The sequence below is a fragment of the Periplaneta americana genome, chromosome 2 (assembly GCF_040183065.1).
Source record: "Periplaneta americana isolate PAMFEO1 chromosome 2, P.americana_PAMFEO1_priV1, whole genome shotgun sequence".
Lineage (NCBI taxonomy): Eukaryota > Metazoa > Arthropoda > Insecta > Blattodea > Blattidae > Periplaneta > Periplaneta americana.
The window spans coordinates 109105263-109177351 of record NC_091118.1 but is presented as its reverse complement, the minus strand read 5'-3'; the positions used below and the strand labels follow the sequence as shown (position 1 = coordinate 109177351).

Below are 72089 nucleotides of genomic sequence, written 5' to 3'. Positions count from 1 at the left end.
CGTGACAACGTGACGCTTAGAGTGAAACCTACAGAGCTACAATCGGTCGGCAAAATTATGTTTAAAAGCACACCGCACGTTATTGTATGATGCCGACATGTTAACCATGAGAGCGCGGCGGTAATACATTTCCACGACTACGTGGCAATTATTTCGGTTCTTTCAGTGTAATACTGAGTGTACATTGTTACGTTTCAACGACTACGTAGCAAATATTTTGGTTATATCAATATAATACTGAGTGTACATTATTATCTTTCAACGACTACCTCACAATTCGTTTGGTTATTTCATGATATTACTGAGTGTAAATTGTCACGTTTCCATGACTACATAGTATTTTGGTTATTGCATTATAATGCTGAGTGTACATGTCACGTTTACATAGCATTTATTTTGGTTATTCCATGATAATGTTAATATATATATATATATATATATATATATATATATATATATATATATATATATATATATATTGTTACGTTTCCACGATTATTTCATAATAATACTGTATATACGAGGCGCATCAGAAAGTAAGTTTCCCTATTTTTTTAAAGAACACACTTTCAGGAAAACATTTATTGGCAACAGGTACAGCAATGTTTCAGCTATTTTCAACATAGCCACCATCAGAATTGAGATACTTGTCTTATCGTGGGATCAACTTTTGTATCCCTCTGTCGTAGAACTCTGCCGCCTGTGAATGGAACCAGCGTGTGACAGACGTCTTCAGCTCTTTGTCGTTGCCAAAACGCTCACCGGAGGACAGGAATTTCTTGAGGTGCAAGAAAACTTGAAAATCGCTGGGAGCAAGATCAGGACTGTACGGTGGTTGATGAAACAACTCCCAGCCAAATTCCGTCAAAACAGCTGCTGTGCGCCGAGCCGTATGTGGACGAGCATTGTCATGGAGGAGCACAACACCTGCAGTAAGCATTCCACGCCTCTTGTTTTGAATGGCACGTCGCAATTTTCGCAGTGTTTCACAGTAACAGTCGCGTTCACTGTTTCACCTCTTGGAAGGAAGTCAATGAGCAGAATGCCCTTCCTATCCCAGAACACCGTTCACATGACTTTCCGTACCGACAGCGTCTGTTTGAATTTCGTCCTGACCGGAGATCCACTATGCCGCCAATGCATTGACTGCTGCTTGGTTTCCGGGGTGAAGTGCGAAATCCAAGTCTCATCGCCCGTGACGATCCTGATAGCCGTCATCGCCGTCATCGTGGTACAGTTGCAGAAATGTCAGTGCTGCTCCTAAACGTTGCATTTTGTGTTCGGGTGTCAGGTTTTTCGGCACCCACCTGGCACACACTTTTTTGAACAGCAGGTGCTTAGTGACAATCTCATGCAACAAGGATCACGATATCTGCGGAAAATGGCTGCTCAGCTCCGTAATCGTGAAGCGACGGTTCTCCATAATGCACTGCCGCACCAGCTCAACACGATCATCATTGATGAGGGACGGTCGCCCACTGCGCTCTTCATCATGGACACTTTGACGACCTTCGGAAACCTGCCTACACCAGCGACGCACCTTCTGCTTACTCATGATGTTCGGCCCACAGACGTGACAGAGCTGCCGATGAATTTCAATTGGCGCAATGCTTTGTGCATTAAAGAACTTTATCCCCGACCGAACCTCGCAGGCGGCGGGAGAAGGAATAAGAGCTTCCATTTCGGACCACTGCTGCCACGCTACTGGCACCAGGCGGGACCTGTCCGGCTGGCATATGATTGATACGTCATAGATCTGTTACGCATGCACAATTGACACGGCTAATTACGTTTACTTTCAAGGGGAAAAAAATCGGGAAACTTACTTTCTGGATGCGCCTCGTATATTGTCACGTTTCCATGACTACCTAGGAATTCTTTTGGTTCATAGTAATGTTGTGTGTACATTGTCACATTTCCACGATTACCTAGCAGTTCTTTTGATTATTTCATTATAATGCTGTATATACATTGTCACGTTTCCACGACTACCTAGCAATTCTTTTGATTATTTCATTATAATGCTGCATATACATTGTCACGTTTCCACGACTACCTAGCAGTTCTTTTGATTATTTCATTATAATGCCGTATATACATTGTCACGTTTCCACGACTACCTAGCAGTTCTTTTGATTATTTCATTATAATGCTGTATATACATTGTCACGTTTCCACGACTACCTAGCAGTTCTTTTGATTATTTCATTATAATGCTGTATATACATTGTCACGTTTCCACGACTACCTAGCAGTTCTTTTGATTATTTCATTATAATGCTGTATATACATTGTCACGTTTCCACGATTACCTAGCAGTTATTTTGATTATTTCATTATAATGCTGTATATACATTGTCACGTTTCCACGATTACCTAGCAGTTCTTTTGATTATTTCATTATAATGCTGTATATACATTGTCACGTTTCCACGACCACCTAGCAGTTCTTTTGATTATTTCATTATAATGCTGCATATACATTGTCACGTTTCCACGATTACCTAGCAGTTCTTTTGATTATTTCATTATAATGCTGTATATACATTGTCACGTTTCCACGACTACCTAGCAGTTCTTTTGATTATTTCATTATAATGCTGTATATACATTGTCACGTTTCCACGACTACCTAGCAGTTCTTTTGATTATTTCATTATAATGCTGCATATACATTGTCACGTTTCCACTACTACCTAGCAGTTCTTTTGATTATTTCATTATAATGCTGTATATACATTGTCACGTTTCCACGACTACCTAGCAGTTCTTTTGATTATTTCATTATAATGCTGTATATACATTGTCACGTTTCCACGATTACCTAGCAGTTCTTTTGATTATTTCATTATAATGCTGCATATACATTGTCACGTTTCCACGATTACCTAGCAGTTCTTTTGATTATTTCTTTATAATGCTGCATATACATTGTCACGTTTCCACGATTACCTAGCAGTTCTTTTGATTATTTCATTATAATGCTGTATATACATTGTCACGTTTCCACGACCACCTAGCAGTTCTTTTGATTATTTCATTATAATGCTGCATATACATTGTCACGTTTCCACGATTACCTAGCAGTTCTTTTGATTATTTCATTATAATGCTGTATATACATTGTCACGTTTCCACGACTACCTAGCAGTTCTTTTGATTATTTCATTATAATGCTGTATATACATTGTCACGTTTCCACGATTACCTAGCAGTTCTTTTGATTATTTCATTATAATGCTGTATATACATTGTCACGTTTCCTTGACTACCTAGCAGTTCTTTTGATTATTTCATTATAATGCTGCATATACATTGTCATGTTTCCACGATTACCTAGCAGTTCTTTTATTTCATTATAATGCTGTATATACATTGTCACGTTTCCACGACTACCTAGCAATTCTTTTGATTATTTCATTATAATGCTGTATATACATTGTCACGTTACCACGATTACCTAGCAGTTCTTTTGATTATTTCATTATAATGCTGTATATACATTGTCACGTTTCCACGACCACCTAGCAGTTCTTTTGATTATTTCATTATAATGCTGTATATACATTGTCACGTTTCTACGACTACCTAGCAATTTTTTTTTTATTATTTCATTATAATGCTGTATATGCATTGTCACGTTTCCACGATTACCTAGCAGTTCTTTTGATTATTTCATTATAATGCTGCATATACATTGTCACGTTTCCACGATTACCTAGCAGTTCTTTTGATTATTTCATTATAATGCTGTATATACATTGTCACGTTTCCACGACCACCTAGCAGTTCTTTTGATTATTTCATTATAATGCTGCATATACATTGTCACGTTTCCACGATTACCTAGCAGTTCTTTTGATTATTTCATTATAATGCTGTATATACATTGTCACGTTTCCACGACTACCTAGCAGTTCTTTTGATTATTTCATTATAATGCTGTATATACATTGTCACGTTTCCACGATTACCTAGCAGTTCTTTTGATTATTTCATTATAATGCTGTATATACATTGTCACGTTTCCTTGACTACCTAGCAGTTCTTTTGATTATTTCATTATAATGCTGCATATACATTGTCATGTTTCCACGATTACCTAGCAGTTCTTTTATTTCATTATAATGCTGTATATACATTGTCACGTTTCCACGACTACCTAGCAATTCTTTTGATTATTTCATTATAATGCTGTATATGCATTGTCACGTTTCCACGACTACCTAGCAATTCTGTTGATTATTTCATTATAATGCTGTATATACATTGTCACATATCCACGACTACCTAGCAGTTATTTTGATTACTTCATTATAATGCTGTATATACATTGTCACGTTTCCACGACTACCTAGCAATTCTTTTATTTCATTATAATGCTGCATATACATTGTCACGTTTCCACGACTACCTAGCAGTTCTTTTGATTATTTCATTATAATGCTGTATATACATTGTCACGTTTCCACGACTACCTAGGAATTCTTTTGGTTATTTCATGATAATGCTTTATATAAATTATTACGTCTCCACGACTACCTAGCAATCCTTTCGATTATTTAATGATAATGCTGTGCGTACATTTTCACGTTTACATGGTTACCTAGCAATTCTTTTGGTTATTTCATAATAATTTGGTAGGTAACAGCGTCACTAATGAAAAGTAACACGTTGTCGTATTGAATTTCTTCAGGCCACAGTAACTGTAATTAATTGGTGAATAACTGCGCGATAGTTGAATTGTTAACTTTCTCCAGACACTGTTGTAAGCAGGAATGGTTTCATTGATTCATCTTCTGAAGGATCTAATGGCCCAACAATGACATTGGCAAAGAAGCGACCCGTAGGATCAGGTGACTCGTCAATAGAAATCCAGATCTTCTTATTTTTAATTTTATCATTAATGGTTTTCATTGTGTCGTATACTTCTCCAAAAACTGTCTTAATGTAGGATTCTGTAATTTCCACAAGCGAATTCGGCAGCAAGAAAAGCTTTACATAAGTCGAATGCAAATTGAGATTTTCGACTCGATGTTGCAATTACTGTTGGAAGCAAAGAAATCTTCCCAGTAGCCTTGGAAAGTGCATTTTTGTGTTTGGTTGTACTGATATGTTGCGATATGAAATATTTATTTTCGCAGTTCACTGACTGCTCACATATTTTACATGTAAGTACTTTACCATCAGTACAAAATACGTCGGATCCAAAAGTATTAACGTAACTCTGCAATTTACTGCGTAAAGGAACACTGAATTTCGGCATCTTGCTGCTAGCTACAACAACGTCGCAATGAAAACTGAAAGAAAAACAAGAGGGCTTAGAATATATCCTCTTGAAGAAAAGTAACCGTTAAAAATAACGTTAGACCCGCACTCGTTGTTGCCTTGTCAAATAAACACAAGCGATGTGCACGGCAGCACTCATTGTTGCAAAGAGAATATGGACTGAAAGACAATAATATACTTTGGTGAAGTCACTTTCATTGTAGCGGTTTTAGAAATAAATTAAAATATACCTGTAGGCAAATTTTAATAAATAAATAAAGGCAAAAAAGCATTCATTTTGTAAATTAGGCATTTATATTAAGAAAGGCAGAAAAGGACACCATAAAAATGGTGACGTTTCAGTCACAAAGGTATAATTCGTATAGATTTACTTTCAAAATGAAGATAGATTTAAAAGATGGCGGTGATTTAACACATTTAAAAAGGCATTCTGCCAAAGTTCCGGTCTCTGGTAATCAGAATCCCATCCTATGCACATCTTTGATAAAGTTTCAGTTCACCGTCAGTAAGCCCATCACAAGGCACAATGGTGCTACTGCATCTCCTATCGCCACTACTACTGTACTACTGTTACTATTTAACTAGGCCTACCTACTATATATTAAAAAATGTATCTATATAAGGAGTTGAAAATAAAACATGGAATACAGGAAAGTCTTCATGAACTGTTTTGTTATAGAATATGTTGCGCTTTCATGACTTTATTTGGCTAGCAGTTGAAAACCATATGTATGTACGCAATTTGGAATGTAACAATGCGATTTGTATGCAGAATCTGTAGAGCAGCCATGAATGATACCAACTGTGGCGCCATTGTGTTGCCATGGAGTTGTTAAGATAATTAACAAGGATATTGTAAATGACCTATCATGAGTCGGTTAGTTAGCGATGGCGCACCAGGCGTGAATCGAGACAATTAAGAACACGACTCAAACAGAAGACAGAACAAGGCGTGAGAATGGTGAAATGAGCAACAACACAACAAGCGTCGTGGTCTTTCAGCTCTGAATGTTGTCTGTTGGACGGACAGTGATGACATGTAAGGCTATTTCGAGTATGGTGTAAGATTTTCATAGAGTTGAACATGGTGCGACATGTTTTGAGCATTTACACCTTGTCATAGTTGCAAAAATGTCAAACGTTTTGGAACTACGCATCAACCCCATTACAGAAGGCAAGAAATGGAGAACCTATATTTTGAATACGCAATCAAAAGCTAATCACGGTAGCGGTGACTGATCCAACAGACAGATTACCTTTTTTGTGCCTTTCCTGATTATAGAGGCGGCCGGGTAGCTCAGTTGGTAAAGCAGCTGGCTACGGACTGGAAGGTCCGGGGATCGATCCCAGGTGGTGGCAGGATTTTTTCTTGTTGCCAAACTTTCAGAACGGCCCCGAGGTTCACTCAGCCTCCTAAAAAAATTGAGTACCGGGTCTTTCCCGGGGGTAAAAGGCGGTCAGAGCATGGTGCCGACCACACCACCTCATTCTAGTGCCGAGTCATGGAAAGCATGGCGCTCTACCTCCATGCCCCCCAAGTGCCTTCATGGCATGTTACGGGGATACCTTTACCTTTACCTGATTATAGACCCGATCTGTATTTCCGAAACGTTGGATATTTCTACACCTATAACAAGGTACAATAACTCCAAAGTCTCGAACTATGATTACTATACTCCTCTTTCAAATTCAGAGAAAACTAGTGAAAATACATTGTTTTTTTTTTTTTTTATGAAATCCGTCCCATCGTTCTTTATCGTGGGTTTGTCATTCCGTGAAGTCAGGACAACTGTTCCTAAGTACCAATAAGTTGGGAACGAAGAGATATTGGAATATAATATCCTTTTCAAAATATTCCCCAACGCTTCCTCATGTCTTGGGTTTCTGCCATCATGGAGAATTGCTCCGAATCAACAGACATAATACGGTTCGTTCTCTCATCGCAGCTTCAATCCGTCAGAATGCTTCCTATGATGTTTATGAGGAGGTTGGTTGCGTCTCTTCTGATGGCTCTACTAGACGGGCTGATATCATCATAATTGATCGGCAGAAGGATAAGGGCGTCATTCTTGATCCCACAATCAGTTTTGAGATACATGAGCAACAGCCACAAGAGATGTGTCGTGAAAAATAAGTCATATATGAGCCTTGTTGTCAGCATCTTGGAGCACAATACCACATTACACATTGGACAGTTTTTGGGCTCATGTTCGGTGCCCGTGGCACGATCCCACGTGAAACTTTAAATCAACTTAAACAATATAAAATTTCTGATGCAACGATTGATGCCATAGGATCTCACGTGTTAAAATCATCCTTAGCTATAATTAGTAATCATTTGTACCCAACAAAATTTTTATTGTAAATGATTTCCTACGTTTTCTTATCTTAATGTTTTTTCTTTTTCTTTCCAAATGTCACAAAATTGTTTTGTTTACTTATTATTCTTTATGAATTGATTAGTAGGCCGATCTATCGAACCCTTATTTAGGGCGACTTTTGTTTAAACAAATTTCGACGAAGAAGCTCAACTTCGATTAATTTCACATGCAGCATAATATATATTACCATAGCCATCTTAAATTTTATTAACCCTTAATTTGGCAAAGTTTCATTTCTCACACTAGTTTATTAAACCTTGTCGGACCGTAAAGAAAACAACTATCGCAATGTCCATATTTTTATGTGTTGTACAATATTATTTTAATTTTCCTACCAATTTTTTTTCTATTCTTCTATTAAAATTATAGTTATTGCCTATTAACCTGTTGTATCCTATAGGATACATTGTCAATTTAAGAGTTAACAAGCCATGTTTAGGTCTATACACTTGGCAACGTTGCTACTTCAGCATATAGTGATCCGAGTGCAGAAAACGTAACAGGCGACACATTTAAGAAATATATTTAAAATTTCCTTTTTAATGATTTCGTAGTAACTGAAAGTGTTTGAGAATAAGGTTCTTAGGAAAATATTTGGGGCTAAGAGGGATGAAGATACAGGAGAATGGAGAAAGTTACACAACGCAGAACTGCACGCATTTTATTCTTCACCTGACATAATGAGAAACATTAAATCCAGACGTTTGAGACAGCAGGGCATGTAGCACGTATGGACGAATCCAGAAATGTACAGAGAGTGTTAATTGGAAGGCCGGAGGGAAAAAGACCTTTGGGGAGGCCGAGACGTAGATGGATTTGAGGGAGGTGAGATATGATGGTAGAAACTGGATTAATCTTGGACTAGATAGGGACCGATGTTGGGCTTATGTGAGGGCGGCAATGAACCTGCGAGTTTCTTAAAAGCCATAAGTAAGTAAGTAACTGAAAAAGCTTATAAACGATTTCAACTTGAAAGTGATTAGTGATATATTACATACATTTTATGCCAGAATTAGGGAATATAAGCACAAAACCTGTATTTATGTTATGTGCAGTTGCGGTGTAGGCTATTCGTAATCAAGCTATAGGCTTAAATAATAAAGACATTTCTACAACACACTACACGATAAAATGAATATATTAAAGAAAAGTAATGTTTCATCTTTCTTTCTTTGTTTTGCATTAAAATATGAACTAATTTAAAAAAAAACTAATACTGAAGTTTTAAAAATCAGTAGACCTGTACCTGAAGTCAGCCATTAGGCATATCAAATTACGTGAACTGTATTACTATACTAATAATAATGATAATGATGATGGTCTTTAAAAGAAAATTGTATTAGACAATAATTTGAAATTTGCACCATCTTAAACTTTTAAATATAACTAATTGAATTGATTGATAAATTAAAATAGTAACTAGGTAATAACCTAACTAGACCTAAAATTTTCGATTGTTTTACTGTCATTTACATACATCGTGTAATTATTCAAAATTTTGTTGGCAAACACAGAAAAATTCTGTGAATTATTACATTACATTGCTGTCCATGTACACACTGTCCATCTACCAACACACTGTTAGATTTCAAACTAACTCTGCCAATTGAATGTGGAACGAAATGGAATTTACGGGAGGGAGGCACTATGGCCCAGCGCTGCAACCTGTTACGATCTATTGCGCTAACCCTCAAGCTAGGCGCATTCCCAAACCTACAAAGGTTCGCTGCGTACCCAGGTTTCGAGCAAGGAACCCCCTCGTCCCTAGGCCAGCCCCCTCCGTGTGTCGCCAGCCAGCGATCGGGGAATGCTATGGAATGTTGACGAAATGGAGAAAATGGTGACGGAATGATGTAAATGCCTAATATGGGAAGAAACTGGACAACTACGAGAAAAACTTGAATTGCTACCTTGTCCGCCACAAGTGTCACTATGGATTTTTGAATGAAAAATCCCAGACCTGACCGGGACTCGACAGGCTGGAGGTCTGACCACTCAGCCACTGCAGAGGTTTGCCAATTGAATAAATCACAATTCTACTTATTACCTTTTTGTCACTATCAACTTACTGTTTCACTGACATCATACTTCAATTTGTATAGCCTCACAGAATCATTATTTTGTTTAAAGAACCATTTTCACAGACTCAAGGTATACATCGACTCTTAGGATAAAAATCCACATTTCTTCCTTAATATATTTCAAACTTTGGTGACATGAATCTTGGAAGCAATCTAAGCAACTCACATAAGTCAAACCTGAAAATTGAATTTGGTGGCCCAAAGAATTTTCTTCTTCTTCTTCTTCTTCTTCTTCTTCTTCTTCTTCTTCTTCTTTTCCTTTGAAGAAATACATTAAAATGTTGTACAGATCTAACTCCATTAGAAATTGACCTAGAGTAAACTTTTTTCACTAAAATTATCCCTTATGTATGAAGAATGTTACAAACTAAATTATTTATTTACCTTTAACCGTTCAAAAGATATGCCACATTATATAAGCACTATAGAAAAAATATATGTATATTTGTATGTTTTTGGGATAAAATAATTATAAATCCATTGAAAATAATTTTAATAGTCACATATTTATGCTTAATTTGGTACCTCAATGAAGTCTTTTGCCCAATTGGAAGTCTATTTTTTGTCCGTCGGAAGGATAATAAATGTCGGAAAATGTGAAATAGGAGAAAACAGACATTGAAGATGGCGTAAGGTATAGAAAGCAAAGTGGGTTTAAATTATAAATACACAAATAATTATGAAATTATTGAGATAATGGGTACAAGTTATATATTTTTGAAAGCTAAAAGAAATTAGCGCAGGGCATGTAGCACGTATGGGCAAATCAAGAAATGCATATAGAGTGTTAGTTGGGAGGCCAGAGGGGAAAAGACCTTTGGGGAGGCCGAGACGTAGATGGGAAGATAATATTAAAATGGATTTGAGGGAGGTGGGATATGATGATAGAGACTGGATTAATCTTGCTCAGGATAGGGACCAATGGCGGGCTTATGTGAGGGCGGCAATGAACCTCCGGGTTCCTTAAAAGCCAGCCAGCCAGTAAGTAAGTAAGTAAGTAAAAGAAATTAGCTTCCACATGAGGCAAAAACATTATTTACCAAAATTTTGAAGAAATCTGACATTTCTAGTGTCGATGTATACCTTAAATTTGCAGGCAACTCTTCCACAGAGCTACAATATTAAAATCAGGGATAGATAGGCTACGTGTTGAGCACAATGGTCAGAATTCACTATCTGCGCTTACATCGATGTCATTCTAGTTGAGCACAAACAACAGTAGAAACGATTCTACGAGAAGAACACAAATGCATAGAGTGTGAACATTTCCCCATTCCACAGGCCTAGAGTTAATCCAAAAAAGCTATAGTCATTGGTTTTGAACGAAGTATTCATAATGCTGTGGCAGTTGTATGGCCATTGGCACCTATTAATGGGTGTCGATTTAATCTTTGTCAAGCTTGGTTTCGACAAATAAAAGAACTAGGACTACCGACATTCTACAAGAACAAACAATCCGATTGTGGTATTTGTTTGCGATCAATTTTTGGACTTACCTACCTTAATGCAACGGAAGTTGATACTTCATTTGTAGATGATTTCACGTCTTGCCAAGCCACCGAAGTCAGTAGATTCAGCGATTATTTAATAGACACGTACATAAGTGATTCTGCACTGTACCCTCCGCAAATGTGGGCATCAGAATCTCAAAGGACCACAAATGCTTGAGAGGCATTTCATTCTATTCAATAAGAATTTTACCAGCCCACATCCAAACAAATAGGCCTATGCGTTTTTGATATTCTAAAAGAAATACAGACAGATGCTTATATTAACATAAGAAGCTGCAATCGCCAAAAGAAAACCGCTCAACGAAACGTAAAAAAACGAGATATTTTGACAGAGGCATCATTAAAACATGACAGAAGCAATTTCTTTCTGACCGCTAGAGTTTTCTCCAATCGGAAGAGGACCAGAGTCCAATAAGTCAATAAACGAGTTGAGAGTATTTGTATGGAGTCTAGTCTTATCAAGAAGATTTCAAGTACCACCTACATTTTATTTTATTTATTTTATTTTTTTCCAATTACAGCACTGACTCATACTGCACTTATTTTTGAAGGTTACTTCTTCGACATGCAGTTTTCTCTGCAGAACTTCATAAGCCTACAGATCACATATGCTATTGTACATAAGGCAAGGAATTAAACGCTGACAATGATGGCCCAACACTTTTAAGAAACAAAAGTTTACAATTTCTTTCACTAAAAGATAATTTACTTTCTTAGTGCAGATATCGTTCATTACACTAATGCTCCTTCGCATTCTGAAGTTGAAATTTCAATAGAATTTATAATATGTAACGAACTCTGAATCTTTGGTGGCTTCACGTTGCTGTCAGTATATTCCCTGTTGCCTGAATGTAGGCCTACTTTAGCTTGCCTTTAAGATGGAAATGTTCACACAAGTTTAAGATGCTTGTATCACTACAGGTTAGGCCCTATCTGTTTGTATATACAACAGTCAAATCTTTCAAAAGTCTCGGTTTTTCTGCCTTCCATTTTGTATCACTAATCTTAGATTCTGAATGTAAGTAGGATGTTTGTGTGGGATTGATAAGCCTTTGCTTAAGATTTTCTGCCAGGTTTCTGTAAAACTGATCAGGGTTTATTTCAATTTTCTTTGTCCTGCTGTGTAGCTAAATATATTTTATGCCAGATATCAAAATCAAAATAAATGTTTTCTAAATTTAACATCTAACACCCTCCATTTTCGAACCTATTAAAGTTAGTTATTTACTTACTTACAAATGGCTTCAAAGGAACCCGAAGGTTCATTGCCGCCTCACGTAAGCCCGCCATCTGTCCCTATCCTGTGCAAGATTAATCCAGTTTCTATCATCATATCCCACCTCCCTTAAATCCATTTTAATATTATCCTCCTATCTACTTCTCGGCCTCACCAAAGGTCTTATTCCCTCTGGCCTCCAACTAACATTCTATATGCATTTCTGGATTCTCCCATACGTGCTACATGTCCTGCCCATCTCAAAAGTCTGGATTTAATGTTCCTAATTATGTCAGGTGAAGAATACAAGGCATGCAGTTTTGCGTTGTGTAACTTTCTCCATTCTACTGTAACTTCATCCCTCTTAGCCCCAAATATTTTCCTAAGAACCTTATTCTCAAACACCCTTAATCTCTATTCCTCTCTCAAAGTGAGAGTCCAAGTTTCACAACAACTGGTATAAATTCTAACTTTCAGACGTTTTGACAGCTGACTAGATGACAAAAGCTTCTCAACTTGCCATATTTATTCTGGGTTTAATTTCCTTGCGAGTGTCATTTATATTTGTTACTGTTGTCCTAAGATATTTGAATTTTTCCACCTCTTCGAAGGATAAATCTATTTTTATATTTCCATTTTGTACAATATTCTGGTCACGAGACACAATCATATACTTTGTCTTTTCCGGATTTACTTCCAAACCTATCGCTTTAATTGCTTCAAGTAAAATTTCCGTGTTTTCTCTAATCGTCTATGAATTTCTCCTAACATATTCTCGTCATCCGCATAGACAAGAAGTTGACGTAACCTCTTCAATTTCAAACCCTATCTGTTATCCAGAACTTTCCTAATGGCATATTCTAGAGCGAAGTTAAAAAGTAAAGGTGATAGTGCATCTCCTTGCTTTAGCCCGCAGTGATTTGGAAAAGCATCGGATAGAAATTGCCCTATACGGACTCTGCTGTACGTTTCACTGAGATACATTTTAATCAATCAAACTAGTTTCTTGGGAATACCAAATTCAATAAGAATATCATATAATATTTCTCTCTTAACCGAATCATATGCCTTTTTGAAATCTATGAATAACTGATGTACTGTACTTAGACTCCCATTTTTTCTCTAATATCTGTCGAATACAAAAAATCTGATCAATAGTCGAAAACCGCACTGATGATCCCCAATAATTTCATCTACATATGGAGTTAATCTTCTCAAAAGAATATTGGACAAAATTTTGTACGGCGTCAAAAAAAAGTGATATTCCTCGAAAGTTACCACAATTAGTCTTGTCTCCCTTCTTAAAAATATGTAAAATTATGGACTCCTTCTATTGTTCTGGTACAATTTTATTTCCTTTTCCCAAATAGCAAGTACAAGTCTATAAATTTCGTTAGATAATGCGCTTTCACCCTCTTGTATTAATTTTGCTGGAATTTGATCGATACCTGGAGACTTGTACTTTTTCAGATTATCTATCGCAATTACGACTTCTGAAAGTGTGGGTTCGAGTATAAATGGCTCAGCAGTTTGTATTTGAATTTCGTTCCGATCATTTCTATTTGGCCTATGTACATTTAGTAGTTGCCCGAAATAGTTTTTCCATTAAAGACTAGTTAAACATAATTAATAATTATGTTAATTATGTTTTCGAATCTGTATTTTTTTGCTGGTACGGTAACAGCGTGTTCATATTTTAGACGGTACGGCATACCGGCCCATCTACAGCACTGTATAATATATAAATATAATAGAGGACTCTCAGCAGACGCACGTCTTCACACCTTTGTTGGGATGCCACAGGAGAACTGAAGCACGGGCTTGCTTAGCACTAATAATTACAAATCGGGAGTAGACCGGGTCCACAGGATTATACATAAAACGTCTTTGGGATTATAAAATTCAAAAGTAATCCAGGTTACCTACACTGCCGTTCCAATTATATGAAAGGGAAATTTTATTTGCGTGTTCTCAATTGGCAGCAATGATGATAATAGTCGATTACAATGGAAATGTTCCTTCTATCTGTGATATATAGAAGCAAAGTACTATTTATGTACAGAAATGCGTGATAACATGATTATAAATATGTATATAAATTATTCATCTGCGTGGTGATATGAACTGTTATACTGTCGATTTGACCACTGGTGTGTTCAATAGGGTTAGTCCTTCCAAAATGTACAAAATATGTCATCGACATGTACCTATATAGGTTATGTTATGAACTTGTCCTAGAAATTTGATTGGAATTGTCAAATATTAGAGTGAAATTTGTCATGATTCTTTCTGATATTGTACGGTGGAAATGGAAAACAACAATAAGGAGTCTTTCAAGCTTCTGGGTGTATCCGCATCTGGTTCTGACTCGGGATCAGAAGTTCCTGAATTCGTGTTGGCACCACCAAGAAAGAAGAGAATCAAACGGTTGGTATTTAAATTATACATTTTTTATTTCACTTATTGGCCACATGGGGAATTAATTAGATATGAACTATCAAATATTTCACCTACCGTTGATACGTTCAAGAATAATTATGTTTGCAGATGATATATTCATCACAGCTCGTATCCCAATTACACCACAGGATCCAAACATTTTTAAGCAGCTTCAGAATGATATCATTACCATACAGAATCATCTTCTAAACATTGGACTACAGTTAAATGCTAACAAGACTCAATATACGATCTTTGCTCATCAGCGCACCGTGCCATCCATCCCACACAGATTCTTTATTTCGAATACAGAAATTATGGCCCAACACAAGATCAAGATATTAGGAGTGACTCTTAATCACAATTTAAAAATCAATAACCATTACGAGAACATTATTCCTAAGCTACAACAAAGAGCTACACTGTTTAAATACCTAGCTCACAAAAAGTGGGGCAATCATCCGAAAAATCTACAGATGTTTTACAATAACATATTTCGTAGTGTTCTTGAATATGCCCTCCCTATACTACCAGAAACTAATAAACTGATTAATAAGAAAATCCAACAAATACACTATATGGTGGCCAAAAAAATTATTGGTGTTAGCGGCAACCCAAAAAAGGAGACAACACTACGAGAAATAGCTTACACTCCATTACATATTAGACAAATTCGAATGGCCCACAAGTTTCTGGCATCCATAGTTACCAATTGCACCACGTCACTTTACAGTAAACTAAAAGGTGTCACCATTTTGTATGCAAGAGAAATGCACACACACAAATTTCAGTTACCTCAGATATACCAGATATATCATTCATCATATCTTCCTCAGAATTCCCCCATTTTCCCAAGGTTCCCAGTATATTGTATCCCCTATAATACTCTAGTTCGACCAATCCCACATGACGTCACCACATTCCACATACAGGAGCCACAAACCCCTAAAATGTTCGCTGAATATATTACAAGAGCTCAGCATTCGCCACAACATACACAGATCATATTTACTGATGGATCAAAAACCAAAGCGGGAGTGGGGGCAGCCTGGGGTAACCAAACTATGAATACATCAGCCAAAGTCAAACTACCTAATGAAAGTTCTATCTACACTGCCGAACTTACAGCCCTACGACAAGCCATAACCCATTTATGTCCAAGACTTTTTTTTGTTGAATATTTTCATAATTTTTCCACCGCCACATGAAACTGAAATGGAAGTTAATTATTGTGCTGCAGGCTCCTTTGATTCTTCTAGTATACACAGCAATTAAATAAAAGTTAATTTTGTAATTCATTCCTTTGCATTTTTGCAGAAAAATAGCTAATGCAGACTGTTGCAAAAACGCAACACTAGGCAAATAGCACATATCAAGATCAGCAACAGTTCCATTTTAATTTTCTCGGACTCAAAAAGTATGATTCAGGCAATTACAAACACTTCCATCCATACTCGGTATTCATGGCTGGAGATTAATATCAAACAGCACTGTCATACCTTGGCACAAACTAATTCAATAAAATTGATTTGGATTCCGGGACATTCCAATATACATGGTAATGATATGGGCGGATAAATTGGCCAAAGAAGCAACAAGACAACACCATAATTCATTTCAAACTACTCTTCAAGACTTCACTCACCATCAAATCGGACTGATACCAGAATTATCAGGGGGATTCTCACAGCCCTGGTACATGAGAAAGAACGTTAATAGACCTTTTATCTCCTTTATCTCATGTTTGAAACTGAAGACGACACATACTCCCCAATATTTATATTTAATAGGCCAGAAAGAATCACCACAGTGCAATTGTGAAAAAGCCATTGGCGATACTAATCATATTTTTTTTCCAATGTGAACTGTATAAGCATACAATTGATGATTTAATAAGCAATATAGGCAAAACCCTGGTCTATGGTCCATGGAAAATACCAGATACACTTTCAGGAAATGAAATTATATTGGGACGCATTCTCTATCTACATATGAAGATGGGTAAAATGAAATTCTAATCATAGATCGGGTGGTAATACACTCTTGGTGGTAACAAGCGCCAAATATGGAACGATTTGTAAACAGAAGGATGCTAAAATCTTCCCTATATAAGGAAGATACGACGTCAGTAAAGGAGAGGATGATGATGATGATAGATATGAACTCTAAACTTAAAAATGGCTTTCGATTTATTGTATTCACTTTGGTCAAAATGATTATCTAATCAACATTACTTTTATAGTTCATTATATATTATTGAAAGGATAAACTAGCATACGGAAATTTTAGGTGATTCGTATTTTATATTTGTTCAGGGAAAACACTCGTATTTTATGAAAACAGTATCATGGATCACAGAAGTATAGCGCCCAAAATATTGAACTTGATATCCATAAAAAAAATTCGTTATAAATTCGAAGATTTTCACTTCCAAAATCACCTGAACTACCAGTGCGCTATTTAGCCAGAGAATTTCATAGTTTAATGTCAGGATGCTAGAAGATTCTTATCCTCCCTTTTCTCTAACAAATTGTGATTGCTAGAGGAGTCGAGTTTTGAGAGATGGCAGAAATATTCTTTTCCATTGTACGAAAAATATAAAATGGATAAACTCCCATTATGAGATATTACTGATGACGTCCCTAGAGATACTTTTTAGAAAAAAATAAATGCTTTTTTGGCTTTTGTTTACTTTAGCGGCACCAACTGTATCAGACAGTAGCGATATCTGTGACTAACCTTATTACAGTCCTTGGTCCCTTGCCGCTTAGCTATCCCCCTATCTAACACATTCCAACCTTGTTACATTCCTCAGCATCATGTCACTTAGCCTATCTCTTCCCTCACCAAACCCACTCTAATCTGATATGAGTTCTTAGGCTTTCACTGTAACTGTGATTAGAATTAGGCTTTTTGGTATTTCACCATGTCCTGGAACTGAACATTTCCAACGTTTCGGAACTAGCCTACATACAGGTTCCATCAGCAGGGCAGATAGGTAAGATCAGAGAGGTTGCATACTCTATTGGGCTCATTGCTACAGGCTCAGTCATATGTATTAGCCTAGCGGAATGAGTTTAACAGAGTAAGTGACCTCTCTGTGGGTAGCTATCTGCCCTGATGATGAAATCTGTATGTAGTTCCAAAACATTGGAAAGGGGGAAAGTTCCAGGACATAGTGGAATATCCACAAGACTAATTCTGATCGCTCTAATCTTGTTACAGTCGTCAGTCTCCTGTCACTTAGCTATCCTCTCATCTATCCTAACCTAACCTTCAGCACGCAATATTTACAGAAATACTGGCTGGCAAAGGGTAAATTAACACAGTGCAACACGATTCCCACGATCAGATGTTACCACTAATACATGCCAAATATGGTAAATCCACGGTGCTGTTTAACTAAATAATTACGAGCTTTTTTATTTTTAGGTTGTATGAAGACCAAAAACATCTAGATGAAATTGAATTAACATTTAGGTCTATGTTTCTTTACTGCCATATTTATAGGTCTATATGTAAAATTGGTGTTGAGTCAACAGAACGTAACTTTTGAGTTGTGTGGTCATGAGTATTCTGGTGACAGTTGTTCCTACTGTGATCAGGATGAGAAATGAGCAATGCCAGCAAGTGAGTGATCTGCTTCCAGTAAGAAAATTAGTCATTAAAGAGCCCAGTAGCCAGAGCAATCCACTTTCATCATTAGAAATATTGCAGCAAATATCTGCTTTCTAGCCAAATGTATGCCTCGTATATGTCATGAATAAATTCTGGGACATGCTGTAGCTCATTATGTGTGTACCTAGACACTTAGTTTCATTGTTTGTGAAATATTGTTTTTCAAGTTCTGTGGTATGTGAAGACTTCTTTCACTGGCCTTGTCTTTAAGAATCTTTTTAAAAGTAAAAATCGTATAGGTTAAGATAGAACAGACCTGGACACTAATACCTCAATCGAGTCACTGCAGACTACCTGCCCATATTTCTCAGCTCAGACAGTAATGTTTTCGTCCTATATGAGTAGACAGCAAGGTAAGCATTGTTCAGTGATGGATTGTATAAGGCTGGTTTGATTCATCAGGGAAAATTGATCATGCTAATGTGAGTAATGAGTTTGTATAAAGAGATCCCCATTGTAGCAGCTGACGAAATACGCTCTGAGAAACTCGTTTTATTGAAAATTTTAAAGTCTTTCTCTACATACAGTGACAAGTAGAATAGAAGAAATGAGGTTTAATATTGAAAGTCAATTTGAAATTAAAATAACAATTTTCTTTGTGTGTTTTTTTTTTTTTGCATTAGATGAAAGCACTGAAGTTAGCAACACTTTACAATTAATCACATATAATGGGAGTTGATTCTATTTTAACATCCGTGAAGAATTTGTGGAACTTGTGATACTCGTTCAAGCCTGACAGATTTACATCTAATTTGTTTTCTCAAACTTTCACTGACATCTTATGAACTAAGCAGACAATTTATTAACGAGCAGAAAATGTCGTCCATTTTCATGTGAGCTTGACTAACATTGAATAATATTGTATCTAAATAGGCCTGAACAAGTAAGTAGGCATATATATTTTCAGATTCAGTGCTTCCGAGTTGTAAACTGTAGTTTAAGAGAATAATTTCATTACTTTTGTTTGCTTTTGTTAAAATGGGATAAAGTTCTGTGTAATTAAAAAACTTAAAAAAAAGTTTATTTTGTAGTCACTGTTTTGTTCCATAATATGGATAGAAATTGTGATTTATTAAAGATCTGAATTCCGCCATTGATACAAGTACAAATATATGGCAGATGTAACTAGTTTTGATCGTAAAAAAGATAAAAAAAAAAAGGGAAGGAAACTAACTTACTTCCCTTCTCCATTTGTTAGTCCACAAGGCTGGTCAAGAGAGTGACTATGCTAAAAATTAATAAAATATAAGAAAGATCTTTTAAGCTACGTGTGTGTTATTGCTGATGCAAAGTACCAAACAGATATGGAAATAATTATTATATCAAGTACCATTGCATGAAATTATTATCATAGTTTTTATGGACTCTCGGCTCTCGCTGATCACCTGAAATCAACCACTGATGCAGACAGTGCCTTACTATGTGTTTGTAAGGCGATGTAAGCGAAAAGGGCATGGGCATTGTCCATTTCCCTTCACTTCCACTTTGTGCCCAGGGCTGAGATATAGGAGTCTGTGTGGTCACAAATTACATTTTATTATTAAATACAGATTGTAAAACCCACAAGCAACAACTGGGATATTACGTTGTTGCTTAAGGTGCAAATGTTTGTATCCCACAAAATCATAATTACACAAGAGAATGAAAACACTGTTTTTGTCGCCATTAATTGCGAGTTTACATGGTACTGAAATTTTTTACTTTTCCGCGATTAATATTAAAATATGGTTTACGAGATTTTGCAGGTAGATGTGCATCACTTAGATCAATTCAGCAGTACCAAAAACTCAATTTCGAACATTTTGAGGGTAATGAGTATTTACACCTAAAAGCAATTATGTAGCTGGCCTTCTATGCCCAAGGTTGCGGGTTCGATCCCGGGCCAGGTCGATGGCATTTAAGTGTGCTTAAATGCGACAGGCTCATGTCAGTACATTTACTGGCATGTAAAAGAACTCCTGCGGGACAAAATTCCGGCACATCCGGCGACGCTGACATAACCTCTGCAGTTGCGAGCGTCGTTAAATAAAACATAACATAGCAATTATGTATTGTTCTGTAAAAATATTCCTATGCCCTTATTGTGTTATAAAATATTGGTCGTACAATTTTGTTAGTACTAATCCTCATCAATATCATTAAGCCTTTCTTCTATTAAAATATACATTTTGCTCCAGTTTGTTATGTTTAAACAACTCCTAATTTGTTTGAACTTTTTTCATGAATATTGCGATTTTGTGAGATACAGTAGCTTAGGGAATGTTCTTATTTATATAATCTAGTAGACATACTTTATAAATGATTTAGTTTTCATGTGTATATACAAAGCAGCGATCACTCGCGTAACTAGTGAATTATTTATTTTAAGAAATGAAGAGAATGTTACCTGTGTTTCAGGGCAGTCGTTTGAAATATCCTCCATTACGTCCTATAGAATGTTGCAGCGATGTATGAAGTTCTCTCTCTCACTGGAGCTTATCCTCACAAATATTGTGTATTAGTTGTGTCATTTCATTCTTAATAGCTTCCAAAGTACGAGGGTTGTTCTCACATACTCTTTGTTTGAGGATACTCTATAGGTAAGAGTCGCATACCGACAAATCTGGTGACTGAGCATGCCATAGTCCACTGCTTATTACCCTGTTGTCAAACATTTCACGAAGGGCTTCCATTAATTGCGCTGATGTGTGCATTGTTGCGCCAGCTTGCTGTAAAAATGCGTAATTATTTTCTTGTTCTGTGAGAAGTTGTGAAAACTATCACAAAATATTGTTCACATAACATTCCGAGTTAATTGTTTCATACAAAAAAAATTTGGACCTAACTATTCTTCGCGCACTAACCACACACCATACTGCGATTTTTTGGTTATGTAGTGGGAATTCATGAGAAAAATATGGATTTTTCGTATTCCAACACACAATATTCTGGATATTCACGTAAGTAAAACCAAGCTTTGTCACTGAAAAGAAGAAGCATTAGATCAATGATTTTGTCGTGAATTAATCATCATCATCATGATCATCATCATCATCATCACCATCACCATCACCATCACTGATTCAGCCCTCTGATCTGTTCTGCTTCCAAGGAATCGAAGTCATCTCTCCATTGTCTTCTCAGTCGACCCACATCTCTCTTGCTATTAGGTTTGTTGGCCATAGCTTGTGAAACTGTTCTTGTTGTGTCCATTTTTAATACTTCTCAGTTAGTTTTCTTTTGTGATATTAGATATTTTAATTTTAAATTTTAATTATTTTCGTATTGTGAGGTTACTAGTGACATAATATCTTAGACATTTTATTTCGACATTCTGGTTTTTTATTTTGTGCTCTATTTAAAGTCCAAGTTTGACATGGCATTCTAACATCCAATGACAAAATCATGTGCATGTTAATGGTTACTTGGATTCAATTTTTTTACCATCAACATCTTATAGAGACAAAACTTATTTAAAGTCTCTTACCATAGAATGTTGTGATATGCTCATTTCTTGTGCTAGGCAATAAATACTTTTTCTTGGACTGAATTCTGTCCCCACATGCATATCCTCAGGTGTATGTGTGTTAAAGAACACTTTGGACAACATTTCTTCTTGTCAAGAGTGGAACCTGTTTCTCGCCACTTGTTAAATAATTTAGCATACTATTTCAAGAGTTGTGTAGCACCTGGAAAACGCTTTATAAAGTTGCGTAAACACAACTCGTATGACTTTTTCAGTAGATACGTTTCAGCTAGGAAAATATGTTATTGTAATATGCACCTAACTATGGTTAAAAATACGTCCTTCTCAATATAGTTGAGAGAACTCACTACCGTAACTGAAATAGACAATGTAAAATGCCAGCAGGATTGAGTTGGCAGCTTAGTGCAAACAGGGAAAACCCGAGCAATGTGTCCTGGGCTGTGCTTTGAGAGCTATTCAGGAAAACCTAACATGCTATCCTGAAGAAACAACCTCGTGACTTGATAAGAATGCCATGTGTACTAACTTAGCTCAGTCACACACATGCAGAGAATTTTAAAAATGACGTCATAATTAAATTTCGCTCCTGTTGCACCAGCTCTGATTGATAAATCTGTTGTAGGGAGTGGGAAGATCAGGATCAATTGTCATTGGAATACCTGTACACATTACTATAATAGTTTCTATTGTAACTTTCAAATATTCTAATCTGGAGAAATTTATACTTCAATAATGAAACTTGCAGCCAAGTAACTCATTTCATAGAGCAACTGGCTATAGACTGGAGGATCCCAAGCTCAATCCTGGATAGTGGAGAAATTTTTGTTGTTGTCAAAACTTCTAGATCGATTTCAGTGCTCATTCAGTCTCTTGTCAATCAAATTGTGAATTAGTTCTTTCCAGGGATGAAAGGCAATTCGAGCATGGTGCTGACCACATTACTTCATTCTAGTGCCAAAGTCATGAAAGCATACATGGAGCTCTACCTCCATGCTTTCATGTGCCTTCATGATATCTAAAGGGAATACCTTTATCTTTATAAGGAAGTTATAACAATTAAAAATGTTATAACGAGAGCAATATTTTCTTTTTTCGGCTGTGAACCGACTTTTTTACAGAATCATCCATTTTATTTTCATTATATATATTTTTTAAAGAAGCTACCAGTTAAGAAGGGGAATTGTTTGAACTTATGACTACGATAAAAGCAATTTTGAGTTTTATTTCTCCATTATAGGATACCGGTACGTGCAGATTTTTTTCTTATTTCAATAATGTGACTAAACAACAAACACCTATTCGTCATTGAATGGCACTATAGAGGTTAACTAGCTTTGGTGATAGTGAGATGGTATTTTGGCGAGATGAGGCCGAGGATTTGCATGGATTACCTGACACTTGCTTACAGTTGGGCAAAACATCGGAAAGAACCAACCAAAGAATCAGTCCAATTGGTATTTGAACCCATGCCCAAGTACAGCCTCGGATCAGGAGACCAGTTCCTTACCCCTGAGGAACACTGTTGACTGAAAGGAATTATTTTAATAGTACAAAATATAGATTTGTATGTAATTAGGGGATAGGCATCTTTGAAGGACTCTTGTTACAGAAATAGTGGACTCTAGCATGCTGTAAGGCCAATTATCGCACTGCTTTTATTCATTTTAAATATATGCGAATTAATTTATTACAAACATTTATATGAGGTTTCAGAATGTGTAACTATTTACTAACAGTATTTGTATAAGGAACTGCAAGGGCAAATTAAAAGAAAAATGTATTGTGCTAAAACTCAGCAGTTAATAATTTTACTTAAGACTTTGGAAATATGACAGTCCTAATTAACTAAGTTACGCAACTCAGTATGAACGACCTACAGCTAGTGATGGCATGGTTACTTTAGATTCTCGGTAGATTGTTATCTTAACTGTGTTTCTGTGTATAATTAAAGGAGATGAAAGCCCAGACGATTTATTGTGCAAATGTGCCTGCTGTATTGAACTGCATAATCTAGATCATTACTAGTTGATAGATTTCTGTTTAAGTAATTATCATGTAAAATGTATAATAAAAATAAAAGTGCAATTTATATTGCACCACTTGTTTGAGTTAAAATGCCCATTTCTCAGAGGAAAATCGTACTGTTATAAGGAGCATATAAAATGTTGGTATTGAACTTTGAAAGAAATTCGCCAAGTGACACAAAGTAAAAATTTGATATGTTGTGGTATAACAGCATCCTTGTTGTTGTAGACGTCTCAGAGGGACATCAGCATCCCGTGCCAGGCAGGCTCAGTCATGCAACTGCCAGGGTCGAACAATTGGTCTGTCACTGGCTACAGTACTACTCATCTGCTGGCTAGTAACGGTTACTTGGTTGGCTGTAGCATTACACGGGGAACTGAGACGTCTGGATAATAATGTCCGTGATGGTAAGTATAAGCTACTCTCTTTTTTATTCCTTTTGTAAACTTTTGTGTGCGTGTGTTTTTTTTAGTACGTGCACATCTGGTGTCCACTTAATTCCTTATATAAGCATGAAATAAGTTAATCCGAACTCGGTACACTTATAATAGTTATAATACCATTGAAGTACAGTATGTACATCTCATCTCGCAAGTTAATTTTCGTAACTGTGAAAACGTGATTAGTTGGTTGATAACCTCCCGTGTGCATGCCTATGTATGTTGTTTTAATAGTGATACTAACAATATCCATTGCTTTTGGAGTTGGTAAGAACTACAATGTTTTGCTTATATAAATTATTTAATTGTAGTTATAAAAACTGGTCCCATGAGAAATTATCACTGTCAGCTAATTATCTTAATTTTCTGAAAGGAAATTCATTAAGCATTAATATATTGGAATTACATTAATAAAAATTGTTTGCATTTTATATGGACATCATGTCATAACAGGAACAATATGTATGTGAATGAACAAGTGATGGCTAAGGGGAGGGAGAACATGTATTAATCCCCTCCACCGTGCTTGTTTATTAAGGGGTTGACTCATGAGTCACGAAATGCCAACCACTGTAATATAGACTTGCAAAACAAGAGTTTTGAAATAGGCTAAATATTTGAGTGATTCAAAAACACAAACTTAGAATCGGACTTAGGATACAGTATTCTTTTTTACAGGATGGTAGACTATACAAAACACAACACAATAAAATTATGTTAGGTAAAAAGTCAAATTCAGTATATTTGGACTTAGGTTGTTTGTCAATTCAGGTCTTGATTTAGTGACAAGCTTTGCCAATAGGTTCATAGTCGCCGGCAACTTCAATACAAAGCATGCTAGCTATAACTGTAGACATCCCAATTGAGAGGGCAGCATGCACTTTCTAAATTCAACAGGAAATAGGTACATTGTGATGGACCTTAGGAAACCCACACTCATTCAGGATGCTGCAAACCAATTTCCCAACATTTTAGATATCACTCTGGTCAAAAGTCTCACAACCAGTTAGCTACTCTGGATGATCTTCCATATGACCACCTACTGCTGCTCATGGAGTTCATGCACCCAGTTGAACACTCTCCCACATCTGAGAAATTCCCACAAGGCAGCTGACTGGATGCTCTTTCAAGATTTGGTAGCAGCTATGCTTCCATCACTTTCCCCTGAAGTTGCTCTGGCAGGGAGAGAGGAGTCAGTTAACAACCTGATGGAGTGCATCTGAAAGGCAATGGATGTCACAATATTAGAATAGTCTTCACAACTGGGACAGATGCAATTCCCAGTCTACATTAGAGACCTAAAGATCACCTGCAATCAAGTCAGGACATTGTGGAAGCATACTAGACTAGATGAGCATAGGATTGAGATGAACCGTTTATGCAAATGATCAGTGAGGCAGTCCTTGAAACTGTCATGGATGTCTAGAAGTCCCAGGATGAGATAATGGACAGCTGAAGCATGTCAGAAGTCTGGTGTGTAACTCGATGCTTGTCCAACCGATCTCAACCTAATCAGCCACTAAAAGTTGCACCAGAAGTCTCTGCTTTTACTCTGAAGAAGAAGGCCGTGATATTGGGAGACATTCTGGAGACCACTTTTCAACGGGTGGATCAAAATTTAAATTTGCCCCATGGTAGAGCAGTTGAGGACACAGTTTGAGACCTCCTCAATGGGTAGTGGAAAGCTAAGGACAATGAATATTATCTAGGTCGCCCAGTTCATATGATGCCTATACTCTCACAGAGTAGAATATTGCAACATCTCTCCAGGTCAGTTATGAAGCACATAGCAGAAATCAGTAATAACATCTTGGCTTTTGGTCACCCTCCCTCCTCCCTGAAAAGAGGCTGACATAGACCTCTTTCCAAATTTAGAAGGATAGGATGAATTCAAGCAAGTATAGCCCCATTAATTAGCCTCTTCAGTTGTCTCAGCAAACTGGTTGAGCTGGTCATATATAGATGCCTCAGTGAAATAATGTTGTCCTAGAGGTCACTGCCTTTACTCCGAAGGAGAAGGCTACTGCACTGGGAGATGTTCTAGAGACCACTTTTTAACTGATGGATCAAAATTTAAAATTTTCCTATGTTAGAGCTCTTGAAGACTCGATTTGAGACCTTTTCAACAGGTAGCTGAAAGGATATAACCAATAAACGTTTTCGAGATCACCCAATTCATTTGATGTCCTAACCCTCACAAGGCTGCAGGTGCTTATTTTATCCAGCATCTTCCCAGGTCAGCTATGAAACTGTTTGGTCGACTGTCCAAAGACAGATCTGAACCTCGTAATACCAATAAGCCATTACTTATGAGGCAACTAAGCCAGGAGATAATGAAGTAGGGTGGCCAGTTTCTTTCTTCCCTCTGTTGCATACATTGCTGACAGAAGAGATAATTTAATCTTGACTTCTGGTTACTATCCCTTCCTCAGAAGAGAGGCCCATGTAGTCCTCTTTCCAGAGCCCAGGAAGGATAAGATGAATCCAAGTAACTATAGCCCCATTAATTAATCTCCTCAGTTGTCTCAGCAAACTCGCTGAGCTGGTCATACAAAGACGCCACACTGAAGTAAAGTTGCCTCAGGTAAGGAATGAACAGTTTAGATTTAACCCTGACATTTAAGACTCGAATAGGTACTAGTTTCTCCACTCGCGAAATTCGAGCAGGAGTCTCTCAAGGGTCTGTCATTCGGCACATACTGTTTAATATATTTGTCATTGAAGTCATTTGTTTATGTATACAGATGACTTTGTCCTCTTCGCAAAACCTACAGGCTAGCATCACATCCCATAGATTACCTCCAGCCATGGTTTTATGACTGGTTAACCAAGGTTAATGTAGATAAATGTCAGACCTAACTCTTTTCACAAAGAGCAAGGCTCGAAGCCATATTACCAGAACTGACACTTTTTGACCAACCATGTGAAATGCCTTCCCCTTTAGGGGGTCTTCCTATGTTCCATTCATATTGGGACACGTCTACCTTGTCAAGATGTTAAAGGTGATAAGGATTATCAAAATGGCGCAGTGGTAGTAACAAGATAAGACAAAGCTGCATATAACATAATAAATGAATAAATATATTAATAGTAAATATAAATATGTGATACAATATTAAATACAATAATATGTTAATAATAAATGAATAGAAATAAGTAAAAGATAACTAGGACAATAAGCAATAACTAATCCAGTACAGAGAGTTGCAGAAACTAATATGTGACTGTTACTCAACTGTACTATGCATCCGAGCAGGCAGTGGTTGTAACATAGCTGCTTAACTTCAAATGGAATGTGTGTTCTTAATTTTATTTATACACTAATGTTTGTGAAAATTGCAACATCAGGAAGGATACATATGACTGAAATGAAAGTGATACCACAGATTAGATACATGACAATACACAAATGATTAGAATTACAGAACTGTACCTGATCTGTGACCGTGAGATTTCAGTATGGTGTGAAGCCTCCATATGCTGCAATCAGAGCCTTTAAGCATCGTGGCATAGGAACAGAGAGGGCCTGAATATGTTCCTGGGGAATCTCCCTCTGCGCAGTTTGTATGCGAGTTCACAAAGAGTCAAGAGTGGGTGCTGGAGGACCATGACGTACAACCAACCATATCGCAGACATGTTCGTTGGGCAACATGTCTGGCAAACATACAGGTCAGGGAAGCAGTGTTACCCGTCGTTCTTCGAAGAAGTCTTGCACAATCCTCGCCACACGTGGCTTGGCATTGTCCTGCTGAAATATGGCCTGTGGAGTTGCCTGAAGGAGGGACAGTACCTCGGGCTCTAAAACCTCCCTAATGTAGCGGTTGCTGTTCAGAGTGCCCTGAATACATAGGAGGCGAGATCGCATATTGTATCCAATGGTGCCCCAAACCATCACACTAGGCGATTGTCCACTATGTGCTCAACAATGCAGACCCTCAGACTGTGTTCACCATGGTAGCATCTAACACATATGCGGCCATCATTGTAGGACAAGTTGAAGCGGGATTTGTCGGAAAACATTATATTTTTCCACCCAGCACACCAGTGACTGCGTTCACTTGCCCATTGCAGTCTGAGGCATTGGTGGTTTCTGGACAATAGAAGCCGACACAATGGCATGCAAGCCACTAGTTCAGCCCTCAAAAGATGGCGACGAACCATTGACGCAAACAGATCCACACCCGTTGCAGTATTCCAACGTCGACTTAACACTGTGGATGAAGCTGTATGGTCTGTCATGGCCATGCTGACAAGATGGCGGTCATCTCGTGCTTTGGTCACATTACGTGGTCCAGTACCCGCTCGTCTCTGCATACGACCCTCTTCTATCCACTGGTTCCACACACACATATCACTGTCATAGCAGCATGCCCAGTACGAACTGAAATGTCACAGTATGACAAACCTGCTTCCCGGGGACCAACCATTCTACCCCATTCGAACTCACTCACGTGCTGATATTGTGCCCTTCCATGTCGACGAGGCATACCTGCACTAGCTTTCACTTTTCCACTTCGTTTGGAAGCTCTGCACTGACTGAGCAAGGAATAACACTGACCTTGTTGGTGACACAAGAGACGTCACTGTTGGGCCTATGTGTACGCCATCTCTTTGGAAACGTAATCAATTATTGGTGGTACACTGTTCTACACATCTCCCGAGTTTGGATTCGTTTGGGCCATTCTTTCTGGGTGTTGCACTTTTCAGACACAGTAGTGTAGCTTGTATTGTTGTCTGTCATGAATAGAAGTATGACGTAACTTTTATCAGCAAGCAAAGAGCGTATTCCGAATCTCACCAGTGAGCAATCCGATGGCATCACGGTGTTCCGAATTCCACCGATAAAGTCATTGATGCTCCACCAGTGTCGCACAGGTGCCATCAGCTTGCAGAGGTGATGGCAGTCTCCATCAGCCGCCATCAGTGAATCTGATTGGTTCTTGTATAGGGCGGGAATTAGCAGACAAATAACATCGTGCACTGTTGTGTCATGGCGGTGTGTTCTGCTTTAGTTCTGCTGTATTGTTTGTAATGAGCACAATGTAAAAACAATATGTTAATGGCTTATGAGCGAACATGTCAACGGACCAGTTATTACTACCGGTTCAAGAAATAAGTTGTTTATGATCTCTTTTCTTTGAACAAGATGGCAGTACGGAAATTCCGCAAAATTTTGCTAGCATAGCACAGATAACAACTTCCACAGTCGCCATGACAGCCATCGATCCTTCCAGCAGTTTTGTTCCTATTCTGCTGCAACGTGACGTCATTGTTGTTCACCGGTCTGGTGAGATTCGGAATACGCTGAAAGCGAATTCTCATAATAGGAAAAGGAAACAGAAAAGAAGTCGTATGAAAAGAGTTGGGGAACAAGTAATAGACAAATGCTTTCATACAAGAAAAAACAATATTAGACTGTTATTGTGTCAGTATAACAGTTTATGAATAGGTAGTGTAATGCAAAGATAAAGGGTAGATGGATGAACAGTCATCCTCTGCAAGAACATTAATAAATGAAGTGTCCACAGAATGAACAAGCTAAGTCACTTTTTGTGTATTTTTGTTTTTGGTGCCATCTGCTAGCTCAAAAAGTGAACTATCTTTCTAGTCAATTAGAATGACAAAGAGCCTGCATTAAAACATGGTAACTTAAACTAAATGGGATGTAGGCCTAAACTAATGATGTCTTATTAGTGTAGTAAAGTTAAGAAATTCTCCCCTGTAAAATTTAAGAAAAGTGACATGGCATGTTGTTTCCATGGACCCTTCAAATGTATAAGAGCACAACTCTTCTATGTCAATACAAATGTAAGCAATACATAGCATACTATAAATTAATTTCAGTTAAGTTGATGTAAATAATCATCAACTGGTTAATTGTGATGGAGCTAGTGAAGTTTATGTTTTTAATTTTTCTCAACTTATCTTGAGACACACAATAAATAATATTTGTACTAAAGAGCTCAGAACTTAGAACCGGTTTATATACGACTGGTGAGAGAACATCCGTCAAGGTCGAGCAACCGAGGAATGTTCAAACTTCAAGCATTTGTCCCTAATGTTTTGCAGGCTAGACAGAACACCGGGTGCATCCAGGTGCACTTCGTCATACACGAAGACTAACATATTCTGAGTACGTATCTGAGTACACAAACAGAGTAACAATTGAAAGAAATTTAGTGAAGTTTAGTCAACTGTCCGAAGATAGTTTGGAATCTCATAAGTGACACCAATAAGGCAACTAAGCCAAGAGAGTGTACGGTAATGTGGCCAGTTCCTTTTCCCTTTCCATTGCATATATCACTGATTAGTGACATATTTCACTAATCAGACTTGAGATACAAAGAATTGAGGGGGTTCCGTTCAAAACCTGCCAAATGCATAATTTTAGATATTGAGAAAAATGAGAAAATTAGGTATCTCAGTAACCATGAGTAATGGAATTAATTTTTAATATAAGTTTACAAGCATAAATTCTTTTCTGTTAGAACCCAAATTGTCAATAGATTCGTTCAATTAGTTTAGCATATATGTTTCAGTTGTACATTAAGCAGGATTTGCAGCATAGTTTCTGTGAAGCATCTATAAAACTAAATTTATGACAGTATAGACATAACATGGTTAATAGTTATACATCTTTGCATAAAACAGTACTATTTTTAACACTAAAAGGACTGTATCGATCATTCTGACCAGTAAACTTTTTAAGGCTTCACAAATTGCACGGAATTTATGTTAACGCCTTTATATATTATATTTAATGACTTTTATACACGTACATTTTTCGTTATTAAACTTGATTGAAAAAATGAAATCTGTAACACGAATGTTAAGAAAGTTATAAATATATTTAATCTGAAGGACCGTCATTTTTCATTTTTACCAGTAGCAGCTATTGTTGTAATGTCGAAATATGCAATAATGGATTTCTTAAACTTTTCCTTGTTTTATTTTATATATAAATGAATAAACACAAGTAAGTAAATAAATAAATAAAACCAATGTTGAAATGAGTATGCGTGGCCACCACCTCCCACACATCTAGGACTCTGTCCCACTATTCGTAAGTTGTTCGAACGAGTGTTTGTTCTGCTCAGTTAGAGCGTAGGATCTCTTTGACTCTATTCCACAAATTTTCTATCGGATTCATATCAGGTGAATTTGAAGAAGAGGGGCTCGCAACAGGAACAGCCTGGCTGTGGCGCATGCGCTGACCTCTCATGCAGTGCCAGCGTGATTCTTACTTGGATTTATTTTCGCGTGTACATTCCAGATCAAATCAAAAAGTTCCATTCGTACTCCTGTTACACATCTTGCATATACGAACGTTATATTTAGTTAGTTTAGGTTTTTATTAACCAAGTCCACGCATGCACAGGCAGCCAAAATATCCTGCCGCGAGCCACACATAATTTGGAGGACAGTCGACCAGGTTGATATTAGGCCTCATGGTAAACCATTTTTAATCCGGTTAGTAGTATGTACCGGATGGTTATCCTGCTGGAAGAAAAGTGTTAATTCTGGATATCGTTCTCGGCGGAAGGGATCATTACATTTGCCAAAATGTGTTTGTAGACTTTTGCCGTAATCCGATCGTGGATATGTTCGATAAATCCTTCCTCATTGTATGACAGACTCTCAACACTCGGCACTTACGCTACTGAACATCGGCATAATACGTGGTTTTTCTGTTTATATTCACTTCGATTGGTTTTGTTTTTATCATTTTGATTATTAATCTCTCTTCAGAGACCTGATTTATCTAGAATCAACCCTCCATTCGATTTTATAACATATGCCAGACTTTTAAACAAAATATAGCAAATTTAAATGGTTTAATTATAATATATGTCATCTAGTGAACGAGACGAGCATACGTACATACTGTACATACATACATACATACATACATACATACATATATACATACATACATACATACATAAAGTAACAAGTGATATTCTCCTAAGGGCATTCTGGCTCTTCCCTCTCTTCTTTACCGCAGTCTACAACGTGTGTCTTCAGAAAGGCATTTTCCCAAAGCAATGGAAGCGCTCAGTAATAATTCCAATTATCAAACCTGGCAAAGAAGGAATTGATTGTGTATCGAAATATAGGCCTATTAGTATACTAAATGTCAGTGGAAAAGTTTTGGAAAAATTGATGATAGAAAGAAATCAATTCAGATCAGAAAAAGAAGTCAAGAAGGGTTGCCCCCAAGGTTCTTTCTGCAGACCAGGCTTCTGGAATGTCTTATACAACTCTTTGCTTAATATGAACTTCACCCACAGGACAGAAGTTATTGCTTTTGCAGACGACTTGTTAATAATGACAAAGGGGAAGAATGTACTGGATGCTGAAATTTTGCAAATCAAGACATTAAAAAAACTGAAGACTGGGCTAAGGAATCCAAAATTAAGTTTAATGATTCAAAATCAAAAGTATTATTAATAAGAAGAAAGAAGAATATAAGGAATGAGATGGTCAACATCTACCTCAATAACAAACCTTTAGAACAAGTTGATGAACTCAAATATCTTGGCATTTGGATTGACAAAAATTTCAGATTCGATAATCATATTGACCAAATACATAACAGAGCTATAAACCTAATACATGCCTTATCTAAAGCAGCTAAACTCATTTGGGGACTGGGGAATAAAGCGCTGCATACGATATACAGAGGTGCAATAGAACCTATTTTGACATACGGAGCGCCTGTGTGGGGGGAAGCCTTACAAAACCAGAAAAACTTGAGGAAAATTCAGAGAATTCAGAGATTGTTCAATATAAAAATCACAAAGGCATATAGGACAATCTCATACGATGCTTCCTGTGTTATAGCTGGCATTCAACCCATCAACATAGCAATTCATGGACAAATTCAACTTTACAAATATACACATGGACAAAGGGAATACGACGCACCTTTGAAACCTGGAAACTGGAAGCATCCAGCAGAAACTATACAAATCAAAGAAACTGAGGCTGAAGCGGATTATACTTTACAAATATACATGGACGGCAGCAAAACAGGAGAGAAGGTGAGAGCAGCAGCAGTGATATTTCATCATGACACACTCATTCGACAGTTAAAATATAGGCTAGGTGGCAAGTGTTCCAACAACCAGGCGAAACAGATAGCTATACTGAAAGCTCTTGAGGAACTTCGATCCATCACTGACTTGCCAAAGGAAGGAAAAACTGCAGTCATATATTCAGATAGTAAAGTAACCCTAGCCATATTGAAAAACAACAAGAAACACAACACAATAGTAGAGGACATCTTGACCACAATCAGATCTTTAGAAAAAAATCAATGGAAAATTCACTTCACATGGGTGAAAGCCCATGTAGGCATTATGGGCAACGAGTTGGCGGACAAATTGGCAAAAGCAGCTGCTGAAGATGAAGAACTACAGAGCATTTATAATAAAATTCCAAAATCAACAATTAAAACTAAGATACAAGAAACAGGATATCATCAATGGCAGAACAGATGGAACAGTACAAACAAAGGGGCTCTTTCGAAATCCTTCTTCCCTTCCATCAAAGAAAGACTTAAGATAAAACTACCCCTTACACCAGACTTCACAGCAATCATCTTGGGCCATGGAAAAACGAAAGAATACCTACATAGATTTCACATCATAGAGGATCCAACATGTACATGTAATAACACCCGGCAAACTGTAAATCATCTAATCTATGAATGTCCGGACACACGACAACAGAGATCAGTTTTAATATCGGAGATACAAAAAAATGGAGGATCTTGGCCAGTTACCAACCAACAGCTCATAACTTTTCATTTGAGACCATTTTGTAAATATATATACTCAATTAACTTGTAGATACACAATAATGGTATAAATTATGAAATAATATGATAAACAAACTGTAAATATAGAATATAAGAAAAAACAAACTGTAAATATAGAATATAAGAAAAGAGATGGTTAAGTAGATATAAAATTCAGGTAGTCGGTTTTACAAACAAATACAATCTAATGGTGAAAAAATAATAAAAATGTACATATGGCTCACTTTAGGTATAAAATAAATATTTCAAGTTTTTGGGTAGGCTATATGATAAAAATTAACTAAGATAAGTTGTACTTTATTTTCATATTATGGAAACATGTAAGATAATCATTAGGAATAGTTATTATAAGCAAAGTATGACACAATATTGTAATTTTAAATGTAAATTAACCCAGGCGTGTATATAGAAATTTAAATCTTATAAGTATATGATTCAATTTAGTTAAGATGATGTGTAAATTCAACTCTCATATTATGAAAAAGCAAATTGTAGCATAATATTGTAATTACACATGTAAATTATTTAGTATAATGCATGTAATATTACTGTGTAATGGGGCATGCAGTTGATGTTCTCAATAAAAAAAAATACATACACACGTACATACATACGTACATACATACATACATACATACATACATACATACATACATACATACATACATACATACATACATACATACATACATACATACATACATAGTGTCTGATTTAAGCCGTTCATTTTTGCTTAGGCAGCCCGAATGTCAATCCAGATATGTGGGAGGTATTTAATTGTTTCGCAGGCGGAATCAGGGGTGTGTATAACGTCCACTGACATCGTCACATGAATGTTACGAATTTTAGTTTTCGTTCTAATAATATTATGTTAAACATGTGCAGTCAATCTGTTATGTTAATTATTTATTTTCTTTCGACTTTATTATAGTCGCGTTTTTCATTGAATAGTGTTTTGTTGAGTCATTTGGTCTTCTCATATCATTATTTCATATGTAAATTACCTCCAATTTCTCAAATGAATTTGTTTTATTTCATTCGGAATAAATAACGGACATAATAAGAAGATAGACCTACCTGTAAAGAACAGACAGCGTAGAGTTTTAACACAATTTATACATTTACTTAAAGATATTTTGAATAATCACTTTTAGCTACACTACCACGAGAACTTCACAATCTGAGTAGACCATGAAAAACGTTGCATTCAGACTATGACATACCAAATGATCTACGACATACGAGATCAATGACAATCCACATGGAGCTGGACCATGTCGACGTGCTGGAATGTCGTATTTTCAATTATTCTGTTATCATTCACTTTGGTATCACGAGTTTCAGAGATTCGAACCGTGAATAACTACCGAAGGCAGTATTAAAGCTTATAGCTAATGCTGTGGAACATTCTGATTCATAATATGTTTCATCGACTACATATATATTTTTTTTAACAGTAATAACTAGAACCTTCCAGAATCATCTGCTATCGGAGTTCGACATTAAAGAGTACGGAAAGAAGAATCGGGGCTCGAACCCTCACAGGCAGTCGAGATATTCATAGAACCCATTAGTCTAGCTGAGAGCCATTAATTACCTTGAGTGATCCGCGTATTAGAAATTAATGTTTCTTTATTCAAACATAGTGTTACATATTCTGAAGTCTGAAAATGCTCTCACATTCCTCTCACCAACGAACTCCTTATACCAACTTCGTCATTTATTTCACTTCTGTGGCTTCTCTATATTTATCACTAGATCTAATTTTCTTTAACAATTCCTTGTTACTTACTATACAAATAGTCAAACATACGTTTGCATGTAATATGTCGGCAATTAAATTTCACTGAAACAAGTTTTTCACAGAATCGATGGTAAGTCTCATCCATGGAATTTAATAACTTTCTTGATAAGTTCACTGCTATTTAAAATTAACAAAATGAAGAATGTATCTGAATAAACAGCATTTACACATTTAATAATCACATACACTGCAGTATGCTTCTCACAGCTCACAGAAACATGAGACCAAATGAAACAAAAATGATTAAAGAAGACTTCAATACGAAAAACGCCAACAAATTACAGGCTTTCGAAAAATGTATGCGAACGGCTATTTTTATTATCAAAAGCGGACATGTCCGCATAAATGCTGACATTTGGTAACTCCAACTCAAACACATCGTATGAATCAATCATTACAGTGAACCCATTTATATCTATTTATTATTTTAGCTGTTTTCAGTCATTATTAAAACTAAAAATTAAGCGCTGCGAGTTAGGGAATTTCAACGATGAAAAGTATCTACCCCTAGTCGTGTTGTGCGTGATGCCTAAAGCAATTTATGAACGGCTTGAGTCAGACATACTGTACATACATACAGACACACACGCATTTACATCAAGGATTCAATGTAATTACAATTAGTATTACTATAGCATACTTCCGGAATATGTTCACGCACAAAACGTCACATACGATGCAGCGCATATCAGAGGTAGCGCGCATTGAGTCGTGAGCTTTGTTGCAATTTTTTTACTTTATTTATTGCGAATTAGATACTACCTAAATTAATTAAATAATTCATTCTATTTTAGATGTAGTTGTGTCGCGGTGTTGCCTCTTTTGATGGACTTATTCTTCGATATTGAGTTATTTTATATTAGTGGAAAGTACTGTATAATGTTATACTTAAAATAACTTACAGGCCTGTATTCTAAAGCATAGTCATCCTCAGTGGTATCGCGGTTGCTCTAGCCATTGGATCCGAAGTTCGCACGTTCAATCCCGGCTAAGGGCTATAGATTTTGAAGGGTTATAATAAAACCCTTAGGTGCGCGCGGTTAAAACATAACGCTGCAAGCCGGAAGGTCGCGGGTTCTATTCTCGATGGAGTCATGGATTTTTCCATTGATGTAATCTTCTAGCCGCACTATGGCCTGGGGTCTACAGTCTCGAGCAGAAATGAGTACCAGGGATATTTCCTGGCGGGTAAAGGCGGGTAAGACTGACATCCCTAATGCCATTAAATACTGATTTTAGAAATGGAAGCCTTAACCTCTCGCCACCATCTGGGCCGATTTGACATGTTGACTTTACTTTACTTTATAAAATCTTTAACATGTCTCTCTTCGGAAAGGAAGTAAAGCTGTGAGTCTCGTACAGTAAATTTACTGTACAGAAAGGAAATTAAAATTTGAAGCGAGTCTTGATGGAAGTCCACCTATAGGTCTATGTAGGCAACAATTTCGCACGACTGTCCACAAGTAGCATACATATCTACAGGGGCTCTTGTTTACTGCACATGCGCAGTGTGTTGTAAGCGAAACTTACGTAATAAGGGTGCTCCAAATTTTATTTCCGTATCTGTACATAAAAGAAGCTTGACCCTGATAAAAGGCTCACAGCAGAGTGCGTCGGCCATTTCTCGTCCTCGATGTCTCTACAAGATGAAAACGTTTTTAAATGAAATACTAATGCTTGTACCTACTGCTCTAAAACTTACTTATCGAGAACATCATACCAAAAAGGCGTATCAAAAATGCAGGGTAATTGAAATATTTTAATAGAACCTATTTATTTTTAAAAACAAACGTTTGAAAATTACAATGGGCATGAGGAAGGATAAAAAAATGTACGTACTTTGTTATATAGACAAGGATAGGAGAAATTCTATATTTAAATGACTAATGTAAAGTTGCAGTTTTGTTGATACGCTCTTCTGCCTGTTGTTTGTTTGTTTGTTTTTTAGTCAGCTGTCCGAAGACAGATCTGAACCTCACAAGTGTTACCAACAAGACACCACTTATGAGGCAACTAGGCCAGGAGATAATGGAGTAGAATGACTAGTTCCTTTCCCCCTCCATTGCATACATCGCCGGTTAACATATTACACTAATCAGGCTTCAGATGCATACAAATAATTGTTCTTTATCTGACACATATCGTCAAGTAAGATGTACTGCCTGATAATATTATACTGTATATATAGTACATATCAGCCAGAACCTCAATCAGAGGCACTTCTGGCATGATGACCTCGATATTCTCTGATGAAATAATAAAAATATCGTACCAGTTCAAAGTTGTCACGTAATAAAATGTCATTTCATTGGTGTGACGTCACAGAATAAGTTATTTGAAAAGCATTTATCCGATTCAGACATGGTAAAACTTTTTATGCTCTTCGTATTTACATTCCTGCCAGTTGCTTGTTCATCAACCGGTTTAGAAATCTACTGTGACATCTATTCTTGCTGAAAATATGCACAGTAAGAATCTTATGTCTGGTACATTGTGTCAATATGCAAAAAACGCATCTCATCACCTATAGCTATTCAAGTTACGTTTCATTCGCAGAAGTGACGTTCGGTTCACTCCCAGGTTGTACAGGAATCCTTTTTTTTTTTTTTTTTTTTTTTTTTTTTTTTTTTTTTTTTTTAAACTACTTGTACAGAGGAACACAACTCGAATTCTTCTCATTAAAATAGAATGCAGGGATGCTCGGGTACGTAAGTCCCATTCATAATTATTACAACGCGCATGCGACTAACAAATCGATAAGCTTGTTTGTTAGTGTTTTGTTTACCGCGAGTCGTGACGTCAGAGTGCTCTTATCTCCGAGGCGCCCCCGCAGGTGGAAGAGTCCACCTAGCCTTGCTGATAGGGAGGAGCGTCAGCTTGCAGATCGATCGTTCTCGCGTCTGGGCCGTGGAAACATGTCGGACGTAGGTCTGCAACAATGACCGCAAATTTACACGATTTTCCATCCATTTAGCAACGAATACTCCCGGTTTTACTGCGGCTGTGAGAAAAAACATACGTCCGTTTTGCGTTATGTGACGTGAGAGATGGAATCCGTTCATCACGTGAATGTGCCCCTGAGAGCGGGCAAGAAGATGAAAAAACGCAAAGAATTGGACGCCCTCGTGGCGCACTCGGGACCTGGAAAACGGACAGGTGGCGGCGTCGGGGGCGGCAAGCGAAACGGCGGAGGTGGAGCAAGTTCTCAAGACCAGCTGTTATCCGAGTCCACGGATGAACAGGATGATTACTGGAGCGGGAAAGATCGCGGTAGTAGTGGCGGGGGCAGCGGACCCCGGTGTCGCTTATTCCTCCGTCGCCGGGTGTGTGGTTCCTTGCTTCGTGCTTGTACAGCCGCTCTCGTGTTTGCCTGCGTGGTTGCTACTACAACTGTCATGTGGCTCTTCATCGACATCCGCGAACAGGTCACGTCTCTGCGCAACGAGTTGGACCAAGGTACAAGACCTAGAAAAGTTCAAAGGATAATGGTAAACTGGTGACAAGTTACGGATAAAGAAATGTCTGTGTACGACGACTAATTGCTAAGTTATTGAAATATCTGCCATGGGTTGAATGAAGTTCTTGAGAGAACTCTTTATCTTTAATACGTAGGCCGATAAATTGTTGGATGAAACTTCGGTATCTCCCCACACTCACAATTCCTCGGCCTCATATCACTTAAATAATCCCCTCAAATTAACCCACTAACCTTGTCACATACCTCGGCTTAATGTCACTTAGCTATCTCCTTATTTAACCCACCTAACCCATAAAGAAACTTAAATCAGACGTCAGTGACTTGTGTGATGTGGGGCGATATAGGAGATTGGCCAGTTGTTGAATTGTTGATATAATGGACTGATTGAGAAATTACTGAGGTAATTCTCTCCATTAACTGTACCATTGTCAAGAGGAATTACTGGGACAATTATTAACCATATACTTGTTATTGTACATATGCTAACACTGAGAACGCAGTATTAGGAATTAGGTGAAACCACGTGAAACTTCGATCACGTTACGTACTTCATAAGGGGACAAAAAAAAACTACTTAAATCATTCAAAGTTTATAAAATATCAGTAATATTCAAGTTCTTGAAATGGTTCGGGGCATAGTGAAGTATACCTTGTTCGTAATCTGAGAGGATAAAAAGAATTCGTAATCAATTTAATAATCTGTAAGTTAATAAATAATGAAATCCGGTTTAGAATGTCAGCCATAAACGATCATGGGGGATCATCATGCTAATCACACGTTACCCCTCATGCTGGTTACATGGTCGTTCACCTCTACTGAGACATGTGGACATGAGGTCAGCAGTTGGCTGATCGGCCTTGGCCCTCTATGGGCTATCGTGCCACGGATTTATTTACTTAGCAATTTCCTCTTACTTGCAGTAAGCTACCAGTAATGTTCTATTTCTAAGAGTATGTAGGCTCTTTTGCGTTTCATAATAGACCTAACTGGCAAAAAATATGTTAAAATAAAATCACGTACCGGTAAGTAGAAGCAGAGAGTAAAATAACAAATTGAATTTACCAATCGTCAGTACAACATACACAAATAAAATGAACAAAAAAAAAAAAAGTGCTTCAAGTATTTTTTTGAGTGAATGATTATGACTAGGGTACAGAACAGTTACTATAGTCCGATCAAGTAAACAACTGTCTGCCATTTCTCTGAGTCATTTGTATTTGGTAAACTTACAGATTGTGAATTTGTGAACTGGAAGTTCTTATTCAGTGTAACAGAACTTCATATAAAATAATAATTTTCTTAGTGATTGTATGAATTAATTTGAAAATGTATGCAATTTCATATTGCTCACTTTGTTACACACGTGAAGCGTATTATAAAAAGCCTTGGAGTGACAAACAAAAAATAAACTAAGAAAAAACTATGTTTATGAGTTGCAAGAAGTCATAATTGAAATTGTATTTCTACTTCTAATATAGGCCTAGCAAAACTAGTCTACCCAACTGTTATAGGTCCCTGTTGTAGCACTGTCGCTTTTAAAGTACAGTACCATCTACTGTTACACTGTTACTCGAATTTATTTCCCCTCCACTGCTTTCTACAGCCTGTTTGCAATACTCGTTCTGTCCTCTCAAACTGCTGAACATCCTCGGTCTTTACTATTTTGCTAGGTGAATAGTAATGGATTTACTGCCTAGCTTTTTAAAATTCTAGTAGTATGCAGGAGTGAAAGAAGCTGATTGAAGCTGCGTTTACTTGAGTGCCGGAAAGATGAAAGAAAGGGAGGGAACTTGTGGTTCTACCCCTTACTTGGTCTCTCTTATTTGTTAGACAACAAACAAATATTTGTGAGTAATATGTGTGTTTCGAGTGTAGGTTTCAGTAAGATGCACTCTCAGAAGAAAACTGTGACCAAGGCTTGAATGCTTTTGCCTAACTGGCTCTGTTAGATGGGTTGGTCATTAAGCCACTAGAAAAAAATAGTCTATTAATGGGCACTAGGCCCAAGCCATCCAATTAGTCATTTAACTGACACCAGGTAGGGTAGTATGTCGGTAAGTCAGTCTGTATATCTATGTGCTGATCTATGTAAGTCAGTTGTGCACTCAGAAAATGAACGACTCAGTGAGTTAATTTTTTATTATTTCCTTCAGTCAAGTAGTCAGTCATTCACTCTTTTTTTTTTTTTGTCCTGTCATTTACTATGTCTGCCTATCAGTCACTTTATTTATTTGTCCTCCTGTATGTATGTCCCTCCTTCCGCCCACCTATCCCTTCTCCCTTCCACTCATCTTTCTGTCATTCATCAACTCATCCAACTAGGATATTCTTTCCTTTTGGTCATTTGGCCAAGATATTCCGTTGATTGATTTGTCTAGTTTGTTAAGCTATCATTCAGTCAGTCAGCTCTAAATGAAATAGTCTTGTGAGACAAATATGATTTGTAAAGACAGAAGATAATTTGAATATTGTCTGTTTTCAGTGGTTGCAGGCAGTCAGGGCGTTCCAGATGCGCTCCAGAAGTGCCACTCACAGTTCAGAGAGCTCCAGCAGAACCAGACAATGTTGTTTAATCAACTGTCTACCCTTACCCAGCAGCTGAAGAACTATAGTACTCAGGTGTGTTCAAACATTACAAATTCAGAATGCAATAGCATTTTCAACACTTTTTTTAGCAGGAGCCCACATCTATAGTGCATACACTGCCACCCTACCCAATTATCTCCTGCCTAGTTGCCTCATAAGTGATCCCTTGTTGGTGTCACTTGTGGGATCCAGACCTGTCTTCGGACAATTGACTGAACAACATTTTATCTTCACTCACATGTATAAAGCTACGCTAGCTGTACGCACTGCACTACTTGATTAATTGATAGAAACAAAATATCCTAGTGGCTACCATGTCCCACATTTGCATTATTTCACAAACTGTTACTTTTACATTAATTTGTATAGATATATTTGTTACTTGCAAATCTAGCTTTCAGATATAACTCCTTGTGAAGCTGATTTAAATAATTTCAAGGGAAAAATTGTTCCAGGACCGGGTATCGAACCCGGGACCTTTGACTAAACGCACCAATGTTCTCGCGACTGAGCTACCCAGGAACTCTACACGACACCAGCTCAATTTTTCCCTTTATCTCCACATACCTCAAAGTGGTCTGACAACTCGCTGGCTCAATATTACAAGGTTCTACGTCTATATCAGAAATATTACTACATACACCCTTGTAATATTTAGCCAGCGAACTGTGAAGCATCCAATAGTGAGTGCACACAAACTCTTTGTGGCTTAAATTGTGGTTTTCTGTTAATGAAGAGTAACATGTATTATGCAAATCTAACTTTCAGGTATAGCTACTCCCTGTGAAGCTGATTTGAATAATTTCAAGAGAAAAATTGTTCCGGGGCCGGATATCGAACCTGGGACCTTCGGCTAAATGCACAAATGTTAATGTTCATTAACAGAAAACCACAATTTAAGTCGCACAGAGTTTGTGTGCACTCACTGTTGGATGCTTGACAGTTGTCAGCCCACTTTGAGGTATATGGAGTTAAAGGGAAACATTGAGTTGGTGTTGGGTAGAGTTCCTGGGTAGCTTAGTCGAGAGAGCATTGGTGTGTTTAACCAAAGGTCCCGAGTTCGATACTCGACCCCGGAATAATTTTTTTCCTTAAAATTATTCATATTTGCTACTTGACACTTTTATCTGAAGTTCAGTGGGATTGTTTTCAGTAATTTAATGATATTTACGTGTGTACTAATTTTCTAGTTGACACTTTCACCTGAAGTTCAAGGGGATTGTTCCAGTCATTTAATGGTGGTGAAGTGTCTTTATTTACGTGTGTACTAATTGTTAAGTGTTTTCGTGTTATTTAAGTGTTTTTGTGCTAAACTGTTCATATGAGCTAGAGTGCTTTTAAGTTCAGTTTAATAATTTCAAATTATTGTGTTAATATTCAGTACTTGGGTTGTATAGAAATTAGCAACACTTGGTGGGCTGAAATTTAAAGGTTGATGGAAGCCATTGGAATCCCATTGAATTTTTCTGTAGGGAGAATATTTGTATAAATGCATGCAGGATAATGTAAATACCACAGAGGGAACTGTAGCCACATCAATACAATCTACTCGCACAACAGGATGTAAATATGGTTACACAGATAAATTCCATTAATTCGAACTCAACTGATCAAAATACAAATATTATTGGTACCTAAACAGAAAGTTATTTTTAAAATTTTTTATTATCTATTTATTTATTTATCCAATGGCAGTGGCCTTAACTTGTCATTACTCATCCTGACTCTGTTTTCTAATGCCAGGCATTTGACAATAAAGTCATTTGACCTCTTGCACTCATCCTGACTCTGTGAGTGCCTCATAGAAGCCGCTAGTGCTCAGAAGCATAGACCAGCAGAGACTATCTAGAGTGCGCCACAGGCTGTGGGTTCACATTACACTCATAATAAATTAAGATAATGGAGAATTTTTGGCATATCATAAGGGAACTGAAGTACCTGGACAAAACCCTTGTGTTGCCTGTACCACAGGCTTGACAGACACGTTATAAATTCATAGTAGAGAATGATTTGAAACCCATGCTCCCTGGCTTATAAGCCTAGCACTCGAACTGAACCATCATGGCAATTCTGAGAAGAATTTTAAAATTTAAGAGGCATGATGGGGTCAATAAGCTAATTACTATAAATGACAAAACGTTTAAATAGATATATTATGTAACAAAATATTGTATAACCAATATATTTGTTAAATAAGGATAAGCATAGACGGCACATATAATAAATTTTAATTGTCATTTATTATAATTCTGAGAAGGATACCTAGAAGGATTCAGGACTGTTCTTCATTATGTTGAAGACCACTGATAGAAACATTAAAATATGTGTCCCTTGAGATTGGGAGAGTTATTATTTGAGTCACAAATGAATATATTTTCCAACATCTAAATTAATTTCTAGTGGTGCTCAACTTTTTCAACAACACACTACAACTGACGATGATAGTCAGCCTACCAAACACACCTGAAAAGACAGCAAAGTTATCCACCTCAAACTAACATAAAATAAATAAATAAATAAATAAATAAATAAATAAATAAATAAATAAATAAATAAATAAATAAATAAATAAATAAATAAGTAAATAAGTAAGTAAATAAGTAAGTAAATAAGTAAATAAGTAACTAAATAAGTAAGTAAGTAAGTAAGTAAGTAAATAAATAAATTAATAAATAAATTAATAAATAAGTAAGTAAGTAATCCTTCTCAGAGTAGCATCTAATCACAATTTGTATAAAAATCTTCTGATTCCAAACCAACATCATACAGACCAGATCACTTTGACTGTAAAAAAAAAGAGAAATCTAGAAACCCAAGCCTATCTGAAGGTTTAAATTTTGCTGTAGCTTTCACTATTGCCAGTAGAAGATATTCTATTCTAAGTGGTGTAGAGAAATCCATTAAAGAACTCTCAGTAGAAATAGGGGAGAAATTAGACAGGAAATGGTTAGAATTTTAAAAATATCCAAATAGCTCAAAAACAATTTTTTTTATTTCGGAGAAGTGTACCCTTGTATCGTTAAGAAAGAATTATGATATCATGATCGTTCTGGTAAATAAAGGTGATACCACAATTGTTCTTAACAGTTCTTATGTTGAAAAAGTATTGAGTCTTTGAATCTTTTAGCAAACTTTACTTGCAAAAAATTGGAAAAAGACCCTACTAAAAAGTAGAACTCATAAAACAGTCCATGCTAAGACGAAATTATTTAGAAAATTATTCCTAAAAAAATTGGCCTAGTTGTTTGGAGTAGTCAAAACATTACAGGCCCAACTGAGTAGGTGGCTCTTCAATTATATCTATTTGAATCGGGGATTGCAGAAACAGCACATGTCATTGTGTGTGGCGTATTGACATGTGCTGTTTCTGCAATCCCCGATTCATTTGCTCTGATGATGAAACCTTTATGTTCTGTAATTCCGAAACATTGGAGATGCAGAACAAGGTGAAACATCCAAAAATCTGCTTCGCTGTCTTTACTTACCTTGCAATTTATGAGAATATCTAAGATAACTATTTATACTGTCTCAAGTAAATGAGAACTTATATATTATGACGATTGCAAACCAAAATGGAATCATCATCATCATCATCATCATCATCATCATCATCATCATCATCATCATCATCATGAGCTTTCATATATTAGACCCCAGTGGATCTATTACAGTCTTGTGCCAGCATTTTTAGGTCCTAAATTTCTTCGTCTTTTGAGTCATAAGATTTGTTCAGGTCATCTAATACAATCCATTCTCTTGACATACTCTTTCCATTGGAGTCTGTATTGCTGTAGATAATTGACGATAGGATAAATTTTAAGTTTTTTGAGAATGTCTCCATTCCAACGGTGGTCAAATAATGAGCATCCTGCAGTTCTTTGCATGAATCGCATTTCAGTTGTTGTTAACCATCTCTCATCACATTTTCTTATTGTCTGTGCCTCTCTGCCATAAACTATAACTGGTCATGCAAGGGATATCTTCAGCTTTGTATGTCTTTGTACTTGGGATGGTTTGAATACATTGTTAATAGTTCCGGTAATTTTTGGAAATTTAGAAATGTTTGTCATATCATCATTTATGTATGATAAATTATAATCTAAATAATTGAATGAATTCATACGTTCTACTAATGTATTGTTTATGATAATTTTGCATGGAATTGGATCTTTTCCTAAAAATGCTATTAGTTTAGTTTTTGCAGTTGATATTTCCATGTTACAATTGTAAACTGCTGTTTGTATTCTTCTACTGATTTGGCAATAATAACTTGGCCCATCAGCAAAAAGTAAAGTATCGAGACAAGTGTAACAGTTAAATTGTATTCTAGCATGATGGCTTTGGCTTCAGATGTTGAGAATGTGGTTCATATATTGTACATAATAAACAAAACCTACAAATTAAACCAAACCCTTTAACTCTATTAAATATAGAATATAATCTAAATTTAACAGAAGAAATACTAAAATCAGAAGTAAACACTGAAATACTAAAACAATTGTCTTTAGAGACAATTAATATTAGGTACCCTCCACAAAACTGGCTTCATTTATACACCGACGGATCCTTGATCTCCAGAGAACAAGGTGCCGGTGCAGGTGTTACGTGCTGTCTCTTCTCACTTTATAGATCTCTTGGGTATGGAACAACAAGTTTTGATGGAGAAATCATTGCAATAAGTGAAAGTCTCAGGAATCTTCTATGCCACATCAATAAATTTAATAATGCAGTTGTATTGTCAGACTCCAAAGCAGCTATTCTATCAATAGTCTCTAAACACACACCTTCATCTCAAACAGCAGAAATAACTAAAATGCTCTCTCAATTAATATCACTCAATAAAAGAATTGTATTCCAATGGATACCATCCCATTGTGGAATCCTGGGAAACGAGAATGCGGATGCTTTAGCAAAGAAGGGCAGCACTGCTACTTACAGACCTGTTACTAAATCTACGTATTACTCTGTGAAAAGATTTATTAAATCTACATACTTAGACTTCAACAAACAAAATTTGATAACACAATCTCAAGGGAAAAAAATGGAACTCTCTGCATCAAAATCCACAGTTAATTCCCAATTTACCACGAAAATCGTCTGTAGCTGCATTTAGATTGGCAACAGGCCATGATTGTTTGGCCAAACACCTGCATAGAATTGGAATATATCAGTCCCCTAACTGCCTATTGTGCAACTCAAACCAAGAAATGGATTCGGAACACCTCAAAATCTGTGCTTCAGTCGCTAGTCATGATAATATCTTTGAAAAATATTAGAGTGCAAGAGGTCAAATGACTTTATTGTCAAACGCCTGGCATTAGAAAACAACATAATAAACAATAGGGGTGAGAGGCCACAACCTTGTCAAACGCCTTGATTTATTGGGGTCCAATTAGATGTTCCATGTTCAATTCATACAGCAATTTGTTCCAATTATATAAGCTATAAAGAGAAGAAATAATTTTATTTTTACATTATCTCTAAAAGGATGTTTGTGTTTATTTTGTAAAATGCTTTAACAAAATCAAATAATGCTGAATGACTTTCAACATTGAATTCTCTTTGCTTTTCTATTAAAATTTTCATGGTGAAATAGCTATCACAAGAAGAACATCCTCGTCAAAAACCATTTTGTTTCTCTGTAATTTTATCTTCGCAAAATTGTGATAATTTATTTTTTATTATAGCTGTGTAAAATGTATAACCTGAGTTGAAATTAACTAATACCTCTATAATTTTCACATTTCTTTTTATCTCCTTTCATATAGATTGGTATCGTAATAGCTTTTTGCCAACATTTAGGAACTTTGTCAAATATTATTTAAGGAATATAGAAATCTGTATGTAAATTCTTCACCAGCTTATTTGAAGAGCTCAGAGTTCAGTCCGTCTTCCCCTGAAACTTTTCCTTTCTTTGAACTTTTATACACTTTAATTAATTCGTCATAAGTAATAGAATCTGCGTTATCATTATCAGAACTTTTGATTGCAAGAGAATTGTTTTCGTTGTTATTTTTAAAATAACTAAGTATTGCCTCTTTCAGTAGAGAGTTTATAACATTTTCTTTTATATCTGAATTAATTTTGTTTAAGATTTGAAAAGTTTTAGGTCTTGATAATGTTAAATCTCTTTCTAATCACGGCACACAATTATTTCATTTTTCCCTATGTCTTGTCCTTGGAAATAGCTCGTTTTCTTTTATATTCTATTTCATCTTCAAGCTTCTTAGATTGTAAAAATTTTAAATATGCTTTGCGTATAGCTCTCCTCATCTGTTTTAAATGTTTGAGCCCAATACTTTCTTCAGGTACTTTTCTTAAAATATATGTTAGTTAGCTTTTTTCATTCTTCTATATTATCGGAATTTTTTTTCTTGAAAGTACTTTTTTTATTCTGCATTCATAAAGCTAATACTGGCATCTCGCTGTAGATCTACTTAGAAAGACTAGTCTTTTGTTTAGGGATATTAGTTCTTCGTTTGTACTTTGTGCTGGGATTCTTATAGCATAGGTGAAACAATTAAATAATGATCAGTTTCCAATTCGGGACCTCTACAAATTTTAACATCAAGGACAAGATTGAAGTTTCTCATTACATATAACATAGTCAATGATAGATTGTGTTCCTCTTGCATGTCAAGTGTATATATGAATATTTTTATGTGGAAACATAGGTTTTACAATTCAAAATCCTCTCAGAATGTGCAACATAAGCTGAAGAGCTTAATCATCAGTTTTTCATGCCAAAGACCCAGGTTCAAATTCTGATTAGTTCAGGAGCAGTGTACAGTGAGCAAAGGCAGTGTTTGAGCAGTTCTCTGTTCCCATACTTCCATTTCCTTTGCCATCATTTCACTATTCCTTCATTCATCATTAAGCAAGGTTGATTTCTTATGCTAACCTCTTAACAACTAAGCCACTAGCTCATATTAGAATTTTTTCAGACTAAAAATCCATTGCTCTTTGCCAAGATGACACTTGTTTGGTTAAGAGGCAGGCATGGAAGCCACTAGACCAATAATGACTCATTATCAATAAAATGAATGAAATAAGCAAAGCTCCACTGCCGCGGTCATGTGCCTACAGACCTGATAATCGATGTCAGATGTGATAATTACACATCCGGAAGAGTACTGGTGAGCTCTCTTACATACACACTTGCATGAAACATAATGAAATGTAATCATAAAGATTCTCAGTTGCACTTATCGAGTTACAGGAAACTTTTAATATTATTCATCTCACATTTACTTTATGTCAGTTAGTTTATCAAGGCTTACTAACTTTCCACAAGTTCTTGTCCTTCTTCAGTTAGACTTGAGTGAATGCATGTGCTATAAAGCATCTTATCCTAGGTGTGATAATTTAATGTGTGTTGGCAGCTGGTGGGAGTGCAAGTGGGTCTGCAAAGCGTGGAGGACAGACTGAAAGCAGCTCCAGAGCTGGTGAATCTTCCAAAAGACGTTCAGAGCATCTCGACCAGCGTCGCCTCGTTCGGCAGCCAGATTCGCGACCTGAACACAACAGTGACTTTGCTCAAGAATGACAACAGTCAGCTGCAAGAAGCTTCCAAGACGCTTGCAGAGAATGTCACAACTCTCAAGGTCTCTCTCTATTACTTATTATGTGCTTTTTCATTAAACAAGTGGCACATCTCCTATTTATAGATATAACCTGAGGGGGTGGGATGAGGGGGGGAGAGTGTGATTTGAATGATCCTAACGAAAGTAACATGTTTAATTTAACTGATGAACTTATAAGGCATAATCTTGTGTCATATTGCATTGGAACCTGTGTTAGCTATTCCGAATTGATTTGCATCAGATTTTCCATAAGAACTCATTTCTGTGATGAACAGCTGAGTGCTTAGTGGGAAAAATTGCTTGTGAATTCGATTTTAAATAGCATATGTGGTGAAAAGTCCATGCACCATGCAAAACATGCCAAGTAAGTGGTAATTCACTTTCTTAGTGCTAAAGAATGCTATTTTGTAAAAATTCATAAACAAAAAAATCTCCAACCTCCATGCAATAATCAACAATGAAAGACGAGGAAATTTAATGGCAAGCTTTACCTTGGTATATGATGTGTAACTGCATGTTGTAAAAGGTGTGTAACAGACTTTGTGGCAAATATACTAGGAAGTTCTACATCTTTTGACATATTGCTTGGACAAATGACTGTGTAATCTAAAAACAGCATTAGCAACTTGAAGTTTCGCTACTCACATAATGAGTTTATGGATGTAGTGTGCATTATTTCAGCAAACAGCTAAATAATGCTTTGTGGAGGGTATTGAAAAATTTGCTCAACCACTAGGATAACTGTATCTCCTCGTATCTCAGTATCACATACATAGTATACATACGTGATGGTGTGCCAATTTGTTTTGAAATACTCCCAAATTCCGCAAAAAAAGAGATGTGCCTTACAGCCCTTTTCAGGTGGCATTTTTATATCTGCAACATGAAGGGAAGCACATTCAACGCATATAATTGAAATAAAACTAATGCAATTATTGTCCTGTTACTGTATTAAGTGTGACATTAGTAACAGAGCTAATTTATAAATAGATAATCGATTGATTTACTTTCTCTTAGTAACATCCATTTTAAATGCATTGTTTTTTGTGGGGGAAGAACAGAAAGTTGTACTATTTTTTACCAACAATAGTGTCTTTTACAAGCACGAGTAGTACTTTAGAATTCGACTAATGTATAAGTTACCTGATTTGTGGTTCCACAAAATACCAGTATGCAATGCAGTTTGTTTACATCAATTCGCAGTTCATCTTTCTTACAACCAGTGAGTGACATAGAACTGTAATCAGCAACCCTGCCCAACAAGCGGTATGGTACTACAGCTCTGCTACTAGCCAAACTAATGTTCTGGACGTAGTTAACCTAAACCAGCGGTATTCTACTCGTTCGGGTATTAAGTTTCTAAGAGAGAGAGAGAGAGGGAGAGGGAGAGGGAGGGGGAGAGGGAGGGGGAGGGGGAGATTTTTTTATTATATATATATATATATATATATATATATATATAATATTTATATTTTATAACCTAAAATTAACAGACAATTTCCTTTCCTTTAATATAATTTAATCGGATGTAAGAAATATAGCTTGATAATTACAAATTTCGTAGTGAGATTTCGCTTTTTTGTTTTTATTTAGTTCTTTATTTATCAAATGAATTTATTTTACATCTTAAATATTATATGTCTGAAGGATGGCACTGAGTTGGCTGATTGGAAGAGCTTTGTATGAACAAAATTTTGTATAAACCTAGAGGAGAAAAGGTAGTGGATAGGCCTTTTATTGGATGGCATAAAGAAGACTATTTTCTTATCTAGTTATTTGTCAAAATATCGAAAATATTTAGTAGCATTACATGATTTTTGTTTCTTATAATGAGAACGGAAATATTTGTGCCTATAATAATGAAAATATTTGTGCCTATTTAAGGTTATGATAGTATTCTTTACATATATCAGATTTAAATTAATTGTACATGTGTTGCGTTGATTGCCTAAACAGAACGCAGCGTACCATCTGAGGTAAATTCACCAGGGGTGCTTACAGGTCAGTTTGCCTTGGATAGTTTTGCATTATTCCATGAATGCATTGGTAATATATTATGTATTTGTCTTTACAGCAAAAGGTTGCACTGCTAGCCAACGCAACACAGCATCCACAAGCGCCCTCTAGAGAGAACATTGCGCAAGAGGAGCATATGTTATCTGTGATGAAGCAGCTATCTTCTAATTTAACCCTTATTAATAACACCCTGAGCAAGAAGTTGCAGTGGGTGGCAGATGACCAAGTTAAGGACCATGTACGTATTTCCTATTACTATTTTCACTCCTCTTCTTCTCTTGGTCTCTTTTCTTTCTGTCATTCATTTTTTTAATATGTCTCTCTCTTCTTGCTTACCTTCCTTTCTTCCTTCCTGCCTCCCTCCCTCCCTCCCTCCCCCCCCTCCACGTTACTATGTCTTGACTCTAAAGAGGGTAACTAATTTTAAAATTGTGTTGGGTTTATCCTTAGAAAATACAAGCATAGGATTTAAAGCCTAAGGGCAGGATAAATTATCACTTGGCATGGAATATGATTAATTTAGGTTCTGAAGTTGTTAATAGTTTATTATAAATCCTGGACAGAAAGGGATTGTGAGTAAGCTTCTGAAACTGATTAAGTTTTAAGGGCTTTAATGACTCCTGTCTTTGTTCGTTTCTGTTTTGCTTCTGCTTTATTTGTGGGGGAGAGGGGAGGAAACAGTTGAATATGTAATTTCGGCTGCCAGGTTAGTTGCATTATTTACATTGAATTTTTTCCATTTCAGAAATCATTTGTTAATTTGCAAGATGTAAGTCAGAATGTGAGTGCTCGTCTCACAACACTGGAAGGAGACTGTGTCAAGATTGTGATGCACTCTGCCCTCAACACCACCGTGGAGAAACTTTTCTATCAGGTTTCTGCATTTTACCACTTTATGCTTGTAGTATGAAACTGGACACAGTAATACACTTACCAATATTCATATTAATGTCAGTGAAATTGTAAGGATAAGGTAGAGGAACAACTATTATGTTCAAGCATTAAAAATGTCCTGCACTATAGCTGTGGAGTCTAAGGCATCGTGTTTTGGCTTTGTGTTATGAAATGACTGGTGGTTTGAGTCTTCATGGGAGAAGAAATTTTCTCATGAAATTTCGATCAGTATATGGAACTAGTGCCCATCCAGCATTGTGATGAATTTTCTGGTGCTACAGTAAATTCAGTTTTGCAAGCCAGCTATAACTGTTAGAGGAATCATTGTGCTAACCACACGTTATCCCAGTACTTGTATTGCTGGATGATCGTTAATCTCTGCTGAAGCACGTGGGCATTAGGCCAGCAAGGGACTATCGCACAATGGATTTGTTTTGTTGTTTTATTAAAAATGGTAGAATTAAGATCAGTTTTATATATACAGTACAAAGTTATTTCCGAGAAATAATTAGGAAAACCTTGATTTTCCTTTTGTCATAGTTGTTTTAGTGGTTACTGTACTTGCTGCCACTCGAACCATTGAGTTGAATTCTGACTGTGATACATTTTTTAAGCAGGAAAAAACTATCTAATGCTATGGCCCGAAACCTTGTATCGGTATCTAAAGGACAATCTGATGAGGGATTTACTGATGGTCTGGAGATCTGCACAAGTCATGAGCCAGGCCAAACTCCTCTTTGGAGAGAACCATTATCTAGCTTAACTGAACAACTTCTAGCTCTGGAAAGAGAAAGCTTAAGATAGGCAATCACACTTCTGATTGGTCACTGGTATCTGAATAAGCATCTAATGTGCAACCACATTAACAAAACATGTGAAAAATATGCGAACTAGCTGCAGCAGAATTGAGAAATGAGCAGCTTATCTCTTGCACAGGCTAGGTATTGTTGGACAGTCTATGTAGATATTCTTTCTTCTAGCATGTGATTTACTGTGCTGTACGTGTATTAATGCTGTAAGGACTTCAAATGAGAACGTGGTATCAACATAATACTATCGATAGCAAGGGTCATGAAATAATCAGAAGTATAATAAAGTTTTTTGACGAAGAAAAGTCAAACAGGAAATTGAAGTATTCCATGCTACATAATGTGCTGCTGCTACTGAAAAGTCTGAATTCACGATTTGGAAAATACTAGAATTAAAATTAGCAAGTGTTTATGATAAAAAATTAAATCTCCTGGAAAGAAATGGTATAGAATTTGGTACAGTGTCCTGCCAACCGCGAAAATTGGGTAGCCTCAATGGACGACAAACTTTGGTTAAAAAAAAAAAGGCAATTAATAACGTATGTGGTGACTCACAACATACCATGCAGCACCGCTATCCTGTTTGGTAGTTACATAGTTGACTACTCTAAGGCAAGCGCACAGCTTAGATCTGGCTCCCCCATGTGGCTCTAATTTCATGAATTGTAGTTTTTGGGTTTGAACCTGTGAACTTCGAATCCAAAGGCAAGCATCATGTTGAGCACTACACGATATTATAAAATTATAAGTTAAAAAATTTGAGAAAAATTCTTCCATACTTCAGTAGTATTCATTTAAGCTATTTTAACAGATACAATGATTAACTGTTAAGTTATTTAAATTAATAAATAACGAATTTTACTATGTTAAGATTTTAAATAATGATGTTATTGTATCTTTGATTAGTTTCGATGTTTTTTTCATCATCTGCTAAATCCTAGCTGTTTTTCATCGAAACTAGTCTATCAGGTAAGTACAATAACATTATTATTTAAAATGCAAACACTGTTAAGTTCGTTATTTATTAATTTAAATAGTTTATCCGTTAATCAATGATTATGTAGTGTTAAAAGAGTGTATACAAGAATGAACAATGTATATACAAGAATGAACAATGATTTATACGAAGAAATATGAGTATAGTGTAATTGCCTTGAAGAAGTCAAAAGTCGGGACACTTAAAGCAGCCAGTATTCCATTTTACAAATTAAACTTTAAATACTTTAAATTAAAAATAAACTACAAATACTATATTAAACGTTTCTAAAGGTATTGAAATTAATTATGTTTACCTTAGTATGAACATGATGTCTTGTACAAATCATGGGGCTGAGGCGAAGGCTGGAACTTACAGACGTACTTCTTATCTGATGCAGCGGCCTTTAGAAGTTGCTTCTCATGTACATAGAGCATATTGATGAAATTCGGAACAACTCATATTATTATAGTTTATTTTAACCAGAAGTTCACTTTCCACGGATTTTATGTGAAATTTGTTTCTTTCTTCTGTCCACAAGTTTTTCGTTAAAGAAAACACTCTTTCTACATGCCGTTACTGACAGGAATGGACAACACAAATTTTACTAGTTTTAGTAAGTTGGGGACTGCGTATTTGTTAAAATAAATGGACCTATTTTTTGTCAGTTGGTAAATCTAGGTTTTTAAGAGTTTCAATAGCATCTCTTAGAACAATGAACTCATTATACAATTCATCACCGTTTACTTCTAAACTGTGGGCATTTACAATTTCTATAAGGCTATCAAATGTCACTACTTCTTTCAGATTCAAGACAGCAAATTTTTTAGAAGGAGATGTCTCGAAGTTGAATCACTTAAGTAATGAAGACTCCTCTGGTATACATTAGCTGCATCTCTTCTAAATATTTCTTGGTCCGATTTGCTTAATTCTTCAAATTTTGATTAACTTGAAAGCCATAAAATCTATCTTTTAATTTAGAGTGAATGTTTTTATGTAGGGATTCTAAGATAACATAAAAATCTGTAGGTTGAATTGTTTTATTTTCGAGTTGTAAAATTGTTGTTGTAACAGAATTCATATAGTTATGCATGAAATGCATTTAAAAAAAAAGGAAGTGACCATTCATCTTTTTCGTCTACTCCTCTTATGAAAGTCAATACTAAAGGATTTTGAGAGAGAAAATAGGATTGTATAGGATTCTAGTTTTTGAGCAAATGCTCTACAGTTGGCAATAGGGACAACCACCGAACTGGAATATGCCTTAAAATGGTTGAATATTCTTGTTCAACAAACTGAAAAAAATTTTCGAGTTCATTAGTTTTCTTACTAGAAGACGAAAACTCGTTATAAACTTTTACTACCAGACACTCAACATCAAATTTCATCACTTTGCATGCATTTTTGGCCATGTTATGAATAACGTGACAATTACAGTTCGCTTGAATTACGTTATTGAAATACTGAAAAACTGAATGATGTTTTCCATAGTTGACCGCTGCATTGTCTGCACCAAAACTTGATATATTAGAAACTTTTAAATCGTGTCCATCTAAAATAGATTTCAATTTCTCAAAAATACCGTCAGCTGTTTCATTCGAATCATCATAAAAGCTAAGTAATTTCTCTTTAACTCCACTAATCTCAGGAAAATATTTAATACTGATGGAAAGCACTTAATATTGCCTTTATTTGAGGCATCTTTCGAAACAGAGAAAACAGTGTCATGTTTTAAGTCATTCTGTACTAATTCTACAGAATGAGGAGTCAATACATTTTGAACAAGCATCTCACATTTTATACATCCACAGTGAAGTTTTGGACTTAACTTCGGATCTTTGAAAATGCTATTCTCTAACTTAATGCCACAGTCAGTAGAAAGATAACTATGCATTATTGCATGATATGCAAATGACAGTTCAGCAGCTGTAACTTCACTTTCAATAGGAGAATGTTTCACACTAAAAAAATTTTGAATCGATTTAGTTTTAGCACTTGATGCAACAGAAAGTTAATTTTTTATTTATTTTATTGGGTTATTTTACGACGCTGTATCAACATCTAGGTTATTTAGCGTCTGAATGATATGAAGGTGATAATGCCGGTGAAATGAGTCCGGGGTCCAGCACCGAAAGTTACCCAGCATTTTCTCGTATTGGGTTGAGGGAAAACCCCGGAAAAAACCTCAACCAGGTAACTTGCTCCGACTGGGATTCGAACCCGGGCCACCTGGTTTCGCAGCCAGACACGCTGACCGTTACTCCACAGGTGTGGACCAGAAAGTTTATGTTTCTCTCTTTGTAAATGTTTTCTCACAGCACCAATTCTCTCGCTTTTTATTGAAAATGAAGCAGGACACACTATACATTTTGTCATGCCTTTGTCATCACATTTAGTTAACCAATTTTTAAACTGTTCATCTTGTAACCATTCATTATGAAATATACACACCTTTTCACCTTTTTCTTCCGTTTATCATTTTGACTGTCATAACTATCACTATCACTACATTCACTTCCACTGTTGTTTTCCTTTAATTTAAAGAAAATTTTATTGAAACGAACCTCTAAAATGTTAGGAAAAATGTCTGCATCTTGCGAAACTGCCTAACAACAGCTAACATACGTGCACTGCAATTTATAACTAACACCAATCTAATCTTTACTGAATTTTCACACTGCTCCGCGACAATGAAATACGAACTGCAGTGACTTGATTTCTTAGAAACAGAAACACAAACCCATTGTTGCTCGCTCTTCCGTTTGTAAATTTAAACAGTTATCAAGATGACCAACTGTAGAGGTTTGAAGAAAAAGAAAATAAATATTACTAATATTATTACTAGATTTCGTTGAATTGCCACACGCACCATGCAATCAGGTTGCCGATGTACGGTAGTATAGAGGAGGTGGGCGACCTCCCGGTCTCGTAGTATAAGCAGTTCATGTTAAGAGATGTGACCGGTCCAAATAGATAGAGCAGCTACAGCTAATGTATACCTTTGTAAGCACTTGTTTTTGCATTACTATGGCTGGAATAGTCAAAGCTTAACATATGTTCAGTACAGACAAGAATTCAATCAAACATGCTACAATGAGTGTGTTGCTGTTCCAAACAATTGCCCCTGGAATACCCTTACCCCCGCAGCCAGTCTTCACCCGATGGGAAACTAGGTTGGATGCTGTTAATTATTATGCAGAACATTATGGAAAAATAATGGAGGTAATTGATACCGTTATCCAAAATAAAGTTTCACTAATTTCAGATAAAGTGAAATGTAAATTGAGAAACATTATTGCTAAAAATTCTGCCTATTCACAACTTCGTATTATAAATAATGTATTATCAGGTCACGACAAGACGTCTGAAGTTGGTGTACTAAAAAGTAGTGACTTTCCGTTCTTCAAATATGCACCTATTACATCATGTGATGTCGATTGTACATTTTCCCAATATAAAAACTGTTTAAGTGATCATCGGAGGAGGTTTACTTTGGCAGTCGCTCAAAATGTACATAACTCTTCACTGCACATATTCAAGGATGATGCGAGTATATTACATTAAATTTTAAGAGTTAATATATCTCACTACAAAATAATTGTGTATTTACATGTTTAGACATTTCTTACTTCAATGATCATTCATTATATTTCTTGAATGCAGGATACAGGTTTTATTGTAACCGCAGTATACTGCTCAGTGTTTACATCAGAGGCATACTCCATTCCATTGCACGCCTCCTTCTCATACAGTCTATACCGTGTGCGTAGTAAACCTTACGATTCTCGTGGCAATTCCACGAAGTCTAATTATTACAAATATTATTTGACGTAAAATCTTAAGAAGACTCAATAATAAAACTCTGCTTGTAACCTGAAAACAGAAAAGTAGGGACATTTTGGCGTCCTGTCATACTCGTGTATGGAATAGTTACAAAAAAGTAGGGACGATCCCGACAAAATCAGGACAGGTGGTGGCAGCCCTAAGTATAATACATGTATTAAGATTATCATGCTGCACCATGAAAACTAATGATTGTGTTGTTAAATTGTTGACATACCTTTAAAACACAGTACTGGTAACTAAATACAAATTGGCTGCTCAACAAAAAATTTTCAGGTCCTGCAATTTGCTTGTCGGTTATAAGAAGGGAAAAAATGGTATTATGTTATAAAAACTTCCAAACACCATTCATTCATAGTTCTCTGACCAAGAGCAGGTCTTTCACTGCAAACCCAGCATTCTCCAATCTTTCCTATTTTTTCCCTATTACTCTACATTATTTAAAGTAACTGATTTGTTTTAAAAGTGTGAATGCAATTATTTGTAGGCTGGTCTGGACAGATGAAGTTAGTGTCTAGTGCTTGATGTCAAAACAGTAGTAGGAAATGTTATTGTTCTAGTGTATAGATGTTTGTGTTAAGCAGATGTCCACTACACAAACAATGGCAAGTGAATTTTGTTTATAGTCAAGTTTTTGGTGGCCACTGAAAATTACGTGACTTAATTTGCCTATCTACCGTCTCCACTTAGACAGTTAATAATGGACATTTTGTTGCCTTTGAGCAGTCAAGTAATGGGTACTACACAGTGTCCTTTGTTGTATTGTACCATTTTGTGACAATATTTATCAAAATGAATAAAGTGATGTGAAGTGAAGATGATAGACGTAGGTTTGTTGACATACCATTGGAAATATGAAATTCTTGTGAGATGCAAGGAATCTGAAATCTGTCAATGAAGTGAAAGAAGTTTGCTTTCATGTTTCAGTTGAGTCTTTTCTTGAGAGAAAACTTTTAAGAGCTATATAGGTAAGAAGTGATGCGGATAGTAAAATAAAAAAGTGGGTGATTCATTAATAAGTTATATAAATTATTGTGTATTTTGGTGCACAAAACATGTATTATGAACACTTTTAATTATCCCCATTTCAAGAGAGAATTGCATTCCACATTACATTCATTTGATTTATTTCTGTTTCAACTTTGCCAGCATCTCGTTATAGTTGCGCACTTATATTCTTAGGTGATTTTTCTGGGATGAAGGAGCTTTTCCCAGCTCTTTTAATTAAGTTGAAAATGGACCATACGAGTATATTTCCTTTTGCGCAATACAAGATCTAACCCATTTCAGGATTCTCTTTCTATTGTCACTTAATAAATCTTGTCACATATCTTCAAATAATGAGTAGTGCACCATTAGTTTAACTCCAGCACAGCAGTAATTTTTATTCAACATTTATGATCATAAATGACGAGCCACATTGGATCACACTGTGGAAGTGGCATCAAGCACTTCTTCCACATAACAAATATCAGAGGTCAAATTTACTTGGTGTCAAGTACTTGACACCAATGAAGTTGATCTTCTTGACCAGCCTTAAGAAATCAGGGCACATAGGCCTAGTAATGAATCCATTTGCACACATCACTCAACTGAGAGCACTATAATTCATTTGACTGTTATTTTCGTCAAGGAAATAATTTTTATAAAGCTTACCCTATTTGCCAAAACTACCAGTGGAACTACAATATCGTGTTGTTTAATAAATAACGAAGTAAGTACCAGTACTTCAAAATTTTACTATTATCCTTGGTTGTTATTATGCACCGTATTAGATGCAGGATTTATACATTCAAACCAGCCAGAAATATTTTAGTTTTAAGAAAAACAAAAATATTTTAACATGGTTTCCTTTGGATGGAAATGTAAACAGGAGGTCTCACATTATAGATTCACAGGCTTTATTAGTTGTCTCTCGCCGATGTCAAAAAGCAGTTCAATTGTTTATGATTTACACCTAGCAGTGCCTCCTCAAAATAGGAACTGATTTCTGCTAAACTGGTAGAATTACAGATCTTAATTCACCATATCTGAAAGTATTGGAAAGCAACCAATTTAACATTGCACTTTTGTTTGTTTTGTGCAGGTAAATAAGGATGAAGAAAAAATAAGTGATCTGGATGTGCGGATGACACAGTTGCAGGCACAAACAGAACAACTGGAAAGCAATAGCACGTGGTTAATAGCACAAGTTAGTAACATTGGGCAGATTGTGAATAGCCTGGAGCACAGCATGGAGCCTGCAGAACAGCAACTCACATCACGATTGCAGGACTCTTCAACACAAAGTAAGTAATCTGTTGGGGATATTCAGAATGAGCAAATGGACAAATTTTTTCTTTTCACAAAGTATCAATTTCGAAATTTTAAAGAAAATATTCATATTTTGACATGCCGAGACACATAAATGCTATAAATTGTAGAAATTGTATTTGTAAGGGAAACCGATCTTACAATCATAATAAATTAAGATATTTTAGAAAATTGAGAATTCAACCAATTAAAAAATTACCATGCTTAATAAAAAATTGACAGGTGCATAGCTTTACTATGCTACGTGTGAGGGTGATCACTTATCGACAGGTGCATACATTCATTCATTCATTCATTCATTTATTATATTCCACAGATCTTACATGAGCAATGAAGCTTTAAGATGTGAAACAAGTCAAAATTTTGCAATATTACAATTACAATTTTTACAAATTTTTACAATATTTTACAGTTTTTACATAGCCTTACTATACTACATATCTTTAGATAGAATTATGTGTGAGGGTGATCTTTTGTTGACAGGTGCATAGCTTTACTATCCTACATATCTTTACATAGAATTATATGTGAGGGGTGATCATTTATCGACAGGTGCATAGCTTTACTATCCTACATATCTTTACATAGAATTATGTGTGAGGGCGATCACTTATCGACAGGTGCATAGCATTACTATACTACATATCTTTACATAGAATTATGTGTGAGGGCGATCACTTATCGACAGGTGCATATCTTTACATAGAATTATGTGTGAGGACGATCACTTATCGACAGGTGCATAGCTTTACTATACTACATATCTTTACATAGAATTATGTGTGAGGGCAATCACTTATCAACATGTGCATAACTTTACTATGCTACATATCTTTACATACAATTATGTGTGAGGGCGATCACTTATCGACAGGTGCATAGTTTTGTTATGCTGCATATCTTTACATAGAATTATGTGTGAGGACAATCACTTGTCGACAGGTGCATAGTTTTGTTATGCTGCATATCTTTACATAGAATTATGTGTGAGGACAATCACTTGTCGACAGGTGCATAGCTTTACTATGCTAAGCTTTACTATATTATATATCTTTACATAGAATTATATGTGAGGGCAATCTATTGTCAACAGGTGCATAGCTTTACTATGCTACATATCTTTACATACAATTATGTGCAAGAGCTATCACTTACCGACAGGTGCATAGTTTTACTATGCTACATATCTTTACATAGAATTATCTGTGAGAGCGACCACTTATCTACAGGTGGATAGCTTTACTACGCTGCATATCTTTATATAGAATTATGTGTGAGAGCGATCACTTATCGACAGCTGCATAACTTTACTATGCTACATATCTTTACATAGAATTATGTGTGAGGGCGATCACTTATCGACAGGTGCATAACTTTACTATGCTACATATCTTTGCATAGAATTATGTGTGAGAGCGATAACTTATCGATAGGTGCATAGCTTTACTATGCTACATATCTTTACATAAAATTATGTGTGAGGGTGATCACTTATCGACAGGTGCATAGCTTTACTATGCTACATATCTTTACATAGAATTATCTGTGAGAGTGATCACTTATCTACAGGTGCATAGCTTTACTATGCTGCATATCTTTATTTAGAATTATGTGTGAGGGTGATCACTTATCGACAGGTGCATAAATTTACTATGCTACATATCTTTACATAGAATTATGTGTGAGGGCGATCACTTATCGACAGGTGCATAGCTTTACTATGCTACATATCTTTACATAGAATTATGTGTGAGAGCGATCACTTTTCGACAGGTGCATAGCTTTACTATGCTACATTATCTTTACATAGAATTATGTGTGAGGGCGATCACTTATTGACAGGTGCATAGCTTTACTATGCTACATAACTTTACATAGAATTATGTGTGAGGGCGATCACTAATCGACAGCTGCATAGCTTTACTATGGTACATATCTTTACATAGAATTGTGTGTGAGAGCGATCACTTATTGACAGGTGCATAGCTTTACTATGCTACATATTTTTACATAGAATTATGTGTAAGGGTGTTCACTTATCGACAGGTGCATAGGTTTACCATGCTACATGTCTTTACATAGAATTATGTGTGAGGGTTATCACTTATCAACAGGTGCATAGGTTTACTATGTTACATATCTGTACATAGAATTATGTGTGAGGGTGATCACTTATCGATAGGTGCATATCTTTACTATGCTACATATCTTTATATAGAATTATGTGTGAGGGCGATGACTTATCGACAGGTGCATAGCTTTACTATGCTACATATCTTTACGTAGAATTATGTGTGAGGGTGATCACTTATCGACAGGTGCATAGCTTTACTATGCTACATATCTTTATATAGAATTGTGTGAGAGCGATCACTTATCGACAGGTACATAGCTTTACTATGCTACATATCTTTATATAGAATTATGTGTGAGAGCGATCTTTTGTCGACAGGTGCATAGCTTTACTTTGCTACATATCTTTACATAGAATTATGTGTGAGGGTGATCACTTATCGACTGGTGCATAGCTTTACTATGCTGCATATCTTTACATAGAATTGTGTGTGAGGACAATCACTTGTCAACAGGTGCATAGCTTTACTATCTTTATGTAGAACTACATGTGGATTGTGCAAGAAATGAAAGGAGCACAAAGAGAATACAAAGATAATAGGATGACAGAGAACGAGGAGAAAACAAGACGAACATGTGAAATATAAGGAGAACAAAGCAAAGACAAGGAGAATAGGGGACAGGGGCACCCCAAAGTAGACAGGACGAATATAGGTAGAGCAAGGTGAACACATGGAGAACAAGAGAAGGGTTACATTTTAAAGTGATGATCAGTTCCGAAATTACGTCCCTCGATACCTATTGAGGATAAAAGCATAGTTACATGCCAAAAATCACTTGGGAAAAGTGACAGCATGTGCAATCCTAAAACAGGTTCTAAAATACACAATACTGGAAAGGTAGGATGGATGATCATTGGCAATGATAATAACGACGACGACGGTGGTGGTGGTGGTGGTGGTGGTGGTGGTGGCGGCGGCGGGGGGGGTGGTGGTGGTGGTGGTGGCGGCGGCGGCGATGCTGTTGATGGTAGATGATGGTTGCAGTCATGTGGTGGTAGTAATGGCAGTTATTATTATTATTATTATTATTATTATTATTATTATTATATTATTATTATTATTATTATTATTATTATTATTATTATTATTATTATTATTATTATTAAATCTCTCACTTTATTAATATATAACCCCTTATCATAAGATTAATTATTGTCAACGATAAAGATTTTATTCCTAACAGTTTTAAAATTTCAGTCTAATTTTTTCAAAAGTGATTTTTTACATTAACGCTCTTATTGCACCCAGCACCTCAATTGATTCCAGTGTTAATGTGTTTAATACAAGCCTGAATTCTGTCTGATTTTTTCTCATGGCACTGAAAGTCCTTCTGTAAGAGATTTAGTGTGTGGTACACTTAATACTGCAAACACAACTTTACTTAATGTTTTATACTTCTTCATTTTAATTTCTGAGATCTGCAATTTTGATCCATTTTCACCTATTCTAGATCCATTTGTACTATATTTAGGAAAGTATCACATTTACAAGCTGCAATTCCTTTTCATGTCTGTCGTGTTCTGCTTCTTTAATCAATTTTGTGAATATTTGAATAAAATATTCAGGAGATGAATGTGAAACATTTTTTTTTTTTGTGTGAAATATCAAAAACTTCTGCATACTTATGAAATCTATTCTCAATTGGAAATTTCTTTAGTACAGATGCCTCAAACTAGCAAGCTGTCACCGTTCGTGCAGGCGCATAGAGCACTTCTCCCCTACCACTGTCCGCCTAGTGCTGTGCACTGTGGACTAGAACGGTACAGCTCAATTCTAATAACAGTTGAAAAGGCTGCATAGGGAGAGTACATCTTGAATACATTGTCAAGAGGTCAACTTTTTAGATAATATGACTATACCTGGGTATCGGAGCCTAGATGGGCCCCCTCCGTTAGCTCTACTACTTCCCCTCTCCAGGCAGCTTCCTAGTTTGAGGCATCTGTATGTAGCTACAAACTCACCATCATCCTCCTCCTCCTCCTCTTGTCAAGTATTAGGTCCCTCGGTCTCATTATATAATTATAATTAATGAAGCTGCCATACAAATTCCTGTCATAGCTGTAAAACATTTGTTCAGCACGACCATTTTCTTTCAAGTATACTCTGACTTTTGCTTTAATTACCACCTCCCATTAGCTTTTTATTATTTCCCTTTTTAGAATTTGATGCTAGAAAGTGAACTGGAACCAGACTGAAGAGAAAATGACTTAATAAATCTGACCAGTATGTCATTTCGAAGACAAAAAAGTATCCTTCTTAGAAGATGTACAGCTGGAGGATCTTGTTGCAGAAACAAATGTGTAGTGTTAAAAACAGGAAGTGTACTCTGAAGAAAATAAGAATACACTTTTTGGATCTTCGAAGAAAGTCTTCATAGTTTCACTGTTTAACAGTGTTAATTTTTCTGTTGAGGCCCACTACAAAACAGAAGTGTTAAAGCTGCTGAAGAACTCTGTTAATCGATTCAAAAGAAAGAGCCACCCTATACCACATACTTGAAAATTATTTGAGACTATGCCACACATATCTTGATTCACTTCAAAAACATTTTGTCTTTAGAACTTTTCTTAAGATAGTACAATAATTGAGCCAAAAACGTCTCTACATTTACTGGCAACTGAGAGATACTTTTGAGCTGAAATGTGTAAAAGGTGATATGAACAACCCAGAACTTCAATAGATAAATGCTGCTGCTTCAGAAATTTTCCAATGCCTTTTATTGTACCAATCATCTTATAGACATCGTCAAATCCAGGGAAGACAATTCATTATCAGTAACAGAGAAAATTCGTTCTCCTTTATTGTCATTACTCTTTAGCAATAATAAAAGAAGAGCAGATATTTGAACTTGATGGGAATTTAAAAAGATATAAGTAGAGATTAAAGTTTTACTGAATTTGCATCATTACTACAATCAGTAGCCAAAGAAAATGGCATATCTTGCAAAAGCTGAACTGTTTCTTTCTTTTCTCTCTCCTGCTACTAGAATTGAACTAGTGCAGAAGTTTTTGTTCTTGCGCAACTATAAATTCTGTGCTATTTTAGAATCAGGGAACATTGCTCGAAATAAATGTCCTGCATGGTCAGAAACAGTTAATGGGTTATTCTGCTCCAATGTACTCGTAAAAAAACAATAATTTCGGGATTTGTGACCCTATTTCATCATTATTAACAAAGAATGATGAAAGATAGGCTTGTTTTCTGAATTTACTTGATCATACATACAAATATGTTTTATGCTTCTTTGAATCAGTGTATCTTTTACAGTCATCTCGGCCACCGTGAGCCGGAGGAAATTCACACAAGCACGTAGTTTTCACAAACACATGAAGCAATTAAACATAGTCATTCCAATGTGTAACTGCCTCCATATTTTTATAACACTGCTGTCTTCTTACTAGTGGATTCAATCTTAGAACTGACAGTCTTCATTTTAGAAAACACTTGCAATTAAAATGCACTAAATCACATCCATTTATGCAGAAGGCCGAGTCGCGTATATGCGACTAAATTTCAACCCCCACCCCTTCTCATCATATCAATCGGAAGTTGTGGCTTTCAAGTCAGCTTGTAGCTACTGCAAGCCACTATTGTTTTGCTATCCAAATTGTGTGATGTGTGTGATGGCTCCAAAAGTAAACCGGTTTTGGGAAGGATACATCATGGCACTTTTGCATGCAACCTTTTCCATCTTACAAATTCATAAACAATGCAAACAAAATGGATGCACTATAGAATTGACTGCTATTAAGAACATAATTAAACAATACAAGCAGGTTCCAGAATAAGTTCACCCACTCAAAAGACCTAGAAAGTGATTGTGGACTGTAGTCACTCCACTTGTGGCGCAGAAGTTATGTAGAATGTTCCTGCATAAAAACCCCCCTACACAACATATGATGCCCACAAAGCTAATGTATACGCTTCCTGTTGACTGAAGAGTGGAGACAGTGCTGCCAAGTCATCTGTTTTATAGTTAAGTCTGGCTATTTTCAACCTCTAGATATTTTTTTACCTATTTTTTTACTTTTCAGAACATGAGTGAGCAACCATAAAAAGATAATGCTTGCAAAGTTATTCTTACTGATCATTACAGAGGAACTGGAGATACTTTGAGCATGAGGAAAACCTGCTACTTTTGCAGTTTGCTGATCGTGCTGTCATTAATCATATAACTCTCTGCTTCATACATTCAAAGGCAGCCTGGCAGAGTATTATTTTATTTTTTGTTACATAATTAAAATGATATAGAAATAAAATTTGGTTTGCAACAGGTTTTAAATAGTTTCTTTTTCTTTTTTTTTTTTTTCTGACTACCCAGTGCATTGTTCATTGTGTACGTGGTAAAGCTTGCTGTACTTCTTTTAGAAGATAAGATGTTTAAATTAAATGTTATGTTTTTGTGTAGGAAAGACCATGTGTAAAGGCTTAGCATTCACTGAAATATTTTTCTCTTGTATATACTATAATGCATCTACTCTTCTTCAGAAGCACTTTGATCAACATACTCTGCATATAGAATGTGGAAGAAAGTAAAGCTTCAAGCATACCTGTCTTATTTTTGTGCTTGTTCAGAATGTAGGCAGTTTTTCAAGTTTGATTTAGCCAGTTTTTATTTTTGGATTACTAACACGAAGTGGAAATATGTTGTTATTCGTTTGACAATAAAGTCATTTGACCTCTTGAACTCCAATATTTTTCAAAGATATTGTCATGGTCAGCCACTGACGCACAGATTTTAAGGTGTTCTGAATCCATTTCTTGATTTGAGTTGCACAATGGACAGTTAGGGGACTGATATATTTCAGTTCTATGCAGATGCATGGCCAAACAGTCATGGCCTGTTGCTAATCTAAATGCAGCTACAGACGATTAGTGGAAATGTGTATGGCTGTCTGAAATAGTGAAGTACTTTATTAAAAGCATACATTGAAGAATTGTTGAAACTATTTATTAGAAGAACATTTGGTGGTCACATAAAGCAGGTATTGCTATCACTTAATATACAACCAAGACAGTTGTGATAGAATATTTAAATGGGAACTACCGAAAATTACATTAATTCGTTGGTTGGTCGATTGGCTAGTCAGTCAGTTGGTGTACAACATTGAACACGTGATAATGAAGCTCTCACCTAATCTCAAGTTATTTGCTGATCACTTTTAATTTGTGCATCTCATGTATGTACTAGATATTGTTACACATTGCAGACTGTGAACTAGCGAAATTTTGAATTTATGTATCCTTTACCATTTTCTACTAAAAGTCTCTAAACTCATAGATAACTTCCGTTATCAAGAGTGAAAGATGTAAAAATGGTGGCTTTTCATTTTTATTGATGAACAAAAGGATCTTTTACAAACAATAACAACAATATGGAGCAATGATTATCTTTTGGAAGTCACACTTTGGATATTTTCTGCCTAAAAACAAGTCCTCTTTACTGAGATGGAACCTGTACGTCTGCTGTAATTATTACGGAAACGAATATATTGCTGAGCCCAAATATTAAATACAATTATGGGAAACGTACAACTGAATGAACCAAGTCTTGTTCCGTTTTGAAATGTGTTCATTTATTGCTTTTCTTCAGGAACAGAGGCAATGAGAGACGAGTCATCACCATGAAGTCCATCCAAATGCGAGCAGAAAGTGAGTAAATGGAATGTGTGAATTGTTGTAACTCACCACATCAGTGCTTCCACTATTTGAATAACAGTTACCAAGTTCTACGCAGCTAAACATTACTATAAGTATGATTAAAATGATAATTTCATTACAGCGAGAGGTAATTCCTTTACTGTCCATGGCACAACCACTGTTCTTAATTGACGAAGATGTTGTTTGTTAAATGTTTTCTTTGGCTTTGCCAAGCCTGGAAACCCTATCTGCTCTGATTTTCTTTCGGGGTTTACTTCTTTCTGTAACTAGCCCCTGATTTAAGAAACTCAAAGTCCACCTCTCACCTGCCTCTTTTCAACTAAATTCAGTGAAAAAAAAGTGCATACGTGAACTATTACTAAGAAAGATAATATACATTGCAAGTTACATCAGTACACTTTGTGAAATCTGTCTCAGATTGTACGATATTAAAAAAAATAGTAAAGAAATCAGGGAACTAAAAATATCTAAAAATATTACTAAAAGGATTTAAATCTAGTCTACATCATTTATAGATCCCTTGGGGGATACTTATTTGAGTTTTAAATCTTTACAATTTTCATCCAAAATTTATTAATTTTAAACTATATAAACATGCCTACAATACTATAATCTGTACAAAATTTGGTGCCATTAGGGCTAATAGCTTTGAAATGATATTTTTTAAATGTATTTTATATTGACGTCACTAAAAAGGCTCCTTGCATCACAATTTGCACAGTTTTTAGTTCATATTAGCTCAAAAGCTTGAAAATAGTCATGAGAATATAAATTAATTAGCTTTTTGAGCTCGGTCTAAATAAAGAATCACAATAAATTTTTAGGTAGATTTTCTTAATTTTTCACCATTATGTCCACTTAAGGTAGGAGACGTGTAAAATTTCGAACAGTCTGTTAAAAAATAACTTTTTTTGTTTTATTGCAAAAAATAAATAACTTTTTTGTTTTATTGCAAAAAATAAATCTGTAGAGACTAATCTGTGTGACACCAAAGTTCCAGGACCCTACCACACTAACTTGGGATTGAAATGGGTGCACTCTTTAAATACTTCGTTGTATTTAATTTTAGTATATTTTTACATGTTCAAAATCTGAAGGATTCTACAATTTTAAAGCTATCAAGCTAATTTTTTTTGCACGCTTTATAAAGTATGTTTAATTAAATAAAGTATCAGACTTTTTATATTTTGGTAACTTTTTGAAATTAAAAATAATACCCATACAATAGGCACAAAAAACCTGAAAATTATGTCTTGAGCAAATAAATATTTTCTTCCTTTTTTCTCAGAATACATTTTTAAAATATAAATATTTATGACGCAGTGTATCAACCTCGGTTAAAAATTCAGTAACCATGGTTAAAATGTAGTTTCTGTGCACCATTCATGATCACTGGTTATTTAAACATGGTTAGCTGAAACCTCATTTAACCATGGTAAGGTCTGTGTTTCTACAGAATGACTAAAGAAAAGCATTATTACCTCTGCAGAGAGAATAGTCAATATTTGAAAACGACTTACTCTGTTCTATATCAAAATGAATGTATCCTATACTTACGCATTGCATTTGTTTGCTTTTGGGCTCTGTTATGTCTGTTATGTTCAGTCTACATAGGAAAAGAGATATTCGAGTGTTACGTCTTAAAATACTGAAAATGTCAGTTGCATAGAACTGTAATGTAAGCAGCCAATTCATAAGAGAAATAGGACTGTTTCTGGGTTATGGTATTCCAAGTGATCCATTTGTTGCAGCAGAATGGCACAGTCGATTTTGATAAAAGAAATCCCTCCTGAAATTTTCTGTCACCTAATTCCTCGTAAGAATTCTCTCTTTCCACTAATGAAACTTCATGCTCACCATCATCCCTATCCAAGTAATCCAAGTGCTCTCCTGACCGCAGCATGGAAAGCCTGTTCTACAAAACATCCCAGCAGTTAAGGTGCTTCTGAGAATTGTATTTAGGTGCTCCTGAGAATTGTACTGGAACATGTGTGTGACTGTTGCTTGTGTATTAAGTAATCGATTGGAAAGTATACACCGGGGTTCCGCTGTTATCTAGTTTCCTCGTAAAATGAAAACACTGTACAATAATAATCTTCAAAATATTTGCTGTGGATCTGGCCGCCATTTTGTTTTATTAGATGTACTAGTCGCTGGTTATCTCCTTTAACCGCTCGAATATGGCCAGTTAGAGATTACTGTGTTTAATCTCCTATGTAAATTCTAACCAAATTCAGTGGACAGTAAAAATGCTTAACCAGGGTTAGCTACAATTTTAACTGGTAGTTAAAATAACCAATGTTGATGCTCTTAGTGTGTTTATAAATATATCAGAGGTATTATACACAAATTTGTGGATCATAAACTTAAAATTTGTGCGAAGAGATAGATTTTGAAAATGTGCCACATTTTCAGAAAAAAGCATTTAATAATTCAAAAACTATGTAAGTGACGAATGAAATTTTTTAGCATGTATACATATTCCAACAGGAATGAGGATGTGTGCAAAAAATAAACTCTCAAGTTCAAAAATTGTAGATGTTAGAATTTTCAGTCACCTCCTCCCTTTAATACAATGGTCCATTTTATTTTCTCTACTTCGTGCTCTTCTGTCTGTCAGTATCTGTCATAAACCTTTGCGATGTTATGAGATAGCATGGAGAGATGTCTGTTCACAAAGCAAGAGAACTTGGTGGGATATACATTTGACTGATGATTTTGCTTGGGTGGGCCAAGGTTCTCCTAAGTACAGTAAATCTGTCACAGAACCTGTAGCTTTACTATGTTTTCATTATGAGTATGCTACTTACCTGTGTTTAAACTCACGATAGTTGAATTCAGAAAAAAAAATAAAAATAAAAATATGGTACCAGTAACCATTACACATTAAATACAACTACAAAGCAATAATCATAGAAGCTTATGGAATTGGCACTGATACCATAATACTCAAGCATGACATCATACAAGGAAGCACTACCATACAAATTAAAATCAGTTTATTTTATTATATTATGAAAGTGAGGTACCACATGTAGAGACTGAAATACAATAGCCGTAATTTCATTTTATAAATGACATTTTCGAATATTATAAATATTATACTAGTCGTTATAACTAAGAATTTTCTTACATTTTACCAACTCTCGCTATAATGAGGTTCATCTATATATATATATATATATATATATATATATATATATATATATATATATATATATATATATATATATCTGTATATTAAATGTCCACAGAAGACGAGCAATTGTGTACATATATGTATATCTATTCAAGTGGACCAGATATTTAAATGTGTTACTCCACATGCTGGTTATATCTTTGAGAAGGGAAATTACAAGATTATATAATAAATCTTGACTGAATAGATTTTGGCTTTGAACATTTCGAATGCAATACTTCCGCATTAAATATTGGAAATAAAAACCTACCAATTCTTTTCTTATAAAGAAGTCAAGGAGGAACCGTAGTAAGTGACTTGCTTGACTTAATTTGTATGTGGGTAATTATATGTCAGATGTTCCTTTTCACTCTCTCGACTCTTCAAGTATTATTGATGCATAATGCTCACAATAACCAATTCAGCATAGCATAGCACATGCTGCTGGTGTCTTGGGTTACA

The 72089-nt window shown here is 35.9% G+C and overlaps 1 protein-coding gene across 2 annotated transcripts; it reads left to right on the top strand.

The window, feature by feature from the left end:
• Window positions 1-14504: 14504 nt before the first annotated feature.
• LOC138694491 (EF-hand calcium-binding domain-containing protein 14-like) lies at window positions 14505-70041 on the top strand. Of its 2 annotated transcripts, XM_069818258.1 has the most exons (8): window positions 14505-14905; window positions 24315-24493; window positions 42116-42252; window positions 49602-49823; window positions 51877-52056; window positions 52564-52692; window positions 60427-60628; window positions 68382-70041. In XM_069818258.1, the coding sequence occupies exons 1-8, from the start codon at window positions 14787-14789 to the stop codon at window positions 68414-68416; spliced, it is 1203 nt and encodes a 400-aa protein (XP_069674359.1). In that variant the 5' UTR covers window positions 14505-14786; the 3' UTR covers window positions 68417-70041. The 2 variants fall into 2 exon arrangements, with proteins under 2 accessions (XP_069674359.1, XP_069674358.1); XM_069818257.1 differs by lacking the exons at window positions 14505-14905; window positions 24315-24493 and adding an exon at window positions 38966-39610.
• Window positions 70042-72089: the final 2048 nt, after the last annotated feature.

What these genes read in the sequence shown, in the direction of transcription:
- LOC138694491 (XM_069818257.1), top strand. Translation starts at nt 39,202, where the DNA reads ATGGAATCCGTTCATCACGTGAATGTGCCCCTGAGAGCGGGCAAGAAG. An exon ending in TGAAGAACTATAGTACTCAG is followed by an intron (nt 42,253 to 49,601) that starts GTGTGTTCAAAC and finishes GTGTGTTGGCAG; the next exon opens with CTGGTGGGAGTGCAAGTGGG. An exon ending in ATGACCAAGTTAAGGACCAT is followed by an intron (nt 52,057 to 52,563) that starts GTACGTATTTCC and finishes TTTCCATTTCAG; the next exon opens with AAATCATTTGTTAATTTGCA.